This window comes from Nyctereutes procyonoides, unplaced genomic scaffold (genome assembly GCF_905146905.1).
Source record: "Nyctereutes procyonoides isolate TBG_1078 unplaced genomic scaffold, NYPRO_anot_genome, whole genome shotgun sequence".
Classification (NCBI taxonomy): domain Eukaryota; kingdom Metazoa; phylum Chordata; class Mammalia; order Carnivora; family Canidae; genus Nyctereutes; species Nyctereutes procyonoides.
This window is the reverse complement of record NW_026575052.1, coordinates 16,366,680-16,438,601: the sequence shown is the minus strand read 5'-3', so window position 1 is coordinate 16,438,601 and position 71,922 is coordinate 16,366,680. Positions and strand designations below refer to the sequence as shown.

The following is a 71,922-nucleotide window of genomic DNA, read 5'->3' as shown; positions in this document are numbered from 1 at the left end:
CTTTTTAAAAAAATCTTGGGAGATTGCATTGTTTATAATGTACATGGTATGGATTTGCTGTACATAAGAAGTGAGGTTCACTGACCATTATGCCAGCCCATGTACATCCATGTTTTGGAGAAGATTCAGGAACTCCTCCAGCCACCACCTACCTCTGAGACACAGTAAAACAGTTCAGTGTTAGGAGCATGGGCTTTGCAGTTGGCCATACCTGGGTTTAGTTCTCCTCTCCACCTTTTGCTTATTTGTGTGAATTTAAAGTAGTGATTTATCCTCTCTGAACCTCAGTTGTCTCTTCTATAGAAATGGATAAAGTAATTGTTCCTCAGGTTGCCTCATGGTGTAATCCAAGGGGTGCCAATCACAACATATTCTCTATTGATGGCACCTACTGTATCTACTGTATAAGGTGGTTGTGAGGATGACGTGAGTTGGTTCCTGGATAGCTCAGTCATGGGTACAGAGAACACACTCAGTAAATATGAATTGTTATTATTAGTTATAGTACATGCAGAAGCACTTCTGATCATCATCATCATAATAGCAGAAGAGTGCAGAGTTAGGCAAATTAATGAAAAAAGTTTTCCAAGGAGGTTTGAAGGTTTTAACTGGATTTGAGAGGTAGGGAGGAATGTATTTTGGCGTAGAAGATTAGGGTGAGTGTTTTGGGAAGGAAGAAGAGGGAACAGGTTTCTGTGTGACCAAAGTGAGATACTTGGATGCAGCTCAGCCCTGTCCTCAGGGCACTGTTGGGCCCCTGCCAGTAGTGGGGAATCCCAGAAGCTTCTCAGGCTTGGCTGCAGAAGGGAACAGACATCTCCTATGGAGAGAAAAGGAAGTCACAGAGCTGCTGTCTGGTGCTGCCTGAGATTGGGGCCAAACCGACCAGCAGACAGATTTCTGTGGGGACAAGGGAACTGGCAGGGTAAGGGCTTAAGGGTCAGCTCAGGACTTCCTGGCCATGTGGGCAGCTGGGCCAGAGGCTTTTTTTCTCCCTCCCAAGTAATAGGGCTAGTCAGTGGCTTCTTCCCAGGTGCTCAGCATCATTTGGGGTCCTCTCTATGCAAGCGGGGAGAGCACTGTATGGGAAAGACCAAAGCAAACTATGAGAGTTTTAGCACTCATCTGAGCTTCCAAGAGGTCATCGTGGGACTGTGGGAGGGACAGCCAGATCAGGCTGTGTAGCTTTCCTGTTTGGCCCCCTATCTCCTGTCTGCTCTTCCGGAGCCACACTTCATTCTCTTCTGGGTCTGACTTGTTTTGATGCATTGGCAGGATCTCCTTTACCTTCTGGCTTCTGGGAGGGCTCAGCCAGTGGGGAGTCTGGATGGAGACAAAGAAAGAGAGAGAGAGAGAGAGAGAGAGAGAGAGAGAGAGAGAGGTCATGCATGGTATATTCCCCTTGCTCCCTCCACAGGCTGGTAGTGTGATTGACAGTCCCTGCTCTTCTTACGGAGGTCCCTTTACGAAAGCTCCCTCTTCTGGTTCAGGTGACTAACTCTCCCCTGTCCCTTCGGGCCTAGGGGTGGTGATAGCCCCTCAGTTGTCACTAGCCCCTGGTCACTGTGCTATCTCTTGTGGTTCTCCTAAGCCACCTATACTGTTATAAATAAACCCTCTTCAAATGACTCTCACTTGACCAAGCCATCTGTGTTCAGTTGGGACCCTGAAGAATACATTTGTCAAATAAGGATTCTTTTGGTTGACTTTAGGGAAAGAGAAAGAATGTGAATTATTGCCTCCTGTGCCTGAAACTTAAGGTATAGACTTTAGATATATGTGTTCAAGCATTTAGGCAAGAGCTCAAAGTGTTTAGGCTTCAGCCTCATCTCATCCTTCAACCCTCTTTCCTTTAGATTTGCTTTGCCTGCAGGCGTGTTCTCCACCTAGCAGCCCCCGGCAGTTCCAAGCTTATCTCTTCCCTATGTTAAGTCCAAAGTCAGGTTCATCTCTTTCCCAATGGATTCAATGAAGTTCCAGCATTCTCATTGACTCGGTATGGGTTACAAGTCCACTCTCAAACCAATCTCTGTGACCAGAGGGGTGGAATAAGGAACTGCCCAGACCTGGGTCACATACCCGACCCTGGAGCTTGAAATAGAGGTGTCAACCACACCCAAATCACACAGCTTGAGTGTGGAGGAGGGCTGTTTCCAAAAGAAAGTAAAGATACTCTAACCAAAAAAGTAGGCATGGATGCCAAGTAAGGTAAAATTACAAGAGTCTATTCTACTTGGCTGTGTAAATTTGGATAAGCGACCAAACCTCTGAAACTTTGGTGTCCTCTCTTCCAAGAGCACTAAGAATAGCTAATGATTATTGAGAAGTTCCTGAATATGAGGTCCTGGACTCAGGTTTTTAGATGAATCTTTGTTTGGCAGGTACCATTATCTTTCCCATGTTACAGATAAGCAAACCAAGATTCAGAAAAGTAAAGTAGCTTTCCCAGGGTCACAAGTCTAGATGGAACTGGACTTTGAACCCAGATTTGTCTGACACAAGAGCATGCACCAATAGACAATCTACCTCTCAATTTGGAGCCCAGCTTGCCAGGATTGTTGTGAGGATTCAAAGAGACGTAGTAAAAATAATGCAGCCAACATGTATTGTGCCCTTACTGTGTGCCAAGCCCTGAGCTTATCTCTATTTGACAATGCTTTATATGGTCTCATATTTAATTCTTGCCACAGCTCAGTCCTGAAGGCACCTAGCACAGCCCCTGGGCTGGTGGGAACTCAGAGAGGTACCTTCTCTCTCCTTATGCTCTCTGCTTTTCTTTTCGTGTTGGTTCAAGTGTCTCCTTAGTGTTTGCCATTTTTGGTTCTTTGATGTTGTGCAGGGTCTCTGAGCTAATACCCAGAAGCTGAGAAGAACCAGACTCAGGGCCATCAAGATACCAGAGAAGTCCTGACAGGGGGACAGGACCTAATCAGAAGAGAGCAGCGGGGAGAACAGACATGGGAATGTGATGTGATGAGTGTCACTGTATCAGTGTTTTACCCCTGAGCAGCTGTGAACATTTCCCTGGGTGATTGGGGTTTACCCTATTGGGGAAGTGAGAGGTAGAGGCCTGGTGAGTTCAGTATTTCCTGGCTAGCTGTTGTGAGGACCAGATAGACATTTTGGTTTACTCTCCAGTTCCCTGGATTTCTTCTTTCCTGAAGCTTGTTGTCCATTATCTTTGGCTCTTCCTTTATTCTCTTTGTCTAACCAGGTGCTAGGACCTGATGATCTCCCCATAGAACTCTTGTTACCTGCAAGTTTGTTTGTTGAGAGGGTTGGCCAAATTTTTTCCATTGGGATTGAGGGTAGGGGATGTATCTTTCATTCAACTACTGCATGTTTAATTGAACTTAATAATAGTGACCATTGATTCAGAATGTCCTGTGAACCAGTTACTTTACTAACCATCAAATTCAGCCCTCATAACAAACTTGTGTCACAGCTGCCATTTTTATCTCTATTTGACACAAGAATCAAGTGTGGCTCTGGGAGTTAGGTGACTTGTCTAAAGTCATGAAGCTAACAAACAGCTGAATGGTAAGCTAATAAGTAGGAGGAACCTCTTTCCCGAACTCCAGACTCACCTGTCCAACTGCCTACCAGACACATGCACTTGAATGTCCAATGGCCATCTGAGAATGAACATGTCCAAGACTGATTTCCTGATGTCCACCCCCCTCTATCTGCTCAGGTCATTACAACTCCATCTTTCAGTTGCTCAGGACAAAAACTTTGAGTTATCTTTGACTTCTTTTTCATACACACTAGCTGTAACCCATCAACACATTTGGTCAGCTCTTTCTTCAAAATATGTGCAGAATTGACCACTTCTCACTGTCTCTATTGTTCCCTTTCTGGTCCAATCCATCATCATCTGTCATGGGTTTCCCTGCTTCTGCCTTTGTCCTCTTTAATCTTTTCTCAGTGGATTCAGATGTCAGCCCTCTGCTCAAAATGTTTCAGTGGGGAAATTGATGAGTAAAAGCCAAAGTCCTTACGTTGAGCTACAAGGCGGTTTCCCAAGACTTCTAACCTTGTCCAGTCTCCCCTCTCCACCATCAATCTGCTACACTCGATTTTCTCTTCTTTTTCTTTTTAAGGTTTTATTTATTTATTCATGAGAGACACAGAAAGAGGCAGAGACATAGGCAGAGGGAGAAGCAGGCTCCCTGCAGGGAGCCCAATGTGGGACTCGATCCCAGGACTCTGGATCATGGCCTGAGCCAATGGAAGACGCTCAGCCACTCAGGTGCCCTGCACTTGCTTTTCCTTAGACCACACACTTCTACTTCACAGCCTCTGCATGTGCTGATCACCCTGCCTGGGAACTTCTTGCCCCAAATACCAAACTTGCTTCCAGACCTGTATCAGGTCTTTACTCCAATGCTATCTGCTTGCTGGGACCTTTCCTGGATACTCTATTCCAAAATTTCACATCCTACATTGATATTTCCTAGTCTCCTTCTCTATGTGTGTGTGTGTTTTTTTTCTATTTAGGATTTACCATCATCTGGGGATCCCTGGGTGGCTCAGCAGTTTGGCGCCTGCCTTTGGCCCAGGGCGCGATCCTGGAGACCCGGGATCGAGTCCCGCGTCAGGCTCCTAGCATGGAGCCTGCTTCTCCCTCTGCCTGTGTCTCTGCCTCTCTCTCTCTCTCTCATAAATAAATAAATAAATCTTTAAAATGGGGGTGGGGATCCCTGGGTGGCCCAGTGGTTTGGTGCCTGCCTTCGACCCAGGGCATGATCCTGGAGTCCGAGGATCGAATCCCGCGTTGTGGCTCCCTGCATGGAGCCTGCTTCTCCCTCTGCCTGTGTCTCTGCCTCTCTCTCCCTCTCTCTGTGTATCTCATGAGTCAATGAATAAAAATCTTTTTAAAAATTTTAAAATTAAAAAAAAAAAGGATTTACCATCATCTAAAATAATGTATATCCTGGTTTACTGTCAGTCTTCCCACTAAAATATATGCTCCATTATAGCAGGTTTTTGATCACTTTTTTTTTTCCATTGCTAACTCTCCAACTCCTTTAGCAATGCCTGGCACATGCTAGGTACTTAAATATTTTTTGAATAAATGTATGTATGAATGAATGAATTTAGAGGGAGAAATGAGGTCTGTTGACTCATCCCATTGCTCCATGCTACCTGTCCAAACTCAATGTCTGTGATTTACAAGTAGCTATTGGATGGAGCTCCTATCAGCCTGGGGTTCTTGGGGAGTCAACGAATAGCACCCTCCTTGCTTCAAAAAGTTCTGAGCCACTTGAGAAATAAGATGAGGCAATAAGGCATGTGGAGACCAAAATAGCAGCCTTAGTATTGATAAAGCTGATGTCAGAGTTTTGTCTGTGGGTAGGTGCTTCCTAATGTTGACCCCAGAATTAGCCCAACTTAACTATCCATTCACAGGCAATGTTGCAAAATTTAAGGCAGAGAGAAATAGGGAGAATGCTTCCTTCAGAAAGAGAGGAGCTTCATATGTTAGTTCTTTATTCCAAATACACAGATCAATTACATAACTTCTCTCCTTTAGGGTAGGAATGAGTTGCAGGCAGAGAGAAGCCAAGAGTATGGCACTAATGGATGTCTTTTCCATGGAAGGGAAACATCAGGAGGAAGCTATGAGTATTTCCCATGTAACAATCCCCAACTAAAAAAAATAGTATATTTGTTGATATATAATTTACATGCTATAAAACCCACTCTTTTTTTAATTTTTTTTTTATTTATGATAGTCACAGAGAGAGAGAGAGGCAGAGACACAGGCAGAGGGAGAAGCAGGCTCCATGCACCGGGAGCCCGACGTGGGATTCGATCCCGGGTCTCCAGGATCGCGCCCTGGGCCAAAGGCAGGCGCTAAACCGCTGCGCCACCCAGGGATCCCTAAAACCCACTCTTAAAAAACAAAACAAAACAAAAAACCACTCTTCTGAAGTATACAAGTCAGTGGTTTTTTAAATATGTTCACAGAGTTGAACAACTCCAGAATATTTTCATTGCTCCCCAAAAAAACCCCATATTTATTAGCAGTCAGCCCCTAACCCCCACCAACCCTTGGCAGCTACTAATCAACTTTCTATTTCTATGGGTTTGATTATTCTGGCCATTTCATATAAATAGAATCATAAAATACATGACTTTGGGGATTGGCTTCTTTCATTTAGCATAATGTCTTCAAGGGTCATTCATTTTGTAGCATGTGTCAGTACTTCGTTCCTTTTTATTGCCCAATGATATTCTATTGTATAGATATATCACATTTTGTTTATCTGCTAATTAGCTGATGGACATTGGGTCGTTTCCACTTTTTTGACTTTTGTGAATGCTGGTGCTATTAACATTCATATACACATTTTTGTGTGGTTGTGATTTCATTTCCCTTGGGTACATACTTAGGGGTGGAATTGTGAGGGCATTCAGTAACTCTGTGTGTAACATTTTGAGAAACTATCAAATAATTTTCCAAAGTGGCTGTGCTGCTTTACATTCCCACAAAAAATGTACAGGATGTATGAAGGCTCTAATTTTTCTACATCTTCACCAGCACTTGTCACTGTCTTTTCTTTTCTTTCTTTTTTTAATTATTTTTATTATTTTTTAAATTTTTATTTATTTATGATACACAGAGAGAGCGAGAGAGGCAGAGACACAGGCAGAGGGAGAAGCAGGCTCCATGCACCGGGAGCCCGATGTGGGATTTGATCCCGGGTCTCCAGGATTGCGCCCTGGGCCAAAGGCAGGCGCTAAACCACTGCGCCACCCAGGGATCCCCCCTTTTTTTTTTTCCATCTTGGTGGATATGAATTGGTATCTCGCTGTAGTTTTGATTTCAAGCATCTTTGCATCTTTTCACGTACTCACTGAACATTTGTTTATCTCCTTTGGAGAAATGTCTTTCAAATTCTTTTTATTAAAAAAAAAACAAATTCTATTTATTTATTTATTTATTTATTTATTTATTTATTATTTTGTTTTATTTATTTATTTGACAGCGAATGAGAGAGACAGAGCACAAGCAAGCAAAGCAGCAGGTAGAGGGAGAGGGAGAAACAGGTTCCCTGCTGAGCAGGGAGCCCAATGTCGGGTTTGATACCGGGACCCTGGAATCATGACCTGAGCCGAAGGCAGAAGTCTAACCAACTGAGCCACCCAGGCACCCCTCTTTGTCCATTTTTACATTGAACTATTTGTCTTTTTGTTGTTGAATTTTAAGACTTTTTTATGTATTCTAAATACATGTCCCTTATTTGGTATATGATTTGAAAATGTTTTCTCCCATTCTGTAAGTTATCTTTTTTTTTTTTTTTTAGGTTTTTTTTTTTTTTTTTTTTTATTTATGATAGTCACAGAGAGAGAGAGAGAGGCAGAGACACAGGCAGAGGGAGAAGCAGGCTCCATGCACCGGGAGCCCGACGTGGGATTCGATCCCGGGTCTCCAGGATCGCGCCCTGGGCCAAAGGCAGGCGCCAAACCGCTGCGCCACCCAGGGATCCCTCTTTTTTTTTTAAAGATTTTATTTATTTATTCATGAGAGGCAGAGGGGGGTGGGCAGAGGGAGAAGCAGGCTCCATGCAGGGAGCCCGATCACAGCCTGGGATCACAGGATCACATCCCAAGCTGAAAGCAGATGCTCAACCGCTGAGCCAGCCAGGTGTCCCTGTAGGTTATCTTATCACCATCAAGAGATGGTGTCCTTTGAAACAAAAGTTTCTAATGTTTAGAAAGTCCAGTTTATCTTTTGGTGTCACATCTAAGAAATTATTACCTGATCCAATGTCATGGGGATTTACTCTTGTTTTCTTATAAGAGTTTTTGGGTTTAGCTCTTAGCTTAGGCTTATGATGCATTTTGAATTAAATTGTATGATGTGAGTAAGGGGTCCAACTTCATTCTTTTACCCATGGATATCCCGTTGTTGTCTTCACACTTTTGTCTAAAATTAATTGACCATAAATATAAGGGTTTTTTCTAGACTTTCATTTCTTTCTCTTTTTTTTTAAGATTTATTTATTTATGATAGAGAGAGAGAGAGAGGCAGAGACACAAGCAGAGGGAGAGGCAGGCTCCATGCTGGGAGCCCGACACGGGACTCGATCCCGGGACTCCAGGGTCATGCCCTGGGCCAAAGGTAGGCGCTAAACCACTGAGCCATCCAGGGATCCCCTAGACTTTCATTTCTATTCCATTAATCTGTATGCTTAGTTTTACACCAGTACCACACATTATTTTAGCTAAGTAATAGGCTATATACTATGTTTTGAAAAAAAATTTTTGACTAAGGGATGCCCCTTGATGTTGCAGTTGGTTAGGCATCTGATTCTTGTTTTGGGCTCAGGTCATGGTCTCAAGGTTATGAGACTGGGCTCTGCATGGTGCTCTGCGATCAGCATGGAGTCTGCTTGAAATTCTCTCTCTTCTCCCTCTGTCCCCCCTAGTGTGTAAGCTCTCTCCCTCTCTCTTTCAAATAAATCTTTTTTTTAAGATTTACTTTTTACTTTATTTGAGAGAGAGAGCCCAAGCACGGAGGAAGGTTAGAGGGAGAAGCAAACTTCCCATTGAGCAGGGAGCCTGATGCAGGACTTAATCCCAGGAGCCTGGGATCATGGCCTGAGGCAAAGGCATATGCTTAACTGACTGAGCCATCCAGTCACCCTAAAATAAATAAATTTTAAGAAAAAAAAATGTTTGACTATTCTGTGTCCCTTGCATTTCCATACAAATTTTAGGATCAGCTGGTCAATTTTTACAAAAAAACCAGCTGAGATTTTGAGAGACAATGTCATCTGTTCTACTCCAATCATGAGAATGAGACCCTCCCCCCTTTATTTAGGCTTTTCTTTTTTTTTTTAAGGAGAGGGATAGGGAAGAGCAGAGAGAAAGGTAGAGAATCAAGCAGACTCCACACCTAGCGTGGAGCTGATGTGGGACTCTTACAACCCTGAGATCATGACCTGAGCTGAAATCAAGAGTTGGATGCTTAACTGACTGAGCCACCCAGGGGCCTTAGCCTTTTTATTTATTTATTTATTTTAAACTTTTTTTTTTTTTTGATAGTCACACAGAGAGAGAGAGAGGCAGAGACACAGGCAGAGGGAGAAGCAGGCTCCATGCACCGGGAGCCCGACGCGGGACTTGATCCTGGGTCTCCAGGATCGTGCCCTGGGCCAAAGGCAGGCACCAAACCACTGCGCCACCCGGGGATCCCACCTTTTTATTTTTAAAATTTTTTTGTTTTTATGCAGGCTCCACACGCAGCATGGAGCCCAATGTGGGGCTTGAACTCATGACCCTGAGATCAAGACCTGAGCTGAGATGGAGTTAGATGCTTAAATGCCTGAGCCACCCAGGAGCCCCTAGTTGTTGTTTTTTTAATTTCTGTCAACAATATTTTGTAGTTTTCAGTGTATAAGTCTTGTACTTCTTTTGTTAAATTTATTATTGAGTATATTCTTCTTGTTATTATAAATTAAATTATTTTCTCAATTTCATTTTTAGATAGCTTATTACTAGTTATTAGGGACTGAATGCTTATGTCCTTATAAAATTCATGTTGAAATCCTAGGATCCAGTGTGATGGTATTAGGAAGGGGGGGCCCTTTGGGAGAGTGATTAGGCTCTACCCTCATGAATGGGCTTATTAGAACCCCTATAAAAGGGACCCTAAAGAAAATCACCATCTGCAACCTGGAAGAGGGTTTTCACCAGAAACCAGCTGTGATGGCCCAGCTCTGATTTCAGACTTCTAGTCTCCAGAACTGTGGGAAATCAATTTTTGTTTTTCTGTGCCAGTCTATGGTATTCTATCCTAGCAGCCTGAATGGACAAAGACACTAGTGTATAGAAATTCAACTGATTTTTGTGTATTGATATTGTATCCTGAAAATTTGATGAACTTATTTATTAGTTCTAATGGTGTATGTCTGTATTCCTTAGGATATTCTATGTATAAGTTCATGTTATCTGCAAATAGAAATAGTTTTACTTCTTACCTTCTAATCTAGGTGCCTGATCTCCAACTCTTATCCTGTCTTCCTTCTCACACATGACCTTTAGGCTAATTTCCCTAGTGTTTTGCTTTTAATTTGGAGTAGGAATTTGGAGGCCTATGTTTCAGGCTAAGTTTGGCAGCTGATCCATTCCTGTTTCTTTAGGTATAAAATTCTTTGAAGAGATGACCACTTAAAATGAAATTTTATATGAAAATATAAGTTTATCTCCCTGCATCTACTGCATATCAGGCCCCACCTTCAACAGGGCATTATAATGTTCATCTTCAGGGGGCAGCCTTTGTGCAGAAAGTAATGTGAATAGTGCCCCCTGGAGGTGTGCAACAAGATTGTCCTGAGGCTAAATGCTTATCTTTAACTCTCATGATAATGCCATGAGACTGATGTTACTAATTCCATTGTAGATACGAAAAAATTGGGGTTCAGAGTAGCTGAGTGATTTACTCAAGGTCATACAATTGGTAAATATCAGAGACTAGTTTTGAACCCAAGTCTTTCTGATGCCATTATATCAAGCTTTTTTTGGAAAGATATTATTTTAAAATTAAAAATTGGGCAGCCCCGGTGGCGCAGCAGTTTAGCGCCGCCTGCAGCCCAGGGCGTGATCCTGGAGACCCTGGATCAAGTCCCGCGTCCGGCTCTCTGCATGGAGCCTGCTTCTCCCTCTGCCTGTGTCTCTGCCTCTCTCTGTGTGTGTCTCTATGAATAAATAAATAAAATCTTTAAAAAAATAAATTAAATTAAATTAAAAATTTATCTTGAAAAAGTAATACATGTACCTGGTAAATAATTTAATGTTACAAAAAGATATAGTGGAAGTAGTCCTCCCTCCTATTGCCATGATCCTCAATCCTTCGTTCCCCAGAGACAGTCATGATTATTAGTTTCTGCTGTTTCCTTCTGATTATATACCTAAAAACTTATTTCTGCAGTTATACATATCCTTATTTCAGACACATATACTCACACTTATTGATTCTGATACATCTTGCTTTTCCTTTTTAAGATTGTATTTATTTATTTGAGAGAAAGAGAGCAAGACAGCGAGAGAGCAAGAGAGCAAGAGAGCTCAGGTAGGGGGAAGGAGAGGAGGGAGAAGAATTTCCAGCAGACTCCACACTGAGCGTGGAGCCTGATTCCCTTGACCCTGAGATCATGACCTGAGCTGAAATCAAGAACTGGATGCTCAACCAACTGAGCCATTCAAGTGCCCCACATCTTGCCTTTTTTTTTTTTAACTTAATGAATTTTGGAAATCTTTTTATTGCAGCATGTACAGATCCACCTCATTTTTTTGTTTTTGTTTACACACACACACACACAGAGAGAGAGAGAGAGAGAGAGAGAGGCAGAGACACAGGCAGAGAGAGAAGCAGGCTCCATGCAGAGAGCCGGACGTGGGACTCGATCCTGGGTCTCCAGGATCACGCCCTGGGCTGAAGGCAGCGCCAAACTGCTGAGCCACCCAGGCTGCCCAATCCACCTCATTTTTTAAAAGGCTATTTATTTATTTATTTATTTATTTTAAAGTAATCTCTATACCCAACGTGGGGCTCAAACGCATAACCCTGAGATCAAGAGTCACATGTTCTTCCAACTGAGCCAGGCAGGTGCCCCCAGAACCACCTCATTTTTAAAACAGCTGCATCCTATTCCGTTTTGTCCAAATGTTCCCACACAGAGGGATATTTAGATTGTTCCAGCCTTTTGTCGTTATTAACAATTCTGCAGCAGACATCCTTGTATGAATTTATTTGTACATGCTATACTATTTCAGGAAATGCATTAAAAAGTGAAAGGAACCATACAAGGACAAGAGATTTTATGATCACCTTGTCCTCCTGCAATCCTGTCTTCTAGTTTCTCATATCCCAAGCCCATCAGTGTTTTCTGACAGACAGGAAAGCTCTCCATCACTTACTCTAGCAGTTGGAATAGAGCATCTCCCAGGATCCTCTGGCTTGGAGTGGATGGACAACATTGTCCAGATGGGTTTGCAGTCATTAGGCTAAGTCTGGTTATGCCCAGGTCATAGTATGTTTTGGGATGAGGTACTGAGCTACTGATACTGATGTGCAGCACACTGCTGACTGCAGGAGTAGCCAGAAGTCATACCTCTGGGGATGACCTTGGAGGGTGCACTGGGTACGTCGTGTTAGCTACATCAGGCTCTGATCCATTTTGACCAGGAGAGGGCAGTAGTCAGCTGCCTAGGACTCCTGCCAGACAGGCAGGCTCTTTCCCTATACAAGCAGCTTCTGTCTGGAGCAGCTTCATGGAGAACTGAGCAGCCAGGTAAACCTCTTTATTCTTGAGGAAGAAAGATATGTTAGAGGAAATCTGGTAGAACGTGTGTCGAGGACGATATAGGAGAAAATAAAATCAAAGTAACCTCCTCTGCCCCATGAAAATAGCTTTATTTTTTTCACATAAATATAATACATACATTTTTAAAATTTCAAACAATGTATAAGAATATAAAGAAGAAAAAAAATTGCCTGAAATCCCATGGCATGATATAACTACTATTTACAAATGTTGCAATATTTTTGTAAACTGTCTTTTTTACTTGGAAAATGTTGTGGACATTTATCTTTGTCAATACCTTTAATGTTAGAGGCTTCAGGACTTGTACTTACATAAATGCTTCTTAAATTTTTCCACTCAAGTTACCCCAAAGGCAGAGAAGATGAATGAACGCAATGCTGGGTGGCTGGTGTGTGAGACAGTGTGCATGGTGCTGGAATGTAAGACAATGGGAAAAACTTCTTGGACATATTGGGCCCTTACCTTAAAATTCAGACAAATTTTGCATTAAATCCATAACATTTTTCATTCTATTCCATGTTTGCTTTTTATTTAAAAATATTGTATGTATGTATGTATGTACTGTCATCTAAGCAAAACATAGTATTGGATATTTAAGTCACTTCTAATTTTTCTCTAATATAAACACTACTGCAGTGAGCATTCTTATGCATATATTTTTTCTCTTTTTTGACTATATTATTAGAATAGAGTTCCAGAACGGACATGTTTAAAAACAAAGATATTCCTTTATTCCTCAATGCTTTTGAAAAAATGGTACAAATGAGATGAAAAGGGTGCTGATGGGGAGAAAGACTGCACCTTTAAGCTTCCTTTGCTAGTCCGGTGTGGGACCCACCAGTGAACTGGCTCTAGGTTTGTACCCAGTCTCTCTCCTGCCTTCAGCTCACACCAATTACATGGCTTCTTGGTACCCCCAAATGTGCTAAGCTATTCTTTCCACTTAATCTCATTTAGTCTTCACAACAATCCAGTATGGTAGGCATTATTATTCCCAATTTACAAAAGAGGAAGCCAGTTTAGTGAATCCAGGTATTTGGGCCACAGTTACAGGTAGTAATTGGATGTGAAGTTGTCTCAGTTCAGGGAGCCAGGGTTTTTGTCAGCCAAGTGAACAGGATGCTTAGCAGCAGACTTGTTCCTGGGATGGTTGTCTGAACACCATTTAGTTACAAGTAAAAAAAAAAACAGGGGCACCTGGGTGGCTCAGTTGGTTAAGCATCTGCCTTCGGCTCAGGTCATGATCCCGGGGTTCTGGGATTGAACTGCTTGTCAGGCTCCCTGCTCAGCGGGGAGTCAGCCTCTCCCTCTCCTTCTAACCCCCCTCTGCTCATGTTCTCTCAAATAAATAAAATCTTTAAAAACAAGACAAACACCACTAGAGCTATTTTAAGTTCAAAAAAGGGGGGGGGTGTCAGGGGAGAGAATTATGAACACTGAGAAATCTCATGGAACCCAAGAGGAGAAGTAATTAGTCTCAGGAGGGATGAGGAAGCAGCCCGTGCTCTCTTGCGCTCTCTTTCCACTCTATCTCTGGGAAAACATGGCCTCCAGCTTCGTCTTCCATGCGTGTGGCAGCCTCATTCTCCTTCAGCAGATCATCTCTGCTGCTCTGTGAATGTGACCTTCTCCCAGCTCCCAATTTTTCATCCCTCAGTTTAAGCATGCAGTTCTCTCAGTCCTAAACCAAATCCCTAGGACAAAGAATTTATCTGATTATGCAGCCATACGTGTCCTTTTCTGGGCCCAACCAGTTGTGGCCTGTGTAAGACTTCCACCATACAAACATGGTGACTAGTCTAGTCTGTGAATAGGAGGCAGTTCTTAGAGAAAGGGGATCTTTGTGGTCTTGGCAAATTCCCATAAAGGTGTATGTCTATGTCCACTATGCCTTCAACAGCAACAACAGATGAATTTACTGTCTCTAACAGAACAGACAAGGGCTTGGCTTCAGGCACAGCTAGATCCACTTGCTCAAAAAAATGTTAGGAACCTATCTCTTTTCTTTCCTCAGACCTTTTCCTGTGTCATTACTAGGGAAGCTTTCTCTTCACGGTGGTAGTACAATCACTAGCAGCTCTTTCCTTATATTCTCATGACCAAGCTTCTGGTGTGGAAAGCGTATTTCTCCTTTCCAATAGCCCCGGCTCTGATTGGCTTTGATTGAGTTATAAGCCCATCCTGAGCCAATCACAATAGTCAGGGGATAGCTGCGTCTGATTGGCTAGCCCAGAGTCACAGGACCATTCCCAGAGCTGAAGGGGCATCAGCCCTAAGGGGAGAAGGATAGTCCCCCAAAGGGAAAATGGGGTGTTGTTTTTTTTTAAGATCGATTTATTTATTTATTTATTTATTTATTTATTTATTTATTTATTTATTTATGATAGAGAGAGAGAGAGACAGACACAGACACAGACACAGACACAGAGAGGCAGAGACACAGGAGGAGGGAGAAGCAGGCTCCATGCCGGGAGCCTGACGTGGGCCTGGATCCCGGGACTCCAGGATCGCGCCTTGGGCCAAAGGCAGGCGCCAAACCGCTTAGCCACCCAGAGATCCCCAAAATGGGGTGTTATTAACAGAGATTCCTGGGGCACCTGGGTGGCTCTGTCAGTCAAGTCTCTGCCTTCTTAGCTCAGGTCATGATCTTTGGGTCCTGGAATGGAGCCTTGCATTGGGCTCCTTGCTCAGCGGGGAGCCTGCTTCTCCCTCTGCCTGCTGTCTACCTGCTTGTGCTCTCTCTCTTAGTAAAATAAATTAAAAAAAAAAAAACAGATTCCAGAACCTATTGTTTTATTTATTTATTATTTTTTAAAGATTTATTTATTCACTGAGAGAGAGAGAGACAGGCAGAGACACAGGCAGAGGGAGAAGCAGGCTCCATGCAGGGAGCCGGACGCGGGACTCGATCCCGGGTCTCCAGGATCACGCCCTGGGTTGCAGGTGACGTTAAACTGCTGCACCACCGGGGCTGCCCCCTCTTGTTTTATTTATTTTTATTTTTTAAAGATTTTATTTATTCATGAGACACACACACACACACACACACACACACACACACAGAGGCAGAGACATAGGCAGAGGGAGAGGCAGGCTCCGCACAGGGAGCCCAATGTAGAATTCAGTCCCAGGACCCCAGGATCATGCCCTGAGCTGAAGGCAGATACTCAACCACTGAGCCACCCAGGCATCCCCAAAATCTACTGTTTTAAACAGTGGATTGAGATTTGTACCACTAACCACCAAGGATAAAGAATCTTGGTGGAATGTGAAGAAATATCTTTCATTCAATATATGTTAATTGAGGGTTTTTTTTTTAACTTTTATTTATTTATTCATGAGAGACACAGAAAGAGAGAAGCAGAGACACAGGCAGAGGGAGAATCAGGCTCCACACAGGGAGCCCTATCTGGGACTCGATCCCCATACTCCGGGATCATGCCCTGAGTAAAAGCCAGACACACTTAACCACTGAGCCACCCAGGCGTCTGTAATTGAGGGCTTTTAAAAAAGATTCTATTTATTTACTTTAGAGAGAAAGAGAGTGCAAGGACTGGGGGTGGGGCGGTGGGGAGGAGAGAGAGGGAGAGAATCTTAAGGTGACTTTGTGCTGACTCTGACATAGGACTCAATCCTAGGACCCTGACCTGAGCAGGAATCAAGAATTGGAGACTTAGCGGACTGAGCCACCCAGGCGCCCCTAATGGAGGGTATTCTATGTGCTCAGGATTGTGTTAGGCTCGGGCTATGCAACTGAATCAGAGACAAGGTCTTTATTTTCCCACAGCCTAAATTCCAGTAGTGTACCAACAAATAAATGTCTCTTGAGCACCTATTGTGTACAAAACATACACTTCTTTACTCAATATAAGAGAGATAAAATGTGTTTTTCCCCTCTAGGAGTTTACAATATACCAAGGCAGATAAAATAGTTATATGTAATAAGAGCAAATGGTAAAAGCCCAGAGAGTTATACAGACAAAAAAGCATTTGGGGTGTGTGTGGGGGCACCGGGGTGGCTCAGTTTTGTGTCTGCCTTCAGTTCTGGCCATGATCTCAGGGTCCTGGGATTGAGCCCTACATAGGGCTCCCTGCTCAGCAAGGAATCTGCTTCTCCCTCTGCTCCTACCCATACTTGTGCTTTCTCTATATATGTCAAATAATTAAATAAAATCTTTTTTAAAAGGGATACTTGGGTGGCTCAGTGGTTGAGCATCTGCCTTTGGCTCAGGGCATGATCCCAAGGTCCTGGAATCAAGTCCTGCATCAGGCTCCCTGAAGGGAGTCTGCTTCTTCCTCTGCCTATAAATATAAATAAATAAAATATTTTAGAAAAAAAATCTTTAAAAAAGAAGCATTCTGGGAACAAGGGCTAGGCTGGGAGGCAGGACACTACTGCTGCTGATAGCAATAATGATGATATTGGCTAACATTCATTCACTGATTACTGGGTGCTTTACTGTGCTCAGGGCTTTCTGAGTAATAGCTTCTTCAATCCCAATAACAACCCTATTAAACACATACCACATGTTACAGAGGAAGGAACTGAGGTTCAGAGAGATGAAGTGACTTGCTCAAGGGCACACAGCTGAAGAGTTGCAGAGCTGGCACTTGAACCCAAGTCTGTCTGACATCAGAGCCCATAACTATATTATATAGTCCCTGGTCTGGAAAGAAGGGCAGGAGATGTTGGGACAGGAAATGTGGGCATGTGGCATATTGGGGGCAAGAAGCCAATGGGAACAGGCTTTTTTCTCTATATGCAGAGGGCTTTCTCTGCTTCTCCATACACTGGCAGGAAGTGGCTGTCTCCAGCTTTGGGTCCAGTGCCTAAACCTGACTCCCTGGTGCTGATTGCAAATTGGCAGCCCTGTAGGCCAAATATCATGCACAAGATATGCTTAGCCAGTGGCATTTAAAAGAATGAATTAGTGCCCAAAATTTAAAAATTGGTAAATTTCACATAAAAAAACCCTGGAAAATCAGAATATCTGACAAGTCTGGGCTTATATTCCCATGGCAACCATCTGCTAGTGCAGAGTAGCAGCTGCTACCTTTAGACAAGACACATACTCTCCATTTGCCACAATCACCCATTCCCCATTGTCTCTTTAGATTATTGCACTAGTTTTTTATTACAGATGTAACCCTTGGGGACATTTGGACAAGAATCCAAGGAGATAGAATTCAACTCAACTTGGGTCAGATGTGCATCTCTGGTTCAAAATGTTCTGGTGTTAGCAGGGCAGGCTTCAGTGAGGTCAACATGGGGGGTTTGGGGGGACCTCATCAGCAAGGTCTGTGGGCAACAGTGGGTCCTTAGAAAAAGGACTGTAGCTGGGCAAACACTCCAGGATGAGTCTAGTACAAATGGGGGAGAAATTAAGGCTTAGATCCCATTTATAAGACATAGAAATTTAGGCTTCAGGTCATGGTAAAGGCATGAACTGAAGCAGAAACCATAGAGATGGAAGAGAATCAGGAAGATTGAGAAGATGTTAAGAGTAGAGTGATTTGTGGGCAGGGCAGGGAGGGGGCCAGTGTGATGTTGGGGCCTCTGGCTTGGGTAACAGGGTGAAAAGGTGGTGTCATTCATCAAGGGAGCACATTCATCAGGGGAACACAGGAGGAGGAACGGGTTGGGGGGAGCGAGATAAGGAGTTCACTTTGGGGCACATGGGTTTTGCTCTGCCTGGGGTCATGCAAACAGAGCTGCCTGGTAGGCAGGTGATAATGGGGGGGAGGGGGATGATCTGAGCTGGAGATACTGAGAAGTCACCAGCAAAGCAGTGGAAGTTAACGACTTGGACACAGGTTAACTCTGGAAGGGAATGCAGGCTAGGAGGAAAGAGGGCTAAGAGCAGAACCAGGAAGCAACCTTTAAAGAATGGAGAGCAGCCAACAACCCAGATTGAACAGTGCTGGTTGCAGAGGGGGAAGGAGAACCAGGCAGCTATGACCTCAGAGAAATCCAGAGAGGAATAGAGTGGTCAACAGTGCTGGATGTTTACAGAGGGCAGGAAGGAAAGGCCTGGAGGTAGTCTGTCAATTAAGAGATCAGCCATGGGAGTGGAGTGGCTGGGTTTAAGTTGCAGGGGCTGAGAAATGAGTGGGTGGGGAGGATGGGAGGACAAGGTGTCAACTCTCCCTAGGACTGGGACTGGGGTGTGGAGGGACAGAGAGAGTTTGTCCAAGATCTTGTGTCAAACAAGATTCTGTGGGAAGGCCTGGCCATGGGCTGGAGACTGAGGTGCAGCCAATGTCTTGTTCTGGCACCAGAGGGCCTGGGAAGCTCTCAGGTATCAGGTGCCGTCTTATTTGTGGAACCTGTGTGAAAGCTCATCCTAGGGACCAACAGAGGGAATTGCCCTAAGAGAAGCCCCCGACTTTGTGGCTGGGTTTTCCCCACTCTGCATCTGGTTTCCTTGATCCACCGATTACCTTGGGCCGGTTTTGCTGAATGACTCAGGACTTGAGCAAGTTTTGCTACTTGGTTTCACAGCTCTGGGGGAGGGGAGGTCAGATTCTCTCCTGATAACTGGGAAACAGTCATTAGATATTGAAAGGACAATGAGGCCCTAGCTTCAGAAAAAAAAAAAAAAAAGGCTCTCTAAGCACTAGAGAATTCTAGGGCTTGGATCTGGGAGCAAACAGCTGATGCTGGGATGCTTTTTGTTTCTGCCTCCCCCCAAGGTCTGAATAAAAATAACAATATCAAACAGTCATTAAGCACTTTACCATTGCCCTGTACTGTTTTGTGGGCCTACTGGCTGGATCTCTGAAGTTGACTACTGTTATTATCCCATTTGACAAGGGGAAATTGAGAGGTAGACGGGAAGTGGCTTGCTTGGGGCATCCAACCAGTAGCTGGAAGAGCTAAGAATTGACTGCCCAAAGCCCCATTCTTTAGCACTAGGCCACCTGTGCTTCTTAGGATGTTGCTAACATCCTAAGCAAGGCTGAGATATTGATGAGGCTTCCCCCACCCCAAATGAAGATCCTACCCAAATGATTGGAAAACAAGCTTCTTCCCAGCTAGGATTTCTAATGGGAAGGACGGGACCAGATCTTCCGAGCTTGTTCAGGGTCTCCATGTCACCTGAGACCCCTTCTGTGGCTCCCTCCCCCTAAGTTTCTCAGTTCAAGGATAAAGGGCCTATTCATCAAGACTCAGGGAGCTGGGTCTGGAAGCTGGCCCTGGCATCAGCTAGGGATTAGTCCCTCCCTCCTAGAGCCTGCCTTCCCTGCTGCTCCCTCAGGACTCACACCTGGTATCTCTTTCCTGTGTCCCTGAGCCATGGCACATGAGGCCCAGGTGGACACAGTACTGCTTTGTCACATGATTTCTTGTGCTGCGTGCCCCTGCTGTCAGAGCACACTTCCAAGGGATCCTGTGGAATCCAGGCTCTGGTAAACACCCAAAGAGAAGGAAGTGGGCCAAGCAATGAGCCCATGATTGCATCAGGGATGACGCACTCCCTGCCTCTCCCCACCTCACTCTCAGGGGAGCCCCATGGGGGTGGGCCCAGGCCCTCTCCCCTTCATTCAGCCCAGGAAGAGAGGCTTAAGCCAAGGTGTTAAAAGGGATACTGGGGAGGGAGAGAGGGACATGGATCTTAAGCTGCACCCTCCTTGGCCTGGGAGAGACCTAGCTAACACTCGTGAAAGCTAAAGAAAGCACAAAGGTGGAGTGGCTGAAGGAAAGAAGGAAGAAGCCTGGAAGAAGGCTGGGAAAGGAATGTTTACCAAAAGCAAACCAGGTGCCATGTAACAACAGCAATAGTATTTGACTTAGGACACATCAGGCACTGGGGCAGGAGCTCTACTTGTTAGTAAGAAGTAAGCAGCATTTTGCTACATGCTGATGCTATACATTACCTCGTGTAATTTTAGCAATATTCTTAGGAGTTGGTATGATTATGGTTACCCTTTTACAGGTGAGGAATCTCGCTCAGAAGGGCCAAAGTTCAGAATTATCCAAGGTCACTCAATTGAGCATCGGAGAGTCGAGGTTTGAATTTGGGTCTCTCTGCTCTTTGCTTCATCATTATATATTAATGAATGCAACTTTTCTCAACGAGACTAAGGTAGTTATCATTAGCTTTGGTTTATAGATGGGGAAAGTGAGGCTTGGGAGAGTGAATTAATTTGCCTGGGGTCATAGTGGAAGTCTCAGTTCTTGACACCCTTAATTTGATGGCTTCATGCTCAAGGGCAAGGAATCCTTGCCGGAGTGTTCCTAAAAGTGCTGCTCAATGCTATGTGGGTACCATATTGGTTCTCCCCTCCCTATAAGGTCATCTCTCTGGGCAGTGGGCACTGGCCGCTGAGAAGACATTTATATTGGCTCTGCTGACCCAGCTGTCCCCCTGGACTGCTGCCTCTCTGAGGGCCAACTCTGGCTGTTCAGTCATTTCTCTGTACCTGCCAGTGCCAGCCCAGACGAGGGGTTCATCGATGAGCTGGGATTTGAACCTAGGTCTTTTGGGCTCTGCCAAAGCCATTTCCACTCCTTCCCCTTGCTGCAGAGGCCTCTCACCTAGTGAGGCTTTAGTTACATAAGCTCAAAAGCAAACAGCCAAGGCCGGCCAAGCTAACTTAGAATCCTTCCCTTGCCTCCCCTTTCCTTTTCCAGAAGCCAAGGAGAAACATGAAAGCTCAAATGCGCCCTGAACCACTCTCAACCCCCAAGTCAAGGAATGCAAAAGGTGAGAAGTCGCCATGGCAACAGCAGGGCCAGGTGTGGTGGTGAATACTTAGCCAGTGCCTGCAGCATCAGCGGGGAGGGCCTGCCCAGTGCCTGTCAGAGGGTTTGCATTTTCTGGCTGCAGAGGAGCTGCATTTCATTTGTTCCTCTTAACACTACATTACAGGAAACTTTTGCTTTTCATCACTTCCATTTTTTTATAAGTGGAAGGGGGGGGTAACCCCACCTTCCTCCCCTTCCAGCTCACTCAGAGAAATGCCAGAAAAACACCAACATTCCCATCAGAGGCTCTGTCGCCACTGGTCATGAAACCCCATCATCACCTAAATTGATCTTTTTTAAAGGTTTGTGAAAACTGCATCAATTGATTTTTCCCATATCCCTTCTATCTGTTATTTCTGTGGCTTCTCTTCTTCAGTGCTGCATTTCCTGGGAACAGGAGACCAAGTCTATATGAAAACTTGACACACTCTTATATGGTTTGGGAACAAAAAATGAAAGTGTTTGAGAGGGTACCAAATTGTTTTTTCTTTCTTTTACTTATTCAGGTATTTATGTATTTATTTTTACCTGGGGTCTGTTGAAAAAGATTTGGTTCACGGATTCTAAACTTAATTTAGCTCTGGGACTTAATCACTATTGAGCAGAGAATCTTATAACCACAGATATGGAAAGAACCTTAGAAGTTATGTGGCTCAGATATAACACTGTATGTTAATTATACTTCAGTAATAATGATAAAAGAAGTCCCTTGGCTCAGAGGTCCCCAGACTTTTAGACTTTATCAATAGTCAAAAGTTTAAAAAATGAGGAGGGAATCTGAGCTTGGGTTTCCAGCTTTTAGTTTGGTCAGACAAGAACATTCAAGAAAAACAACTATCATGTACTACAACCACTGCTTCATAAAAGAAAGAACATTTTAATACAAAAAAAAAAAAAAGAACAAAAATAAAAAACAAAACAAAACAAAAACAACCCACCAAACAAGGAGGGATATACTCTCAGAATGAAAGGCTATCTTTTTTTTTTTTTTAATTGGAGTTCAATTTGCCAACATATAGCATAACACCCAGTGCTCATCCTGTCAAGTGGAAAGGCTTTCTTTTAAGCTAAACAAGTTCAGGGGGCAGCCCTGGTGGCGCAGCAGTTTAGCGCTGCTTGCAGCCCAGGGTGTGATCCTGGAGACCCGGGATCGAGTCCCATGTCAGGCTCCCTGCATGGAGCCTGCTTCTCCCTCTGCCTGTGTCTCTGCCTCTCTCTCTCTCTCTGTATCTCTCATGAATAAATAAATTTAAAAAAAAAAAAAAAAAAAAAAAACAAGTTCAGGGGTTCCTGGCTGGCTCAGGCTGTAGACCATAGAACTCTTGATCTTGGGGTTGTGAGTTTGAGCCCCACATTGAGTACAGAGATTACTTAAAAATAAAATCCTAAAAAAAATAAATCCAACAGATTTGACATATAAAAATTCACCACTTTATCTTTAATTTCTTCCTTTCCCCATGTACTAGCACCAATCTGAGGATGGACATGTGAGAACCACTGATTTGTTTTATGGGTCCTATCAGTATCTCTTGGGGATGGTGGGTTGGCCTTTACTTAGGTGGCTGGGGCACTAACTACCTTACTTCTTTGGATAATTGAAGCTGTTACTTCTTTCTCATCATTCCTGCCCTTCCTCAGGCTGGTTAATGTCCCTCCTACTTGCTCCCTTATCTCCCCTGTGGATACCACTTTTGTGGTACTTATCTCACAGTGTTGTAATTGACAGCTGACACATCCATCCACAATGAGATTGTCAACTTCTTGAGGGCAGGATCTACCTCTGTTCACCCTTGCCTCCTCAGGCCCATCATGTGGCAGCAGCTCATCAATAATTGTTGACTGAAGGAATGGATTTCTTCCCACCAGACCAATGATTTTGTGAAACAAAGGCAATAATAATCATGAAAATAACTAACATTTATTTAATGTGTACTATATCCTAAGCACTTTATGTCATTTGGATCAGGAACAGGCTGTTATGTCAAAGCACTTGGAATGGGATGAAAATGATAATTTATGAAGCATGCTGTTTTAAAAGGAACGGTTTCTCTGGGAATTTGTCATACAGAATCCCCCTAAAAGGGTTCCGAAATGCATGTGCAAAAATGTCCATTGCAGTACTGCTTGTAATAGCAAAATATTGGAAACAATCCAAGTATCTATCACTAGGGAACCTGTTAAGTAAATTATAGTTCATCCATACTGTGTAGGCAGCCTTTAAAAGAATATAGTAGATCTAAATGCACTGACATAGAAAACTGTCCAAGACATATTGTTAAGAGAAACGATCCCATTTTTGTTAAACATACCCATGAGCGCGGGTGTGGGCATGCATGTGTAAATGAATACACAGAAAAAAAATATGAATGTGCAGAGAAAAATCTAGAGGAGCAATATAATACAAATTGTTAAAAGTGGCTCCTTCTCTGGATATGACTGTGGGGGACTTTTACTTTATTAAATATTCATCTCTATAATTAAAAAATATTTATAAGAAGCATGTCTTATTTTATAACAGCTTTATTAAAGTATAACTTACATACCATAAAATGCATATATTATTTTTAAGGCTGCAGGGAGAACAGATGTTTTAAAACCCCACTGGAGAGGCACCTGGCTGGTTCAGTAGATGAAGCAGGCAACTCTTGATCTCTTGGTCATGAGTTCAAGTCTCACATCTGGCATAGAGCTTGCTTAGGAAAATAACCCCTGCCACTGGAAGGAAAGGCTTCTGACATTGAGGCTAACCTGGTCTTTTGTCCTTTTGCCTCTATTTCTGTTCCCTTCCCCACAATGGTCCCCCCTTCCTCTCCTCGGAATCTCAGTATCTCTGAGAGGCCTGCGACATTCCTTTTCTTTACCTGGGTTTATAAAAGGGGGGGTTGCCCTAGATGATTTCTGCTGTTCTTTCAGACATTAATTCAGGGATTCATAGTCCTTCTGCTCTCCCTCTTCCACCAAAACTGATTTTTAGGAAGGCTCTTATAATCTTGTTCTCATTACATGAAAATGGCTGGTGAAATCCAGTTTATTTTTCTCTCTTGTAATGTTTGCATTTTGACAAAAGATGAACTATCATCTTGGCTTGAAACCAAGTAAGAAACCTCCAGTTGGGGATCCCTGGGTGGCTCGGTGGTTTAGAGCCTGCCTTTGGCTCAGGGCCTGATTCTGCAGTCCTGGGATGGAGTCCCACGTTGGGCTCCCTGCATGGAACCTGCTTCTTCCTCTGCCTGTGTCTCTGCCTTTCTCTCTCTGTGTCTCTCATGAATAAATAAATAAAATCTTAAAAAAAAAAAAGAAAAAGAAACCTCCAATGGTGCAGTTTATATGCACACAGCTGAGGATAGGGTAAGGGATATGTTTTGGGGGCCAGGGCAACATCCTTGTAAAACATAGCAGTAGTCAAATTAGGATCACTGATGTGGAGATGGGTACTCCAGGTTACCACTAGGTAAAAGGGGACCCCCTTGGAGGGGAAGTCAAGATTCTGGCCATAGCACTTGATAGAATTAAGACAACTGTGCACCATTGGGGAAGGAATCTTCTCGATTTCACAATGTGACCTTGATTGCCTCATTTAACCTAGTACTTTGATGTCTCAGTGTGTAGAAACATTATCACAGTCAGAGAGCACATATTAAACATTTATACACACACAGATAATCTAAGTCACTCTGAAAGAGGTTGCCATAATGAAGAGAACATACAACGTAATCCAATGTCCAGGTGGATAGACTGCAACCACATTCTCATCAGGAGCAGCAGATGGCATAGTGGTTGAGGGTGTGGGGCCCTGGAAAAATCCTCGCTGGGTTCAGATCCTGTCTCTATCATGTATTGGGTGAGTGACTTTGGTCAAGTGGCTTTGCTGTTATCACAGTTTCCATAGAAGGATAATAAAAATTTCCATGTCCTAGCATTATTTTGAAAATTAAATTAGTTCATACGTATCAAATGCTTAGAACAACAGTCCTCGGCACAGAGTAAGTACTCAGTAAATGTTAGCTGTGGCCATCATTACCTCCTAATCCCTTTGTTGGGAGTTGCAGTTCCAACAGCACTTGCTTCAGTTATTAACAAATTCTTTTACATTTTTTGACTGCCAAACGGGGAAATGAAGTCTCGAGGTTAGCGGAGAATGCTGTGAACTGCACCCAGCAGGACGGGCTGGTTCAAGGCCTGGGTGCAGGGCTCCTCTGGGGAGTCCACCGCGCGGTCCCTCAGCACCTACCGCCTGGAGCAAGCACATCCCCACCTTGTCCGAGCCGCCCTTGTCCCATCTTGAGGAAGCTAAACTAAGGTGGTTGAGCTAAGTCTCTAAACTTTTCCTTCTCCGTCGCTGCCAGTGCCTGAAGTCGTTTTCTCTCTGGGTTTCTGGCTGAAACCCAGTTACACCTGACTGCGGTGGAGATGGGGATCCGGAGAGCTGATTGGCCGCCGGAAAGTTCCTGAAGGAGGCCGCGGCCTTCCAGGGCACTCAGGCCTGAGCCGGGATTCCGCCCCAGCTCTCCGGCTCCTACCGGCTAGAGGAGAGGCAGCCACGCCGGAGCGAGCCTGGCGGCCCGTGGGAATTCACAGCTCCCTTCCCTCCCCGCGGGGCTCACCCCTCCCCGCCCCCCGCCAGCACGCTCCGCCGCTCCGCGGGGGGCACACTGCCCGGGGGCCGGTGCACCACTCTCCGGGGCTCCCCGCAGCCGCTGATTGCCGGGGGAGTGTGTGTGTGTGTGTGTGTGTGCGTGTGTGTGTGTTGGGGGGGCGGTTCCAGCAGCCGGCGGAGTGCGGCGCCCTGCCCCCTCCCCCTCCGCCTCCGCCCCTGTACGAGAGGGCTGTAAAATTCCGGAAGAGAGATTAGAGGCAGGGGATGGGTGGGGCGGTGAATCAGTACATTCCTTCCTCCCCCTGCCTCCTCCTCCTCCTCCTCCCCGGTTATCACTTTGGGAGGGGTGGGGTCCTCCCGTGGCCTTCTCCTGACCGGTCCACGGGGTTGGGACAAGCCAAGCAGTGCTGGGCGGGAGCCTCCCAAGCTCAGTTCAACTTTGTGGAGCCTGGATCGCTTCTTTTGCGGCTCCTGACCCCATCTGGTATAGAGGGTGGGGAATTTGGGTCCTTGCTTCCAACTGGGTCCTTTCCGTAAGAGTAGTTCAAGGGTCTCCTTAAAGGAAGGGAATCTGAAAGCTCAGAGAGGGTGGGTAACTTGCGCAAGACCTCACAGTGGCAGAGCCTGGAATAATCCCAGCTCCCCTGGTTTCATCAATTTCCCACCAGCTGCAGTGCCCTGCAGCTTCCTTTACTTTGGGACACTGAAAAGCAACACTTGTTAGGGGGTAGGGAAGTAGCGTGCATGGTCCACTTCTTCCCTGTGAGGTACTATAAATATATTGTCATTAATCATTTAATTTTTTTCACAATAACCCCCGGAGAGAGACGTGATCACCATGGCCATATTACACATGAAGAAACTTCGGAGGTGAGGAATTCTAAGGGGCAGAGCTGAGAATCCTGCAGATGGTACAAAACAATGGTTAATGTTTATATAGTGATGGACAGTTTACAAAGCACTTTCAAGATCTTCATTTCAGAGCTATCTCATTTCACAGATGAAGACAGAGGTTCATCATGAAGTTAAGCCACCTGTCCAAGGTCACAAAGCTAGTAGTAAGTAGTAAGTAGTAAGTAGCCTGCAATTTTGAAATAAACTCTCTACAACCATAGTAGCGGTGCTTATTCCATTTATTCATTCCACAGTGCCAAGTACCATTCTAATAATTGTAATACTAGCTAATATTTATTGAACGCTTACTAGGTGTCCAGCATCGTTCCAAGTTATATATATGAATTCCTGTGATGCTCAGAACTACCTTTGGAGGTAAGTACTGTTACCTTTTCCATTTTACAGATGGGGAAATTGAGACTAGATGAAGTAATTCCCAAGGCTACCCAGGAACTAAATGGCAATGTGAGGATGCCAGATGAAACAGTCTAGAATCCCAGGGTGGGTTCTAGGCACCTGGCTTATGTCCCCACCTCTGTCTAAACCACTTCTTCAAAGGTCTCCATTTCTTTGCCACACTACCATTACTTCTTCGAACTCCTGTATGTGGCAGACCCATACAGCTCCTGCTCTTAAGAAGCTAACTATAGGGACGCCTGAGTGGCCCAGCAGTTCAGCACCTGCCTTCAGCCCGGGGTGTGGTCCTAGAGACCCAGGATCGAGTCCCACGTGGGGCTCCCTGCATGGAGCCTGCTTCTCCCTCTGCCTGCGTCTCTGCCTCTCTCTGTGTCTGTGTCTCTCATAAATAAATAAATAAATAAAATCTTTTTTTTTTTAATAAATAAAATCTTAAAAAAAAAAAGCTAACTATAAAACTGGCCAAGAGGGATGCCTGGGTGGCTCAGCAGTTGAGCGTCTGCCTTCATCTCGGGGTGTGATCCTGGAGTCCCGGGACTGAGTCCCGCATCAGGCTCCCTGCGTGGAGCCTGCTTCTCTCTCTGCCTATGTCTCTGCCTCTCTCTCTGTGTGTGTCTCTTATGAATAAATAAATAAAATCTTAAAAAAAACTGTCCAACAATACTGCTAACTTTACCTCACAAAGATTAATAAGCTAATGGCAATTGGAAGGTTTCAGCAAAGGTACTGGATAAACTCAGGGCACTCATTATGTGGGAAACTCACTGCCAAGGGTGATTCGCACCATATAAAGGTGAAGCCCAGTTCCTGATCTGTTTTGAGGGGTGCAGTCATCCCTGGGAAACCATTTGGGTGAGATCATTTATGTCAGAGGTTAGAGTATTTCCCTGCTTATCTGGAGGCATGGTTGTGTCATGGTTTCAGGGCTTTCACTCTCAGAGGTGGGTGTTTCCAACATCTCAGAAGGGGTTCCAGGCTACTCTGAGAGACACAGTTATTGATTGGAGTCAAAGACTAAGATGCTTATTCAGGCTTCAGAGGCAGACACCGGAATCCTGGGTCTCCCACTTCATCTCTCTGATCTTCCAATCCCCCTCCCCCCCTTTTTTAAAAAAAGATTTTATTATTTATTTGAGAGAGAGATTACAGAGAGAGAATGAGAGGGAGAAGCAGACTCCCCGCTGAGCAGGGAGCCTGAAGTGGGACTCCATCCTAAGACCCTGGGATCATGACCTGAGCTGAAGGCAGATGCTCAACTGACTGAACCACCTAGGTGCCCCTCCAATTCCATTTATGTATTTATTTATTTATTTATTTAGATTTTATTTATTTATTCAAGAGGGACCCACAGAGAGATGCAGAGGGAGAAGCAGACTTCCTGTGAGAAGCCTGAAACAGGACTCCATCCCAGGACCCTGGGTTCAAACCTTGAGCCAAAAGCATACACTCAACCACTGAGCCATACAGCTGCCCCTCCAATTCCTTTTATTTTTTTTAAAGATTTTATTTATTTATTCATGAGAGACAGAGAGAGAGAGAGAGGCAGAGACACAGGCAGAGGGAGAAGCAGGCTCCATGCAGGCAGCCTGATGTGGAACTCAATCCCAGGTCTCTAGGATAACGCCCTGGGCTGAAGGTGGCGCTAAACGGCTAAGCCACCAGGGCTGCCCCTTCCAATTCCTTTTAAAATGAAAGTAATAATACCTTTCTCATAGGGTTGTTTTTTTTTTTAATATTTTATTTAGTCATGAGAGACCGAGAGAGAGAGAGAGAGAGAGAGAGGCAGAGACACAGGCAAAGGGAGAAGCAGGCTCCATGCAGGGAGCCCCATGTGGGACTTGATCCTGGGACTCTGGGATCATACCCTGAGCTGAAGGCAGATGCTCAACTGCTGAGCCACCCAGGCATCCCTCATAAGGTTACTTTGGTGGGTTTTGTTTGTTTGTTTTGTTTTTTAAAGATTTTATTTATTTATTCATGAGAGACACACAGAGAGGCAGAGACACAGGCATAGGGAGAAGCAGGCTCCATGCAGGGAGCCCGACCCGGGACTAGATCCTGGGTCTCCAGGATCATGCCCTGAGCCGAAGGCGGCGCTAAACTGCTGAGCCAACCGGGCTGCCCAATAAGGTTATTTTGAAGAGTAAACTTGACAATATATTTTAAAACAGCTTATCCAGGGCTTAGAAAAGAGTAGATACTTAATAATTGGTAGCCACTATCATAGCCGTTATTGTTTTCCTTATGTTGTTATTGTATTATTTACTGACATTTTAGGGCCAGGCTGAGAGCTAGATGAGGGAAGATGCATTCATTTGTTCAACCATGTACCTGATTGCCCGAAGTAGGTCATTCTAAGGAGGGGGGAGATTCATGAAAATAGACATTTACTATTCACTGTCTGATAAGTGCTATGATAGAGGATTGCACAAGGTGTTTTGAGATTTTAGTGGAAGAATCAATGATCAGAAGACTCAACAAAAGTTTTCTGGAGGAGGTATTTCTCTGTTTCAAATCTGTGCTTCCAGGAAGTGGAAAATGCTGCCTGCTGGAGGCAGTCAGAATGCAAGGGGCAGCTGAGCCTGTGCTCCTCATCCAAGGGCCTTGATTCTGATCTGCAGCCCCTCCTTTCAGGGCCTCTTAACTCCCACACAGTCCTGCCAGCCAGCCAGCCTTGCCCTGGAATACCCTCTCCTGGGCCACCTGCTGGTGGTGAACATCTTGGGTTCTGTTTTGTGGCTTGATGTGGCTGAGTCATAAGACCTTTCTTTTTACTGTTAAGCTTTAATAGAAGCCTTCTGGCCAGGAGCAATGCCTCAGGTCTACCTTGTGGGGATGGCCTAATGATGTCTACTGACCATTGCTTCTCCCCACAGGGCCAGATAAACATGTGTGTGGTCTGGTGGGGGGAAGGATGCAGCCCAAGGGGCAGGGGTCTCTTCTAGGTAGATGCCAGTTCTGGGCAGGTATGACTTCCTAGGATGGATAGGGAAGACAGAGCCCTGGTACCCCAACTCTCATGGATGAGCCTCCCCCTCATCCTCCCAAGCCAGTCTCCAGTGCCTCTTAGTCTGGCTGCCCTCCAGCGGTGGCCCAGACCAGCCTCCTAACTCACCGGTGACCACATTTTCCAAACCAAAACTTAGAACTCGTGGTCTGACAAAGAATTTAAGAATTTCTGGTCACCTTCCAAGAGTAAGAGAGAATATTGGAATCTCTAGGCTAATCTCTGTCGTTAAAGAGGACATTAGGTTGGAAATCTTTAAATTCAGGATTTCCTCTTAATCAGGAATTGTTCATACATTATATCATTGAAACGTGAAAAGAGCCCCACGAGGTAGCTAATAGCTATTTCCATTTAATAGTTGAGAGCACTCAGAGAGAGGAAATAACTTGCCCAAGATGCTACGTCCCGGAAGTTTGAATTCTGGTCTGTCAGGAAGGGTTCTTTGGGGTGTGTGTATGTGAGTGTGTGTGTGTTTGTGTATGTGTCGCGCGGGGATGGGACAAGGAGAGGCGCAGAAACATCTTCGCAATTGCAGAACTGCAGACACGCACGCTATTTATTTGGGGCCTCGAAGAAGGGCAGCCAAGAGCTGAGCTGTCCCGGTTGTCACTTCAGAGTTGGAAATCCCCGAGCAAAGGGCTGGGTGGCCGCCCCATCCCATCAGGGTCTGGCCCCAGGCCTGCCGGCTCGGGATGCGGGAAAAAGCCCTTCGACTTTGCAGGTCACAGCGCGGCCGCCGGGTCTCGCCTCTGCCCAGGTGCGGATGCGGAGGCCGCGCCGTGGGCGAACGACTCCCCTGGCCACGTACCGGCCCCCCCTCCCCGGTCACATGGACGCGCCTTCCGCAGCCGGGAGTGCGGAGAGGAACGAACCACGAGGCGGAGCGGGGGAGGCGCCGAGGGCAGTGGGTCACAGCCCCGCGGGGCAGGTGGGCGGGCCCAACCGCCCCGCGAGCCGGCCCGCCAGCCAGTCAGCGGGCGCGGGGGGCGGGCCAGTGGGCGTGCGCGCCGCGCCCCGCAGCGCCCCCTGAGGGGCGGTGGCGGGAGCTGGTTCCGGCTGCGCGCGCAGCGGTGGTGGCGGCGGCGCGATCGGCCGGGCTGTAACCGTCGTCCGTCCGGTAGCGGCTGGAGCGGCAGCGGCGGCCGGGTACGGCGCGAGGCGACGCCACAGGGCAGCGGCGGCAGCGGGGCCAGCGGCGGCAGCAGGAGACGCAGCGGCGGCCGCAGCAGCAGCAGCAAGACGGACTCGTGGACACGCGCCGCCGCCGCCGCCGGGCCAGGCCGGGTGTCGCGCGCCGAGGCTGGGGGGGAGTCGTCGCCGCCGCCGCCACCGCTACCGCCGCCGCCGCCGCCGCCGAGGTGACTGAGGAGAGAGGCGCCTCCTCGCTCCCGCCGCCGCCGGACTTCAATGCCCAGTCCCCAGCTCGCCAGCGTGAGTGCGCTCCTCCCGGGCGGCCCCCGCTCCGGCTCCCGGGGCCTCGGGGAAGGGGAGGGCGGGAGGCGCCGCAGCCATTAGTGCAGGCCCGAGACACGTCCCCGGAAGGAGGGCCGGGCCGGGCCGGGCCGGGCCGGGGGCGGGGGAGTGCGGCCGGGAAGCGTGGAGAGCGAGGGTGGGTGAGGAAGGGGGAACGGTGCGTGTGGAAGAATGTGGAGTGTCGGGAGGGAATGTGCGTGCGTGAGGGGGGACGGTGTGAGTTGGGGAGAGGGCTGGGTGTGCGTGTGCGCTGAGGGAAGACGGAGTCGGGGCGGGGAGTGTGGCTGAGCGACTTGGGGGCCGTGTCCGGGGGCGTGGGGGGCAGTGCGCGGGGGCGCGAGGGGTCAAGGGGGAGAGTGAGGAGGTGGGAGAGGGAGGGCGGCGAGTGTAGGGGGTAGAGCGGGGGAGAGTGTGTGGGGAACCTGAGTGCGGTGTGAGGAGGGAGGCCGGGGAGAGGATGAATGGCAGCTGAGGGAGCGTGGAAGGGTGTGCCTGGGATTGTCCAGTGTGTGAGCGGGCGCCCTGGAGGCTCTCAGAGGTCGTGGGCGCCGTGTGTGGCGATGGTGAACCCTGCTTCTTTTCCAGGAGCGTCCTGGCCCTCAGTTCTTGGGTTCCACTGTGAGAAAACGGTGTAGGAATCTCTTCCAGTAGCACTATCGTCCTCTGGCTCTGGGATTTTTTAAAAGAAAAGTCCTGCTTTTTTGGTGTGTGTGTGTGTGTGTGTGTGTGTGTGTGTGTGTGTGGAGGGGTAAATGCTTTGTGACATCGATATAAATTTCTGAATTTGTCAAGGACATGGTCGCCATCCCATCCTAGTCTGGCGCTCTGAGAGCTAACTAAAACAGTCTTGCGTATTATTGCCCAGGGTCCTAGGCTTTTGCCTTCCGAGTGTTCAGAAGCATAGGCTGTTTTGTAAAGTACTGCTAGTTTTTCAGGCGAAAGGTATTTTATCGTTGCATAAGTGGGAAAAATTTTTATTAGGCTTTTGGCTCTTTACTCTTCTGGAGAAATCTTTTAAGAAAAAAAAAATGTAGCACGGATGATGAAGAACAACCAGAGGCTAGTATATTATTCCCTGGAGTTTGTCAAGAAGCATATAAAGTGTCTTAACAGTTGTAGCACCACTACTGTAGGCATGCTTGTCTGTTTGGAATTACTAAACTACAACTGCTGCTGGATTAGAATATGGTAGTTATTTGCTGCCATGCTCTGTATTACAGAGTAATTTCAGACAGGAAGTGAGTGAAGTTATGCCTTGTTCAGTGTGCAAAAGGAAATGAAGGCTACAGAATGACACATTTTTAAGGCTTCAGAATCACTTGCCAGCGTGCCATTGTGTTGGTGAAGATGGTGAGAAGTTGTTTGCCCATATTCTAATCTTGACATTTTAAAAATTGTTTCATACTGGATAGTAAATGGACATTGTTACAGACTTTTGCCAGATTCTTGTGTTGTGGAAGTAGGGGTTGTTGATAAGAGTACCTTGATACCGATTTTACACTTTAATGATGAGAAGTTTCTCAGAAATTGGAAGTCTTTCAATAGGATAAGCAAAGAGTATGGTAGTCCTTTTAATAGTAGACCTCATAGAATTATAGGCCAGAACATCAGTGTGTAATTAGGAGTCAGAAATTGTTTTTCTAGAGTGTCCTTTTTTTTTCATCACTAGCATGCTTTGTGCTTTCAGAAATAGTAAATAGTATTGTTAACTAATATTTAGTGGGAGATTGGATTAATTAGTATTAAGGGTCTACTGTGTACCAGGTATTTTTACACACTCCTCACTTAATTCTCAGTTACTATAAAGATGGTTGCATTTATTTGGCACATACTGAGTGGTTTCTATTTGCTAGGCACTTGCGATACAGTGATGAGCCCTCGATGATTTATAGTGATGAGATGAAGAGATCTAAAGACTCAAAGAAGTTAAGTAACTTGTCCTAGGTCACAAGATAATAAGAATTGGAGCTGGATTAAAAACCCAGGTCTTTCTGACTCCTAAATCCTTGGTTTTTCCACTACACCATTACCACCCTCTCAATAGGTTGTCTCACTTTGAGGTTTCTCAACCACACAGTGACCTAGCAGCTTGTACAGATGAGAAGTGTTGAATTTAATGCAGAAGACTAGATGGCTGAAGGCAAGGGGATCATTTAGGAGATGCTGACTTGAGGCTCTTTGGGGCCTAAGCTAGGCTTTTATGTGGGTGGAGATTCTGCCTTGAAACTCTTGGGGCCCCAGGGTGTGTGCTTTGAGACATAGTTTTTATGAGGCACCTGGGATATGTCTGGGAGAGGAAAGTCTGATTAAAGAAACCCAGCAGCCTTTTATGTTTTTTATTTTGGGGGAGAGAAAGAGTGTATTTATTGGGGCATTTATTGGCGCTAAGAGTCAACTAGAAGTTGTCACTCCTATGTGAAAGTCTCTGTTCAGCTGTATGAGATATTTAACTCAGGAGATTGTGAAGATCAAATAAGAAAATATATGTGGAAGCACTTTGTTAATTATAAATTGAACTACAGATTCAAAATATTACCACTAAGATCTTTCTACTAAGGCAACAGTTTGTTATATTTGGTAACTGGAAAAAGCTAGCATTTAGGACACCTATACAAATGAAAAATTGTTTAGAATTGCTGAACTCGGTCTCTTCTGACTCAGAACAGCAAAAGTCAAACCACTCCCTCCATGAGTCAGTCAAGTAATATTTAATTTGAACTAACTAAATTTATAAGCAGAAACCATTTACAACATCATTGAACTTTGGTGGCACTGGGGAAGAGTAAACGTTTGAATGCTTTTGCATATAACTTTCTTAAAAAGTTTGAAAGTCACATATTTATATTTCCTTGAAAAGACATTTGTGTGAAACAAGATAAAATATTTTTAAGATTTAACTCTATTCTATTTATTTAACATTTTGTCTTTTAAACGTGGCATTTTTGTATGCAGTAGTTATAGAACTATGATTTTTGACACATAGAGTTTAAATTTAGTAGTTTATTTAACAGGGTTTGTACTGTTCCTTTTTGTTGGAATGTGGGATTAGTAATCAGTGAAGCCTCTTACTGCATCTTACAAATAAGATGCACAAGAACAGTACATAAATTTTTAGCTGTTGCTCTTGGAAGAGTAAAACTTAAGTGAGAGTGAAACCCAAGTTAACTCAATTTCTTCAAATGCTATATAATCAGCTATATTACTTAGAGAGGTTGGGGATTTTTAAAAACTTTGAGTAACTGGAAATCAAGATCCGTAATTTTAACACGGTAGACTTAGTTATGTTTATTGAGTAGGGCCGTAGTAGAGATCTTGAAGAAGTCAAACATGATGTTTCAGGTTTCAACATTCCCTTCTTGAGAATTTTATTATGCTGAATCATAAATCATCTTACTTAATTAAAGTTCATAATAATCCTTTGAATAAGTGGCACTTTCATTTGTACAGATAAGGAGATTGATTTATAGAATCAATTGTTGAATTCCAGATTTTGAAATCTAAGTTAAAAATATCAGTAAATAGATGGCAGTGGATGAAAAAAGTTTCCCCTTGAGGCTTAAGGTACTTTTAAATCTCTTGCTAAACTTCATTTTTTAGTTAACTCTGGTTATTATATAGGAATTAAGTGGATATTCTAAAGTTGGCCTTTTTTGTTTGAAATTTAGTTTTTAGGTTTTTTTTTAAAACGATACTAAAGTTACTTGGATCCTTTTTTGTGGGGGTATGTTGCTGCTTTGAGATGTTTCTTGAGATACTAGTTGGGTTATATAGAAATGATGATTATTCTCTAAATTTATAAAGTGAGAGTCTGTAATACTACAATTCACATAAAGTGAGAGTCTGTAATACTACAATTAACATTTTTTTAAATTTTTTTTTAAATTTTTTAATTTATTTATGATAGAGAGAGAGAGAGAGAGAGAGGCAGAGACACAGGCAGAGGGAGAAGCAGGCTCCATGCACCGGGAACCCGACGTGGGATTCGATCTCGGGTCTCCAGGATCGCGCCCTGGGCCAAAGGCAGGCGCCAAACCGCTGCGCCACCCAGGGATCCCCACATAATTTTTTTTAAAAGATTTTTTTATTTTATTTATTCATAGAGACAGAGAGAGAGAGAGAGGCAGAGACACAGGCAGAGGAAGAAGCAGGCACCACACAGAGAGCCTGACGTGGGACTCGATCCCGGGTCTCCAGGATCATGCCCCGGGCTGCTGGCGGCGCTAAACCGCTGCGCCACCGGGGCTACCCTCACATAATTTTGTACCTTGGGTTTGTTAGTGAACAATGGATACCAGCAGTTACAACTTTTTTGGGAAATGGTGATTTGAGCCTGTTAATCTGGAATGTTAGAAGAGCCTTTTATCCATTTTCATCTTTAGGGGTAGTGTATGTATAGAAGTGTCTGTAGCTTTCTCTGGTTATCTTTTGTTTTATTGCCTGAACCACATTCTCTAGCTTCCTTGACTTCCTGACCACTCTCTTGGGACTTGCAGCCCTATAGGATTGCTTGGTGTAGCGCTCAAGTAGATATTATATGTTTTGTTTTGTTTTGTTTTGTTTTTTGCTCCTTGGAGTTGTAGAGGTCTAAGCTAAACCAGAAACTATCACTACTCTAGCCCTTCTGAGAAAGAAGCTACACAGCATTGCAGGCTCTGTCCATTTTCCACAGTTACCCTGTGGAGTTACCAGGACCCAGGTGAGAAAATGGCCCTCCCCCCCCCCCCCCCCCGAACTATCTGTTCAATCAACATAGACTGACAGGGTACAAAATCTTTCCTGGGGGTGCCTGGGTGGCTCAGTGGTTGAGCTTCTGCCTTTGCCTCAGGTCGTGATCCTGGAGCCCCGGGATCAAGCCCCACATCGGGCTCCCTGCATGGAGCCTGCTTCTTCCTCCGCCTGTGTCTCTGCCTCTCTCTCTCTCTCTCTCTCTCTCTCTGTGACTCTCATGAATAAAGAAAATCTTAAAAAAACAACAACAACAAAAAACTTTTCTAGAAAAAAGACTATGAGGAGTTGACAGATTATACCGACAGTTTTTATGTGATTTTAATGCAAATGTTTTTTGTTTTCCTGCACTGATTTCTTATACCCATAGGTTCTGTAACACAGCATCCACTCCATTTTAAGTGGCCTAGAAACTAAATCTCATCATTTGAATGTATATTTACATTGCACAACATTGCCTTTTGAAACTGCAGAGAAGTTTAAGCTTTTCTACGACCCTTTCTTTGCTAGTTGAGCCTGTTTTGAAAAAATATTTTGACGATAAGAATGGTCTTTACCTTTAGAGAAATTTAATTCCTTTCATAGTATTTTTGGGTTGAAATTTCATTCTTCTCAGAAAATGTTAATTCTTTTGGCATAAAATGCACACATGATATATTTGCTTTAGCAGATCAGATAAATTGCTTTGTGTTTTTATTTCTGCAGTGGTCAAAAATGTTGGCTCTTAACTAATGTATCGTTTGACAAGAATTCAAATTCACAATCAGTCTGCTTTCTTGTAGTCCTTTAGTTTTAGTTGATATTTGAGCATAAGGTTTTTTTTTTTTTCAGTCTTTTACAGGAGACATTCACTAGATTGTATCATCACAGTATCCATAAATTGGATTTATATACATATGTTGATACTTACTGTTTTTAGTAGGAAAACAAATTGATGTGTTTTCTACTTTCCATTATTAGTGAAAAGCCTATCATGAGGGAACAGAGTGACTGGTTAGTGCAGAAGGATATGAGTCATCGGTAGGATTTGTCAGCAAATTGAGAAGGATATGATGGAGAAACAATAGACTATAGTGACATTATTCTTCATTCCACACGTGTAGTTACAAACAAGTTTCCTTTTGGTGATTGGTTTAAATTATTCAAATAATTTAGATCTTTCTCGATGAAAATCACTTCAAATTTTAAGTCATAGACTATAACCTAAATTGTTTCTCTGATGAACTGAGATCTTTAGTTGGAGGTTATCAGCAAGTAGAATTTAAACTCCTATATGTTTAGTAGGAAAAATAATTCACCTATGCCATAGGAATTAGTAAGTTGTCTGTTTTTGTGAAGTTTGTTAATTATGAAGCTACTCCGTAGATCATAAGATGTGCACCAACGTGGCCTGTTTGTTTCTTCTCATTGAGCAAAGAGTTGCCTACTGCTGCTCATACTTTTAAATTCCTAAGAGCTTTTATTGCATTTGAATTGGTTTGAAATTCTCAGCATGGTCAAAGCCTCCTAGACTTACCTAACCAAAGAGTCCTTTCTCAATCATGTTACCATGGCCCTTCACTGATGGTACAATCTTGTCATAAAAGTTTTACCTTTCCTCAGAAGTCTTAATTAATCCTACTCCATTCTATTCATACTTTGGGTCTTCAAAGTATATAGCATTAATATGAAATTTTAATGTCCTTTATAAAATGTTTTTCATCCACCTGGATTCTACTATCTTAATCCTCGATAGTGTTTGTATGGTATGCACAAAGAGCTCCACAAATGCATGTTGTAAGATTGGATATGCTGCATTTTAGTATTATTCAGAGGTGGTATATTGTCCGCCGTCTCAGTAAGCATTTGGAGGAAGAGAACAGGAGATTAAATTTTGCGGTTAAGTGGGAAGAGAAGGAAGGTGGATCCATGTTGAACTAAGCTGGTGAGCAAAGAATAATAATCCCTTGACATGGCATTATAGAAGTATTTCACCATTTTTACTTTCGTGTTTTAATGTGAAACAACTGCTTTCACTGTATGTTTTTTTAAAGATTGCAAATGTTGTGTTTTATGAAAATAAACATCAAGCCATTATTGGACAATTAGTGGGAAGAAAGTATATTTTAAGAAGCCATCAGAAGCTCCAAATAGAATGATTTGGGTTCTTGTCTGTTTATCTTGTATTATTCTCAGTACATAGAGAGATGGCTGTGAAGTACAATGTGATTTATAAAATGCAAGTTTAGGAGAGGAAGTGAAGTGTAACTTAACTGGTTTTAGGGGAAACTTGGACCAAACTGCCCTAACAGCAGAAAAATTTCAGGGGCTCAAACAAAAGAATTTATGCTGACAAGATGTAATTTGGAATGTTTTTATTCTGTATCCTGTACATAGTGAGCTTCCTTCTCTTCTTATTGGTGGTGAATATTTGAATAAGACCTTTAAATAATGCTCAATGCATTTGACAAAATGGGGAAATGAAAGAGTTAAGCTGACCCATAAACTGCTCAGCTCTAAAACTTGTATTTTAAATAATGCTAACAATAGCCTGGAAGTTCTTACTTTGCATGCTGCTCCTGTGCTGTAGGTTATTTTGAAAGGTGATTCAAATAACCTTTTCCCAAGTATCTATTTTGCAACCTCAGGAACTCACAGCTGTTACAGTCATTCTAACTGTCCTGATATAGCTCAGAAAATATTCAAGTGGTGTTGACAGGATGAATCCAGGTGTCCCTTTGGATTTTCTCCCCCCTCCAGTTTTCTTTCTTTTTCTTTCTTTCTTTCTTTCTTTCTTTCTTTCTTTCTTTCTTTCTTTCTTTCTTTCTTTCTTTCTTTCTTTCTCTCTCTCTCTCTCTCTCTTTCTCCTTCCTTCCTTCCTTCCTTCCTTCCTTCCTTCCTTCCTTCCTTCCTTCCTTCCTTCCTTCCTTCCTTGATTTTCACTACTGAATTTGCTTTTTTACAATTGGAGTTCAGAATCTCAAATACATTTCTTTATTAGTGAAATAATCAATTCACTGTTTCTGGGTTAATGTATATTAATGTTGGAAACTAAATTAAAATGGTTAAGACTTAAATTGTTCTCCAGGAAAATTACTTAGTCTTTTGAGGTTAAAAGAAGGATGTAAGAAAAGAAGAAAACAAATATTAGAATTTAATTATATGGGAATGCTGCTGAATTTGAGTTACTTTTTATTGTATAAGGGAGATTACCACAGTTATTTAGGAAAATAATATGCTTAAACTTTATAAAAAAGAGGCTTGGGAATCTTAAAGTGCACATAAACTAAAATCTTTAAGCATAAAGTCCGCGAAGAGGATAGCCATGATACCTTTGCCTGGAAGTGAAAAGTGTGAATGAATAGAATCAATTTAATAGAGCTTTTTAGGGATCCCTGGGTGGCGCAGCGGTTTAGCGCCTGCCTTTGGCCCAGGGCGCGATCCTGGAGACCCGGGATCGAATCCCACGTCGGGCTCCCGGTGCATGGAGCCTGCTTCTCCCTCTGCCTGTGTAATAGAGCTTTTTAGCTTAATTTGTAAAAGATTCACTGAAATCAATAATACCCAATATTAGAATTGTGCTGGTAGGATTTTTAATATTACTGGTATTCAAATAATTTTTTAGAAAAAGTGAAAATTGGCTATAGTCCTGTTCCTTCCATTTAAATTTTATTTATAGAAGGAAAAACATTTTCGGACAATGAATTCAGCTGGAGAATTTGCTAATCTTTAGAGGAACAGTACAGAATTGAAAACTAAATATTTTCGAGTATGACATGAAAATATTTAATATAATTTTTGTCTCAGAGTTATTTGTAGAGGGTAGGAATTTCTAGAAAATGACAAGTACTTCTAATCACTAGGGTACATACAAATTTGAAAACCACTCCCTTTTCGTTTGAGTGGGAACAGGGCCCACAAGACTTCAGTAAATAACGGTTACTGTTCTCAGAAGCAGGTGCGATTGTTGGTTAATTGCTTTCCTTTCTGAGTGGCAGGCCATGTATCTCATGCTGGTTCTGAAATGTTAAGATATTTTCCCACCATCAAGGTCATAATTTCTTTTTACCTAAGTGATTATTGATTTCTGTACTGGAACTTGATTCTCAAGTTCCCTCTTTAAATGAGGAAGTGGAAAAGTGGGAATAACCAAGAGAGTAACTATGAAACTTTTTTTTTTAGCAGTAAAGAAGCTATTTTTAGCTTGTTTACAGATATTTTGGATTCCAATTTGTGTAGAATTTAATGATACCTCTTTTCCTTATCAGCTCCCCGGGTCTGTATAGTAGGGGACGGCAACTAACATTAATTTGAATTGTATACAATTTTAGTTTGATAAATGCAACCACAGAGGGATGAACAAAGATAAGTAGCAGAGAAAGTAGAACTATTATTTCTATAAGGCTCTGATGAGATGGGAGTAGATTTATCAAAGAGGTGTATAATTTTAGTTTGAGACCAGTTAACTAGAAAACTAATTAGCAAAGTTAAGTTCTATTTAATGAACAAGTCCTTAAGATACCTTTTTTTCCCAAATGGTCAGAATGCAGTAGATACAGTAGTACTTTATGGATGAATTTCTCTGTTTTTCTTCCTTTATAGTGTGATGATTTTATGGTTTGTTGTTTGAATAGTCTCAGAATATTAAGTTAGGTTTCTGTTAGTTCTTGCTGTTACTCAGGGCCTTAGCTCTTTTTTCATAGACCTCACATCCAGTCTGTGGACAGATCTATCTTAAAGTGTATCTTTTTTTTTTTTTTTTTTTTTTTTATGATAGTCACACAGAGAGAGAGAGAGAGGCAGAGACATAGGCAGAGGGAGAAACAGGCTCTATGCATCGGGAGCCCGACGTGGGATTCGATCCCGGGTCTCCAGGATCACGCCCTGGGCCAAAGGCAGGCGCCAAACTGCTGCGCCACCCAGGGATCCCAAAGTGTATCTTGAAACTGATGTGTTCTTACGCTGTCTACTGCTGCTACTGTGGTCCACGCTATTTCTCTTGGATTATAGCAATGCCTCTTACCAGATCTCCCTGCTTCCACTCTTACTACTTGTATAATCTGTCTCCACATAGCAGTGAAAGCGGTCTTTTTAAACATAAATTGTCACTCTTGATTGAAACTTTCTCATTTTTCTTGTAATAAAGTCCAAATACTTACATTGGCCTGTAAGGCTCTCTTATTTCTTTGACACCCTATTCATTCCATTCCCTTTTGCTCTGGTAGCACTGGCCCCCTTGCTGTTCCTAGAACACTCCAAGCATGGCCCCACCTCATAACCTTTGCAACAGCTAATCCCTTTGCCTAGAATGCTCCCTCAAATATCTGTTTGGCTCACAACCCCAGGTCTTGGATAAAATGTCACTTTTTTCAGTGAGGCCTTACCTGATAGCCTTATTTAAAATTGGAAGCCCTCTGCGTTCTGGCACTGTAGATTCCCCTGCTTTGCATTTTTGTCCATAACAGTGGCATATTTTGCCTTTTTCTGCCTTCTAAAGTAAAAGATCCACTCTGATAAGAATTTTTGTTTACTACTCTTGCACTTTTAAACTCTAACACAGGGCACCTGGGTGGCTCAGTTGGTTGAGTGCCTTTGGCTCAGGTCATGATCCTAGGACCTGGGATGGAGCGCTGCATTGGGCTTTCCCTCTGCCTGCTGCTCCCCTTGCTTGTACTTTCTCTCTGTTAGATAAACAAATAAAATCTTTTTAAAAAGTACTATGACACATAGTATGTGTCTAATAAATACTTGAATTATTAATAAATTGTTAAATTTATTAATAAATTGTTAATTAGCCAAATTGTAAGGAAGATGTCTTAACTCTTCATAAGAATTAATTTTTTAAAAAGATTTTATTTATTTATTCATGAGAGATACACAGAGAGGCAGGCTCCATGGAAAGAGCCTGATGTGGGACTCGATCCTGGGACTCCAGGATCACACCCTGGGCTGAAGGCAGGCACTCAACTGCTGAACCACCCAGGCGTCCCTAAGAATTTTTAACTGTAGACAGATTATTCATACTTAAGAGAGGTGCAGGGTCCTTGTTGAAGTGAGATGAATTTGTTTTAGGAAGAAATTGTTGCAAGGTTTTAGCCTATATGCACTGTATAAAGGTTTTAGCCTTTATGCACTATAATGCTTTCGTGTTGCCTGTTTGTACAAACCAAGCTGACTTAAATTTGCATGACTTCCTGTAGAATTTCTGGTAAGAAAAGTAACAGTAAATGTATGCTTGCTTTTCCAGAACTTTGCTTTTATATTTTTTTCTTAGATCTAGACTTCTTTATTGTACATTTATATTATAATGTACTGTTTTAATTTGATGAATCCTGGCATAACCATCAAATTAGAGAGTTATATCATTTACTTCAGTAGAGGATTTCTCAGTGGAAAACGTGATGTGGGGGGATCCCTGGGTGGCTCAGCGCTTGGGCACCTGCCTTTGGCCCAGGACATGATTCTGGAGTCCCGGGATTGAGTCTCACGTTGGGCTCCCTGCATGGAGCCTGCTTCTCCTTCTCCCTCTGCCTGTGTCTCTGCCTCTCTCTCTCTCTCTCTCTCTCTCTGTGTGCGACTATCATAAATAACTAAAAATTAAAAAAAAAAAAGAAAAAGAAAACAATGTGAGTGGATTGACAGGATTTTTATTTTATTTTTATTTTTATTATTTTTTTTAAAGATTTATTTACTTATTCAGAGAGCGAAAGAGAGGCAGAGACACAGGCAGAGAGAGAAGCAGGCTCCATGCAGGGAGCTGGATGTGGGACTCAATCCCCGGTCTCTAGGATCACACCCCGGGCGGCAGGCGGCGCTAAACCGCTGCGCCACGGGGGCTGCCCCCCCCCTTTTTAAGATTTATTTATTTATTCATTCATTTATTCATTCATTCATTCATTCATTCAGAGAGAGCGAAAGAGAGTCAGAGACACAGGCAGAGAGAGAAGCAGGATTGACAGGATTTTTAAAAGGATGCTTAATAAGTTTGGTTTGCCCTCAAGTTCTCTATATATATGTTTGATTTAGAATTGGAAATCCGAGAAAAGAACCTGAATTTTACTCAGTAATTTAATTTCTTTAACAAAGAAGAAAATTGTCTGGAATTGTGTAGGTACGGGCCTGCCTGGGACAGAGCTCTCTTAAGGCTCTTTATAAGCCTATGGTTATAGCACTTTTGAGAACATGGTTAAATTGTAAATCATCGTAGGGTTCTTTATCACCCTAGAATTAAAAAAAAAAAAAAGAGGTAGTACATGTACATGGGAAAAACAAAACATTTCAAAAGGTATGTATTATGATAAAGTAAATCATGCTTCTGGCCTTCAGCTCCAGGCACCTTCACCCCGACAACCAGTTACCTCTTTGTAACTTTCCAGATAGTTGATGGGTTTGAAAGCTAATGTAGCACTCTCAAATATTTCAATATGTACTGTTCATACTGTCATGTGCTCTTTTCAGTTATCAGTGTCTCAGCTTTCCATATTTCATATAGATCTGTTTTATTTTTTAACGTCAGCATAGTTTTTCATTTTAAGAATATGTAATGATTAAGTGTTGTTGTATTCATGCATTTGAGTTTTTTGATTCTCATCGAGGTTAGATGTTAGCACTAGAGTATCAACACAGGACATTTAAACTCTAACATAAACCTCTTCAAAGTTTTTAAGTAGCCTCTGTTGTGTTCCTGACTTAGTCTTACTGGTAGTACACTATCTTAGCTTGGTTGGTCTCTGCTTGCTTGTTCTTCCAGCCTCTTTCTTCATTCCTTTTGCTCTTTCTCTTTTCCCTCCCTTCTTGATTTAAAAGGATTTCTCTGTCACAAACCATTTCTTCTAATACTGCAGTGAAGTCACCTCTTTGGTTAAAAATGGAAATGTTGCATAGGAAATAGGAATGTCCTAAATTCAACATTTAAAAGGTTCTATAGGGATGCCTGGGTGGCTCAGCGGTTCAGTGTCTGCCTTCGGCTCAGGGCGTGATCCTGGGTCTGGGAATTGAGTCTCACATCTGAGTCCCACATCAGGCTTTCCATGGGGAGCCTGCTTCTCCCTCTGCCTATGTCTCTGCCTCTCTCTCTGCCTCTCTCTGTCTCTCATGAATGAATAAAATCTTAAGAAAAGGTTCTATAAAGGTAAAATCACTTAATGTCAGAGAGACAGGTTTAGAAGAAAGTTTTCCTGTAAGATGTACAGGTGCTGAGTTTATGCTAAAATACAAGGCTTTATAACTTTTGAGTACTTTCCAGCTGTGGTAGACTGTTAATGATTTTTTTTACAGACTGCTTTGTATTCTTATGTCTGTTACAGGAATTAACATTAGTTTATCTGAATTGACAGGTGCAAGAGCATTTAACTGTTGATGCATAGTTGAACTCTTGGGGGTGGGAGAAGGAACAGAAGATTGTTTTTATCATGTATCTGTTAACATTGATAGAACATACTGTTTCGTTTGACGGAAATTCCTTTGCCGGGGATCTCAGTGTGTGTTAAGAATTGAAAATCTAATAATGAATCCTTATCTTTGGAAGTGGTCCTTCCAAAATGAGGTTGGAGGAGTAAGATGGTATAAAACTTGTTCTCTTTGCTGAGCAGACAAACATTGGAGACTAGGTAGAAAACTTAATGCTAGAGATGTAACCTTTCAAGCCTGGCCATCACTACAAAGCAGGTCTTTCAGTGTCTTTACTCAGCTGACACACATATTAGCGTGATAACATCATTTAACCAAAGGGATTCAAACAGGTTAGAATTTCCTTGTGTTTTGCTTTTCACTGCATGCAGAGCATTGTTCTTGAATGGTTACTTTAATAATCTTTTCTCCCCTTATTTAAGGTCACAGAGTTGTAGATCAACATCCAAGCAAATATTTGAAGAAAAGTTATAGTTACATGAAGAAGATTATGACTTGAAAAATATGTGGATACCGCCATAATCAAAATTGAAGGAAAAATGAATAGTTAGGGGACCTGGGTTTTTGTCTTTGGTCTGCTACTAATTAGTCATGTGGTCTCAGTTAAGTCGTTTTAACCTCTCTTGCTCCCAAACATCATCTTAGGTTTTTTGTTTGTTTGTTTGTTTTTTAAAGATTGGAGTTGTTGTTGCTCTCTAAGCTTCTTCTGGCTTTTTAATCTTTTTAAAAGATTTTATTCATTTGACAGAGAGAGAGAGAGAGAGAGAGCGAGCACGCACGCACAAGCAGAGGGAGCTGCAGGCTATTAGCTGAGCAGGCAGCCTGCTGTAGGACTTGATCCCAGGACCCTGAGATCATGACCTGAGTCAAAGGCAGATACTTAACTGACTGAACTGCCCAGATGCCCTTCTCCTAGTTTTAAAATTCCTTGACTGCACAAGGAATACCCTATGAAATGTGTGATCAAAGGTGCCTGTGTTTGAGGATTACAGTTAGGAAAGTGGTGGTATGTATTTTTTTCTTAGTTTGAATATTAGAAGTTTCATGATTTTACTGTAGTATATAACCTCTGCTGAGGTTAGATTGCCATTTTGAATTTCTTACATATCTTTCATATTTTAGGAATGTTTTAGTTTTGTGCTTTGTCCATGGTAATATAGTCACAAGCATGTAACTTACATAGTGCCATAAGAATATTACAAAAGACTTGTGAATAGAGTAGGCTTGAAAGTTTGTAGGCCTTGGTTCTTTCTTAAATATATTTTAGTTTCTTCCTGAAAATGGTTCTATGGCCCTCTTTCATGTCTTTTTCTGTCTGGTCAGTCCTCTTTTCAGAGACTACTAAATAAGCATTTATTGGTGGATTAGAGAAAAGGCAAGTGAAAGAACTTAGACCCTGTCCCTATTTCCAGAGCTATTTATTTCTGAGGATGTATGTATGTACGTATGTATGTAATTGCTGCACCCAACATGGGGCTTGAACTTAACGACCCTGAGATCAAGAGTCACTTGTTCTACCAACTGAGCCAGCCAGGTGCCCCCAGAGGATTTTATGATTATGTTGATGCTCTGACTAGCTAACTATAAAGATGATGATTTTGTTGATACTCTGAGCTAACTATAAAGATTGCTGTGTTTCAGTGCAACAGGCCCAAAATTATATTAAAAATTCTGTCACTTTCTCACCTTGTTTTTGGTATGGGCAGAAGAATGCTGTGTGAATCAATGACCTTTAGACAAGCTTTTGTACTCTTGAGGTAGTGATGTGTTGTGAGAAATAGTTAAAAGGTCAACTGGACTAGGGGTGCCTGGATGGTTCAGGCAGTTGAGTGTCCCAACTCTTGATTTTGGGTCAGGTCATGATATTGGGACCATGAGATCAAGCCCTGCATTGAGCTCTGTGCTGAGCATGGAGCCTGCTTAAAGAGTCTCTCTCTCTCTCACCCTACCAAACCCCCTCACACTCTTTCAAAAAAAAAAAAAAGGCGAGAGAGAGAGAGAGAGAGAGAAAAGGTAAATTGGACTTGAAATGATGGTATTTATGCATTAATTGAGGCAACAGGCATTATGATACATTGGAAAAAACATTGGACTAACAGAAGACATTCGCCTTAGATAAGTCATGAAGAAAGTTCACTTTCTGATCCTCTTTCCTCATTCCTTGTAGGTGGTAACAACTACTCAAGAGTTGTGAGGAAAATAAGTTAATTTTTTTGAAAAGTACTTTATGGACTAGTGTTATAATTGGGGGCCGGTACATATCCTTTGGATAGAAAGAATTAAATCCTCAAAGTGAAATTTTGGTAAATATCCTTCATCCATTTACAAATATATCTTATTTTAATCAAAATGTATATGTGAAGGACTTAATCATCAAAGCAGAAGAATAAGATCATTATGAACTTTATGAAGAATCTATGGAGGGAAGGTTTCTTTAAGGATCTTTCAATAACTATATTTAAAAATAAGGTCATTTAAAAATGACTTGAGTTACAAATCTTATTAACACAAATTTTTTGAACTCCCTTTTGAAAAAAGAAAGACAGACTTTTGAATTTCTGACTTTTAAAACTCTTGATCTACATTTTTATCCTAGTCTTCATAGATGACAATAATTTGAATTAATTAGAATTGGTGACCTTTCAAATGTCTTTGGACTCATAGAGTACATATTCTTGACTTTGAGCATGATGTTCACTATGCTGTCAACCTCCAGTTCATTTTATTTATGCTTTTCTCTTCTAGGTTTTTCGTTGGAATATACGTTGCACATTTATGGCGATTCTGAGCGTGAGGGCAGACTTCTGCCAGGCTCAGCACAGCGTTTTCGCTGACAAGTGAGCTTGGGGGTTCTATGTGCCATAATTAACATTGCCTTGAAGACTCTGGACACCGAGACTGGCCTCAGAAATAGTTGGCTTTTTTTTTTTTTTATTGCAAGCATATTTCTTTTAATGACTCCAGTAAAATTAAGCATCAAGTAAACAAAAGTGGAAAGCAACCTACACTTTTAACTTGTCTCACTAGTGCCTAAATGTAGTAAAGGCTACTTAAGTTTTGAATGTAGTTGGATTTTTTTGGAGTCCGAAGGTATCCATCTGCAGACATTGAGGCCCAAGTTGAATTTGGATTCAAGTGGATTCTAAATACTTCTGCTTACCTTGAAGAGAGAAGCTTCTTAAAGAATAAACAAGTTGAATAGAGAAAAACACTGATCGATATTAGGCATTTTAGTGGTCTTTTTAATGTTTTCTGCTGTGAAACATTTCAAGATTTGATTTTTTTTTTTCATTTTCCCCATCACACCCCACACACGCACGCTCACACTTTTTATTTGCCATAATGAACCGTCCAGCCCCTGTGGAGATCTCCTATGAGAATATGCGTTTTCTGATAACTCACAACCCTACCAATGCTACCCTCAACAAGTTCACAGAGGTAAGATTGTAGTATGGTCTACTTTTTGATTAATTTTTTTTACTTTTTGATTAATTTATAAAGTTATAAATGAACACCATTATAAAGAAATCTCTTATCACAAAGCCATTTATTTCTGTGATTAGGATATGGATGGTCATCCTACCAATCTTTGAATTGAGTTGAATTAGTTACAACAGATATTTAAAAGAACATTTGTGGGATTTTGGGAGACTTTAGAGATTATGTAGTCCTTTTTTTTTTTTTAATATCCTTTCAACATAGCAGCTTATTTATTTATTTATTTATTTATTTATTTATTTAAAGATTTTATTTATTTATTCATGAGAGACACACACAGAGAGAGAGAGAGAGAGAGAGAGAGAGAGAGAGGCAGAGACACAGGCAGAGGGAGAAGCAGGCTCCATGCAAGGAGCCTGATGTGGGACTCGATCCTGGGTCTCCAGGATCACACCCTGGGCTGCAGGCGGCACTAAACCGCTGCGCCACCAGGGCTGCCCCATATTTTTAAAAATAAAAATAATTAACATTTATTGAACATGTAGTATGTACCCAACATTACAGTAAGCAGTTTTATGTATTATATCATTTACTACTCAAAATAGCCCTATGAGGTATGGGTACTGTTATTTTGTCCCTCCTACAGATTAGGAAACTGAGGTTCAGGGCAATTTAGTAATTTCCCTAAAGGTTATAGCATATGGTAGAATGGTCTCTGACTCAAAAACCCATGTCTGCCTCAAATATTCTGGCCACTTTTGATAAAAACCTACTCCAGAACTGTTTAGCAATAGTAACCATCATATACAAGGGTCAGAACCTTCAGGGAGGAAAGGTGTTACAGGTAACATTTTTATGTCAGACCCTTCATTTTCTCTGCTATATTTATGGACTAGACTTAGAGAGCTGGATGGACTCCCAGGGATTCTAAATCTACCTGTCTCATTTTACAGATGGCAAAACTGAGTTCAGAAGAGATTTTGAATTGCTTGAGGACACAAATACTATAAAAATTTCTACTATAACCTTTCAGTGAATGGCAACTATGGAGTTCATTTTAATAGGATTTGTTTTATATTTTGAAATGTTTAAAAATTACTCCATGTAATAACAACTATCCTGAGTCTGTTTTAGAAGGCCCTTTTGTGAAAAAGTCCTTTAGCAATTAAAATGACTTTACTCTTTAGATAACCAAATGACTAATCAACACCTCTTGTAGGATTTAACTATTCCTGCTCATTTATACTTCTAATTCCCAGAGCTGCTTAACTTTGTGTACACAATGTACAAGTTGATTTCAGGCCTGTGTGCCCTTAGGGTTGTTCAGTCACCTTTAAGCCTGGTTGAATTATGTGATCCTATTTTCAGCCTGTGGATTCCTTGGTCATAGACTCCAAAAGTGGCAGAGGCCACTGTCCTACAACTATAAAAAGATGTTGGTGGCCCATCGAAGATAGATAGTCACTGGATTAGGCCTTACTATAGGAATTTTTTTTTTTTTTTTATGATAGTCACAGAGAGAGAGAGAGAGAGGCAGAGACACAAGCAGGCTCCATGCACCGGGAGCCCGACGTGGGATTCCATCCTGGGTCTCCAGGATCATGCCCTGGGCCAAAGGCAGGCACTAAACTACTGCACCACCCAGGGATCCCTTACCTCAGGTTTTTTTTTTTTTTTTTTTTTTTTTTTTTTTTTATGACTATAGGAAAATTTTTAAAGGAGCAAGGCTCTGGCTATAATTGTATGTTTATTGGCTTTGTAATATGATACCACTTTTTTAAAAAATTATTTATTTAAGAGAGAGAGGGAGAGAACACCAGCAGGGAGGTAGGGAGAGGGAGAAGCAGTCTCCCAGCTGTGTAGGGAACTCTACTTGGGGCTCAATCCCAGGACCCTGGGGTCATGACCTGAGCTGAAGGTAGACAGTTAACTGACTGAGCCACCCAGGTACTCTGTGATATCACTTTTTAATCTTACTTTCAATATTACTTTTGTTTTTTTAATTTAATTTAATTTTTTAAAAAGATTTTAAGTAATCTCTACACCCAACAAGGGGCTTGAATTCAACAACCCTAAGATCAAGGATCGTATGCTCCACTGACTGAGATAGCCAGGTTCCCTGCTTTTGTTTCTTTAAATTAAAAAAGCAAAAACAATAAGTATTTTTACTATCTGAAAATCAGAAGATACATATAAGCAAAAGACAATTTAAAAATACTTAACTCTTAGTACCTAACTTCTAGATGTTTTTCTCTGCATATATGTGTATATTTACTTATATACACATAGATAGGATCACACTATGTTTTAAAAAATCTTCCCCCAACATTTTTAGTATTATTTTTATAGCTGTCACTTACTTTAACAGTTCCCCTGCTTTTGGACCATTAATGTTTCCATCATTATACCATTCTAAAAAGCCCGTGCTGAGCACACCGGTACCTGAATCTTTATATATGTCTTTAATTACTTTGTTAGTGTAAATTCTCAGAAGTAGCATTTCTAGGTCAAAATGTATATGTGCTTTTATAGTTTTTGTGACCTGTTACCTTTAGAAAGGTGATTGTGTTGCTGCTTCCCCTAAGAGCCTGAGTGTCCATTTGATATATTGCCACAATGAGAATGATTTTGATCTTTGTCCAAGAATGATGTCTCATTGCTTCAGTTTATAATAGTACACTTTTAAGGTTTTGGTTGCAGTTTCTAAAGGTATCCCTTATGTTTGTTCTTCTTTAAAGGAACTTAAGAAGTATGGAGTGACAACTTTGGTTCGAGTTTGTGATGCTACATATGATAAAGCTCCAGTTGAAAAAGAAGGAATCCACGTTCTAGTGAGTGTGTAGTGTTTTAATTTTTCACTACAAACAACTAGTACCTTTTAAACTTAGCTATTTTTAAAACTGGGCACTTAGTATGGTTTTTAAGTTTATAGGAGATACAGTGTTGACAGCAATCTTTAAAAATTTTTGGATTTGCAGTTTTATTCATTTGTCCCCTTAAAGTCTATATATGCAGAGTATTTTCAACAAATGAAAAGCAAAATTGAATATACATTTACTTCAAGAAAATGGAAATTTGCATTTTGTTTTCTCTAGGAAATTAATTGCAATATTTAGTTTTTGTTTTTGTTTTGTTTTACTTTTTTTTTTTAAGGTTTTATTTATTTATTCATGAGAGACACAGAGAGAGGGGCATAAACACAGGCAGAGGGAGAAGCAGGCTCCTCACGTGGGACTTGATCCCGGGTCTCCAGGATCATGCCCTGGGCTGAAGGCGGCGCTAAACTGCTGAGCCCCCCAGGCTGCCATAGGCTACTGGTTTGAATCTAACTGAAAATAATTTTTTTTTAAGATTTTATTTATTTATTCATGAGACACATACACACACAGAGGCAGAGACATGGGCAGAGGGAGAAGCAGGCTGCATACAGGGAACCCAACGTGGGACTCGATCCTGGGTCTCCAGGATCAGGCCCTGGGCCGAAGGTGGCGCTAAACCGCTGAGCCACCCAGACTGTCCTGAAAATAATTTTCATCAGAAGTTCTTAAGTTACATGGAAATATAGTTAACCCTTGAATGCAGGGGTAGGGACACCAACCCCCACATAGTAAAAAATCCACATGTAACTTTACTTAACAAAAGCTTTACTAATAGCCTACTATTGACCAGAGGCTTACCAATAACATAAACAGGCCACTAGCATATATTTTGTATGTTGCATATATTATGTACTATATTCTTTTTTAAAAAAAAAAACTTTTTAATTTTTATTTATTTATTCATGCGAGACAGAGAGGCAGAGACACAGGCAGAGGGAGAAGCAGGCTCCATGCAGGGAGCCCGATGTGGGACTCGATCCCGGGACCCCAGGATCCCACCCCGGACTGAAGGTGGTGCTAAACCACTGAACCACCTGGGCTGCCCTATGTACTATATTCTTATAATAAAGTTAGCTAGAGAAATTTTATTAAGAAAAATAAGAGAAAATCCATTTATAGTACTATACTGTGTTTATTGGAAAAAATCTGCATGTAAGTGGACCCGTACAGTTCAAACCTGTGTTGTTTGAGGGTCAGCTGTATTCTCTCTCACTTTGCAAGTACTAATTAGTTACTTAGTGTTTTGTGAATAACCTATAGGGGACAAAGTCTGGAAAAGAGGTTAAGGACAGGGAAAGGCATCTTGCTTCAGAGAATCAACATAGTTTCTGACACTTTGTGGTAGGTTTCTAAGTAGCTTTTGTGTGATTAGCTTTCTTTTGTTTTCAGTTTGAACATAATGTGATTGGAATTTTAAATTCCTCCTTGGCCCCTAAATACACTGTTTTATTTATTGGAAACAGGAGCCTCAGATGAGGTAAAATTTTCTACCTTCTTCCTTAAATAGTTGTGTAAACCGCAAAAGTGGGGATCCCTAGGTGGCTCAGCAGTTTGGCGCCTGCCTTCGGCCCAGGGCGTGATCCTGGGGATCTGGGATCGAGTCCCACATTGGGCTCCCTGCATGGAGACTGGCTTCTCCCTCTGCCTGTGTCTCTGCCCCCCTCCCCCGTCTCTTATGAATAAATAAAATCTTAAAAAAAAAAAAGGGAAGAAAATAGTAAGATACTGAGGGTGCCTGGGTGGCTCGTCAGTTAAACATCTCCCTTTGGCTCAAGTTCATGATCCCCCAAGGTCTTGGAATTGAGCTCCAAGTCCGGTTCCCTGGTCAGCAAGGGGCCTGCTGCTTCCTGCTCCTTCTGCCTGCTACTCCCCCTGCCTGTGTATGCATGCGCATGCTCCCTCTCTTACTCTTTCAGATAAATAAGATCTTTCAAAAAAAAAAAAAAAAGATGATGATACTGGTACAAAGTTATGTTCCTGTTAGTTCTGTAGTCTTTATGCATTGGTCAGTAGGGAAGGCAGTTCATGCAAAGAAAATAAATGTCCTGTTGGTAAGGCAGTTGTCTCATATCTGATCCATAAAGTTCTCTCACCTCCATTTTGGTGAAAACACAAAAACCAAATAGCCAAGCATTATGTTTTTTAAAAATGTATTTTAATAGTATGGCATGGTAATAATTTGCTTGCATTCCCATTTCTAAAGGACTTTAAGGTCCCCTGGGTAGAAATCACTGTGGGGATAAGTATAAACATGTATAAAATATAACCCTGTGTTTATAAAAACAAAATTTTAACTTCTGAAACTAGGCTGAATATGACTTCTTTTTCCTGTATTGTATGTTCTCCAGTGGGCAGATGAGAAATCAGTTTGTTTTGACAGATGGCATGGATGAGAAAATGAACTATGGATTGACTGTAGTTTGTTTGAATCAGTAATGTTGATAAACACCTTTATGAAATAGAAATGAACCAGAGAACTTGAACTAGTTTGTAAAAGATAATGGTAGGTCTGGGATTTATTCTGGGCCTTTAAATCTACACTTTTGTTTTAAATAGATGTGATCAGATAAAATTAAAGGTCTAACTTAAGCTTTTAAAAAAATAAAAACAGAATTAAGCTTATTAGACTTTCTTTCCTTTTCCTAGAGATTTTAAGTTGATTGATAATCTACTTTTGCTAGGTAAAGAGGGTTTGGAATACTTTATAGATTTTATTTATTTTAGAGAAAGAGTGCAAGTGGGAAAAGGGGCAGAGTGAGAGGGAGAGAAAGGATCTTAAGCAGACTACATGCTCCTGGTGAGCCTGATATCAGGCTTAGTCTCATGTCCCTGAGATAATGACCTGAGTTGAAACCAATAGTTGGACACTCAACTGACTGAGCTACATAGGTACCCCCTGGAGTACTTTGTAAGAGGATATCCCCAAAATAAGATCTTTTAATCTTTTGACTAATGTTCTTGCAAATCAGAGGCATATTGGAAAAGCCTAATGGTGGTATCCATTATGTCAGTTTGAAGTTCAGACAGTTCCAAATAATAATTTTAATGATTTGTTTTTGATAGAAACTGCTTTATATGAGTAAGTGAAGCATGTTTCATATTATTGTTACTTAAATGAGTGCATTTTAGGGGGGTATTAGAGGAAGTAAGCTCTCAAGTAAGGTACTTGCTTACTGGTTTTACTGCTATTTACAGTTAAACTTAGTGACGTTTATAATAATAACACTGACAACCCTTTAATTATGGGGTGTAGTTGACAAATCAAACATAATATGTTGTCATGGCTAATGGGCTACATGAAGTGTTCTAGTAGTGCCCATAATGAGTGCAGAATCAATTTAGTGCTTTGTCACTTTTCTCTTTTGCTTTCTCTAGCATCTTAAAGTGTCCTTATCCAATCTCATTAAGAGTAATCCTATGTTTTAAAAAAAAGTTCCCAGCGTTTTTGCATTTCTGTCCTTGGAGCTAGATTGGAGAGAGGGAATGCAAAATGTGAATTCCCTTCCCTTCTTTCTTTAAAGCTGATTTATGTTGGCTACTTAGGCCCTTTTGTTAGGTAGAAAGGAAGATAAACACTGCCTATATGCACATGGGATTGGTTTTAATTAAAAAACAACCCAAGGGGAGCCTGGCTGGTTCAGTTAGTAGAGCATGCAACTCTTGATCTTGGGGTCGTGAGTTTCAGCCCCACCTTGGGGGTAGAGATTACTTAAATACACATGTACAAATGAATATAGAAAGAGAAAGGGATACTTGAGAAAAAGGTCTCCATTTGTTTAGTAACCTATCTTGCAGCACTGTGCTTGTTAAATGGGATATGTATGATTTAGGCAGAGCTTTAAAAATATTAGCTACTTGGCTATTTATTTTTATTTATTTTTATTTTTTATTTTTTTATTTTTATTTTTTTTTATTTTTTAAATTTTTATTTATTTATGATAGTCACACACACACAGAGAGAGAGAGAGAGAGAGAGAGAGAGAGAGGCAGAGGGAGAAGCAGGCTCCATGCACCGGGAGCCCGACGTGGGATTCGATCCCGGATTTCCAGGATCGCGCCCTGGGCCAAAGGCAGGTGCTAAACCGCTGCACCACCCAGGGATCCCTGGCTATTTTATTTTTAAAGATTTTATTTATTTGAGAGAGAGAGAGAACATGTATGCACATGCACATGCCCTTAAGGAAGGGCAGAGAGAGGGAGAAGTAGATTTCCCCCACCAAGCAAGGAGCCAGACGTGGAGCTCCATCCCAGGACCCCAGGTCATGACCCAGCCAAAGGCAGAGGCTTAACTGACTGAGCCACCCAGGTGCCCCCTTTCCTGCCTTTTTAGTATATATGCCCAAAGATGATAGTATATTTCTGTTATGATATGCTAACTGCTGGAGATTTCTTATGAGAGAATCTTTCTCTAGAGAAAAGGCATCATAACTTAGAGCTATTTGGGGGATAATCCTCAAAATATTTGTAGAGATCAGTGAGATACTAGTTTGTGTACTTTTTTTTTTTTTTAAGACTATTTATTCATGAGAGACACAGAATGGCAGAGACACAGGCAGAGGGAGAAGCAGGCTCCATGTAGGGAGCCTGATGTGGGACTCAATTCTGGCACCCCAGGATCACACCCTGAGCCAAAGGCAAATGCTCAACCACTGAGCCGCTCAGGCGTCCCAGTTGGTATACTTCTTTGCCACAGTGGACTTTTAAATTATATTGATAGGTGTTGTATTCTCTCTTATTTTGTCTAGGCTTTAATTATAGTTTTCTCTATTATGTCTAATTATTGCTTTATTCAGATAAAATATTTGAAGACCCTAGTTTCTTACCACTCTGATAAGAGATTTCCATAAGATAAAATTAGATGCTTACAATGCTGGCTACATGTGATTGAGAAGGCTAAGTTACTTGGCACACTTGAATTTTGATCTTGGAAAAAACTTTTCAGCAGTGATCAGAATTGTATTATTTAGGATAGGTATATAGGGCACCTGGGTGGGTCAGTGTTAAGTGTCCAGCTCTTGATTTTGGCTCAGGTCAGCATCTCAAGGTTGTGAGATTGAGCTCCGAGTCCAGCTCTGTGCTGGGAGTGGAGCCTGCTTAAGATACACACCCCCTGCCCCATCTCCTGCACTCACCTTCTAAAAAAAAACAAAACAAAACTGGATAGGTATATAAAGTACAGTTAGTTAAAAGTTAGATGTGTTCTATGCAGGTATTCTGCAGTAGATTTTATCCTGGAGAAAATAACAATTTAATGTAAAACATCTTTTCTTTCCAGGATTGGCCATTTGATGATGGAGCACCACCCCCTAATCAGATAGTAGACGATTGGCTAAACTTGTTAAAAACCAAATTTCGTGAAGAGCCAGGTTGCTGTGTTGCAGTGCATTGTGTTGCAGGATTGGGAAGGTAAGCTCTTACTTTTTGTCTGTGAATTCATTATCAAAAATTTCACTCTGATAGGCGTTTGTATTTATTACACCAAATATTAAATTGCCTAAAAGAAAAGGAAATGAGAGCTAAAGTTGGTGCAATGATTTCTTAAGAGTTTGATGCCCATGATAGATTTAGTGGATGATGGCTCAGAAATTGTTTTGAAACTGATTTAATGTAATTATCTTATATTTGAGCTAAAAAAAATTTTTTTTGAGCTAAAAATTGGTCTTAATTCAGTATGGATTTTTTCCCCCTCATTTCACATATTCAGAGGCTTAGGTCTTTGAGATGAGCAACAAAAAATAATTTTAAATTTCTGAAGAAACTGTATGTGGTTAATTTTGGATTGAGATGAATGGGAAGTTAATAGGTGGAGAGCAGATGGCCGAACTTTAAACTTCTGAAAGGAGATGTTTGGAGAACAAAAATTAGCTTTGATTTTAAAGCCTTTTTCCTTGAACATTGCATGGAACGGTGTTGCAACAGTCTCATCAACAACAGATTAAATGCTAATTTATGATGTGCACTTTGACTCAGAACAGTAGTGCAGGCTGCTCTTGCCTCCAGGTGGTGGTGACTCAGGTTATTATCTCTGCTCAGGTCTGTTCTTTGCTCTTTTCCCCCCTTTTTTTTGCAGTTTAGTGTTGTATAATTTCTTCTTCAGGGCCAGAAGTTCCAGTCCTTATTCTGAAGGGTGAAGGTAGTGTCCTAACTTGGGCAGTTTTAAAACTGGTGGCTATCCTAGCAGGTAGTCTAAAGTTGGTACGATGTAGTAGATGTTTTATAGTGTCATTTCCCAGGGGAACCAGGGCAGCTCAGTGGTTGAGATCCTGGGGTCTTGAGATCGAGTGCAGCATCAGGCTCCTCAGGGAGCCTGCTTCTCCCTCTGCCTATGTCTCTGCCTTTCTCTCTAACGAATTTTTTTTTAAAAGTCATTTCCCTTGCTAGATTTTTGTCTATGTGTGTAGTAGTATTTTATTGTTAAGGAATCTACTTCTGTGACTGTCCTGAAGCCCAGGCTGGATTAACAGTGACAAGTCCTGGAGTTTAACTATACCTCACATGGACTTGCTGTTTATAACCATTGTCTTCTTTTTCTACCCCAGCTGAAAATCCAGACTCATGAGGCCTCAATCCCTGCCTTCATATTCCTGGAAGACTCCAAATTCAACTATGTTGGAGGCTTTTTCAAAGGAAAAGACAGCTTTGTCTTCCCAGAAGACAAACCCTCTATTTTTTGGTTCATGAAGCAGAGAGCATTCCCCAAACCTTGGACAGGTTGAGACCTGCTCAGACCTCAGTGTCCCCTTGTTAGATGTAAAAAAAAAACCCCAAAACCCTAAAAACATACTTTTATAGAAAACTGTTCTAATTATCAATTCTCTTAGCTCATAGAAAGGATTTTGTTGAAGAAATCTAGTGCCTTTTTAGTATTTGATGAGGAAAAGATAATAAAAAGGATTTGTGCTGAAATTTTATTTTAAAGATTTTATTTATTTATTCATGAGAGACACAGAGAGAGAGAAGCCGAGACAGAGGCAGAGGGAGAAGCAGGGTCCATGCAGGGAGCCCGATACAGGACTCGATCCCAGGACCACGGGATCACAATCCCAGCTGAAGGCAGATGCTCAACCACGGAGCCAGGTGTCCCTGTAATAAAGTTTTTGAGATACTCAATACAGATGATACGTTTGGTCAAAAATTTTTTTTTTTAGCTGCAATGTTGGTTAAAGACCAATGAAGAATTTTTGATGACATAGAATATGAACATTCAGATAATGTCATGATGTTTAAAGAATAAAGATTTGTTTTTTAGAGAGAAAGAGAGAGAGAGTGCATGCACAGGGGATGGAATAGGGAAAGGATAGAGAGAATCTTAAGCAGGCTTCATGCCCAGTATGGAGCCCCATACAGGGCTCAGTCTCACGATGCTGAGATCATGACCTGAGCTGACATCAGGAGTCAGACCCTTAACTGACTGAGCCAACCAGGCACGCCAAGAATAAAGATCTCTTAATGAAGGTATAGAATTTAGTGCTTGCTCAGCGGTTTAGCACTGCCTGCAGTCCAGGGCCTGATCCTGGAGACCCTGGATTGAGTCCCATGTGGGCTCTCTGCATGGAGCCTGCTTCTCCCTCTGCTTGTGTCTCTGCCTCTCTCTCTCTCTCTCTCTCTCTCTCTCTCTCTCTGTCTCTCTCTCTCTGTCTCTCTGTCTCTCTGTCTCTATGAATAAATAAATAAATAAATCTTTAAAAAAAAAAAAGAATTTAGTGCTTTACTAAAAGTAGATGACACCGAAGACCCTATCCTGATACAGACATTTTTCCTATTAGGGAAAATAGCAAAAATTTTAGTATATAGGAGAAAGGAAAGCTCAAGCTTTGCATTGTTTTGGTAATGTATAATCCTTGGTTTAAAAGAGATCCTTTGGGATCCCTGGGTGGCGCAGCGGTTTGGCACCTGCCTTTGGCCCGGAGCGCGATCCTGGAGACCCGGGATCAAATCCCACATCGGGCTCCCGGTGCATGGAGCCTGCTTCTCCCTCTGCCTGTGTCTCTGCCTCTCTGTCTCTCTCTGTGTGACTATCATGAATAAATAAATAAAATCTTTAAAAAAAATTAAATAAAAATAAAAAAATAAAAAAGATCCTTTATTTCCAAAGACTTGTGGATATTTACAAATGAGTTTCTCTCTGTAGGGCACCTGTGCTGGTTGCACTTGCTTTGATTGAATGTGGAATGAAGTATGAAGACGCAGTTCAGTTTATAAGACAGTGAGTATGAAGTTTTATGTTCACAAACTCATAAAGCAAGACCATACAAGAGGAAGGAATTATGGAACGTACTCTTTGTAGTATGGAATAATTTGTTGGCTTAAAATATTGTTTGATTGAAGAAATCAAGAGGACCATGTGGTGAAGAGACTCATAATGGTATTGTTTGCTCCCAGATTTAAAAATTTTTTAATTTAGTTGGCAAATTTGGACACTGTAGAGTATGTCTAGTATATGACTTTTGAGTATCTAGGAATCTTTAAAATGAATAACTAAGTGGTAGTTTAGGTGATCTAGTGACTATCTTAATGAATGTTCATAGTACCGTCCAAATGCAACTATGACCAAGAGGCAGAGAAGAATCTATAGAGAAGTAGTTAATTAGGACTCTTAAGTGACCTGTTCAGGCACAAAATCAGAATGGTATTGCCCAGATAGAATCTTGGCATCCATCTGGAATAATGGGCCATGTTATTTTGTTCAGAATTCTTTAGCAATCATTATCTTGTCTTTCCCTTTCAACCTTTTCTTTTTTTTAAAAAAAAAGGGGGGGGCAAAAAAAAGACTGATAAGAGGGCACAAAATGTATGGTAGCAGCTCTAAGAAGGTGACATATTTCAAGGAACACCATCTGTGCCTGCTGCTTCATATAATACTTGCTCACTCATCAGCCCTTTTCTCTTAAGTGATATTGTATAGGAAATAGGCTGGTTTTCAGCTGTGTGGAGTTAGAAAGGCCTTAGGCCATAAATAATGCATTTTAGTGAGTCAGACAGCTCTTTTTTTTTTTTTTTTTTTTACATGATCAAGTTTGTCATTCTTGTATTTTCAGAAAAAGAAGGGGAGCATTCAATTCCAAACAGCTGCTTTACCTGGAGAAATACCGACCTAAGATGCGATTGCGCGTCAGAGACACCAATGGGCACTGCTGTGTTCAGTAGAAAGAAGTGTAAACGAAGGCTGGCTTGATTGTGCATTTAGGGGGAACTCTTGGTACCTGGAAATGTGAATCTGGAATCTTAACTGTGTCACCAAAGTAGTGATGGATTCAGTACTCCTCAACCACTTTCCTAATGATTGGAAAAAAGCAAACAAAAAAGAAATCCCTCTATAACATGAATAAAATGTTTAAGAAAAGAAAAAGAGAAGGAAAAAAGGGATTAATTCAGTGAAGGATGATTTTGCTCCTAATTGTTGGAGTTTGAATTTCTGCCAGGATTGAATTATATCAAAATCTCCTCTTTTTTAACTTTTCAGAATATGTCTCTAAGGAAAACCAGCAGAACATTAGCCTGTGCAGAACCATCTGTTTGGGGAGCGCACTCTTCCATTATGCTTGGCACATAGATCTCCCTATTGTGGGATTTCTCTCTCTCTATTTCTCTCTCTCTCTCCCCCTCCCTCTTTTTCTTTTCTTTCTTTCTTTCTCTCTCTCTCTCTTTTTCTTTCTCTCTCTTTTTTGGTGGTAGGCGTATATTATTCCCCTCGTCTCTTCTTTCTCCATCCCTCTTTTTTTCCCTTAATACATGTTTTAGATGGAATAGGAGAAGCCCTTGTTGCTGTAGATGTGTGTGCAGTCTGGCAGCCTTAAGCCCACCTGGGCACTTTTAGAAAAAAACAAAACAAAACAAAAAAACAAAAAAAAACAAAAAGTACCAAAAAAAAAAAAAAAAGCAGTGGCATATATATTATATGATCCAGGTGGTTTTTAGTCTTTACTGATGATGGGGGGTGTTCATGTTAGTTTCTTTTCTTGAAAACCCTATTCAACATTAGGCAAAGTAGCCAGGAGCCTTTTGTTTTGGTTTTTATTTTGGTAAATTAGTGGGGAGATGGCATTTTAAGAATAGTCTTTCTTCTCAAAGAACTTAGCTGAGAGTCGAATTTTTCTTTTTCCCAACCAATGACGCTAAGTGGGTATCCCAGAAACTTCTGTTTTCTGAAGGGGAGCACTCCAGCTTATCACTAAAGATGTGTCCAGGCAGAGAGCACACTTTTTAGAATTGTGGATTTGTAGCGTTACTCTGATTTTCTGTCTAATGATATCAGATAACAACTACCAACTTTAAAATTTTTATTTAGGACTGACTTGTACTATGAATTTTCAGGAATGGTGAAAGTAATAACAGCAAAGATAGGATATTTTGGACTTGAGAAATGCCTGTGATGTGTATTTTCCAAACTGCCCCCTATATGTACAGTTCAGTTTAACCACTGATTGCCTTGTTATTTTCTTTATGAGATTTAAAAAAAAATAATTTGCTGGTTCCAAACCAACAATGCCTAGTGAGTATGTGTCCACAGGCCATACAGGGTAGAAGAGAGACATAAAGCAACCCAATGAGTAGCAAAGGGACTGTATTGCTGATGAAATGGTGTAGTGTCATTTTTGGAGATTTTTTGCCGGGTTCGATGTGCTGATCTAGAGAAGCTGTTTCTCTGCTCATTTGCAGACGGCAGTTGTGACCAGGCTGCATTGACAAAGCAGTTTGAAGGACACCATCTGGGGCTCTTGCACTCTTCATCTAAATATTACTTAATAGTGCTCTGCTTCTAAGGATTTGAATAAAGGCTTAGGGTCATCTTGTCTTGCTGGAATTTGCTATGCAGAGCCATGAACTTCCCATTTTTTTTAAGAATCAGCTAGGCCAGTAGGAATGGACTGGGACCTTGTCTCACACTGATGATACCTCAGACGTTGGCTGGCTATGTGAACTGCCTATTTCCTATGCTGGATTGTTTTGATTTTTAACTAAATGAATATCTGTAGATTCTTTCCTCCCCTATCCCAGAAAACAAAACAAAATAATGCTTTTTGAAACTGTTTCTAGAATTTTAAAGTGAAAAATGATGGTACTCTCCAAAATTCTTTATTTCAGAACATGACAATAGATTCTTAACATAGGTTCAGGATCAAAACAGCATACCCTCTAAACTCAGACTGTCTGTTGACTCCAAGGGTTTTTTTGATCAAGACAGTAACAAACTTTTTTCCCTTTGACATGCTCTGATTTTTGTTGTTTGTGGGGAGTGTGTGTGTGTGTGTGTGTGTGTGTGTGTGTGTGTGTGTGTGCAGTGTCCAGCAGTATCAGTGCCTGCCTGAGATAGGAAAATTACATTCCTGGTTCTGTATGAGGAGAAGGGTGTATAAAGCAACAAGAAACATTATCCCTCATTTTGTTTTAAATTACATACTAATGTTAATTGTTCTCAGAACTGGATTTTCTTCCTCAAAATTAAAAGTTTTTTTCTTTTGGATTTAATGAAGTATTGCTAGCTGAAGCCAGTTTGACATGGTGAGAGAGATGTCAGACTGATGAAAGGTGTGCAGCCTGATTTAAAACCAAACCCTGAACCCTTTTAAAGAACAATAAAACGTATTTTACATGCTCTTTGTCTGTGTATCGTTCTCCACCCTAGGTTGAATTTAATTTATGTCTCCTTAGAAAACTTGGTATTCTCAAGGCTTGTTTTGGGTCCTGTTAATTACTGCAAAGAGGTAAAATAATTAGAGGTTGGGAAGTTCAAAGATTTCATGCCACCCAGGTGTTCAGGGCAAACCTAACCAGAGTTTGGATATATCTGGTACATTTTGTGGTTGAGTTCTTGGACACAACACTCTAGGAATTAAGCATCTTGTTTCTTTCCAAGGGATTTTTTTATACCATAGATTTTGATGAAGCATTGCAACTTTTTACTCAAACTCAGAGAACAGTGAGGAAGAAGGAACTTTACATATTGTAGGACTGGGGATGGGGAATTTCCCTTAGATCGTGGGTAATAATCTATCCATTCATTCAGAAAATAAGCTTAGCTAGTAAGGTACTAAGAATGAAAAGAGAAGACACTGTTTCCACTTTGGAGGATCTTAGTCTAGAAGAGAAGTTAGATTTGTAGATGTTAAGAACAGAGTTATGTGGATACAGTACTGTGTGACTTAGAGTGAATTGATCCTCTTTCCTATTTTAAAATTCCCAACTCCTGTTCTTCATTAGTGTAGATTCAGTGGTCCATCGTTACATTCACTCTTGGCTACACAGCAAGTTGCCCTGCCCCATCTCTTCATTATACTTGCCTGGCTAAACTCCATTTTTGGTTAAGTTCAGTCTGCCACTTTATCTGCACTTGTGCACTTGTGCAACTGAACATGCTGACTCTGTTTCTGTTGAAAGTCACGACCTCAAATATACCCCTCAAATAGACCGTAGTACCATCTGACAATCCTGCTACATTTCTTTCATTTACTCTTGACTCTCCTTGAAAACACTTACATTTTAATACTTCCCCATTCTCTCAGTTTGTGGCTTGCTTGCTTTGCTTTTCTTTCTTTTCTTTTCTTAACTTAGAAAATAGAATCAAGGAAATTTCCACAGGCTCCTGCCATCACATCTACTCATCTACCTGCATCTCTGCTTGTAAGCTCTGTCTTTCTTCTAGTTACATGCTTGCCCTTTGTAAGGTATGCTCTTCCAGTTGTGTCCTAGATTCCATCATTCAGAGGATGCAGCTTTAGCCATTCTGTTTATTAACTTCCCTCTGCTAGATCATTGCCATCAGCCTACTACATACTATTATTTCTTCCGTGTTAAAGAAAAAAAAAATCCTGTTTGGCCCACACTCATCCCCTTTGCTCTTTATAACAAAACTCAAATAGAGTTCTCTAACTGCACACTGTACTTCTGTCTTGAACCTACTCCATTGAGGATTTTGATTCCACTGTAACTGCCTATGTAAAGATCACTAGAACTTCTATCATATTTAATCCAATGGTCAATTCTTTATCCCTTTTTTTGACGTTAGTTTATGACATAGTTGATCACTCCTTTTTGAAATGTGTTCCTTATTTACTGTGTAAGAGGAATGATATCCCCAACCTCCCACCCCATGTCCATACTCGAAATCCCTGGAATGTGTAAATATGTTACATGGTAAAAGGGACTTTATGGCTTTAAGGATCTTGAAATGGGGAGATTATCTCATATTTTCTGGATAGGTCTAGCCTAATTGCATGAGTTCTTAAAAGCAGAGGATCTTTCTTGGATGAGGAAGAATGGTCTGGAAAATGGAATGTTGCTGGCTGAAAGATAGAGGGCCTCTAGAACTTGGAAAAATCAAGGAAACATTCTCTCCTACAATCTCCCAAAGAGGAACTCGCCTACCAATACCTTAATTTTGGTCCCATGTGGGACTTCTATAGAACAGTAGGGTGATGAATTTATGTCCTAAGCCACTACGTTTGTGTTCATTTGTTATAGCTGCAACAGAAAACGGATTTTTGCTTTCAAGGACAGACCTCATACTCTTGAGTTTTCACCTAGTTTAGCAGTCACACCTCAATTTGAGGTTCTGGTTTTTCATCATCTCCACTATATTTGCCTGGACTCTATTCTCTGGACTCCAGATTCATTATCCAAAGCCTACTTGACATCTCTCATGGATGTCCGAGAGTTCAAAGAACTTTAATTCCCGCTTAACTGTAACTTCAGTGAGACCTTCCATGACTTTCATTTTAGAATTGTCCCCCACCCCTGTACCATTGGCATGTTCTCTTACCCTGCTGTGTTTTAGATTTCCCCATACTACTTACTACCATTTCACTAACTTTTTATTGTTTGCCTCTCCACCAGACTATAAGCCCCACAGGGCACAGGGATTTGTGTGTGTGTGTTTTGTTCACTATATCTTCACCTAAAACAGTGCTTGGCATGTAGTTAGGTGCTCAGTAATTGAGTGAATTGGTGCTTCTAGGTAAATGATGGTACTATAGAGAAGAGAGTAACTAAAACTGCCCTGGAGCATGTTACGTAGTTCCGCAGTGGTCATATTTGAGCTGGGCTTTAAAGGTGATGTAGAAAAAGCTGATGTGTGAGGTATCACTTCACATCGACTAGGATGGCTAAAATAAAAAAGATGGATAATGACAAGTCCTGGCAAGAGTGGAGAAATTGGAACCCTCATACATTGCTGATGGGGATGTAGAGTGGTGCAGTCTCTTTTAAAAAGTTTGACAGGGCAGCCCCAGTGGCGCAGTGATTTAGTGTCGCCTGCAGCCCGGGGTGTGATCCTGGAGACCCAGGATCGAGTCCCACATCGGACTCCCTGCGTGGAGCCTGCTTCTTCCTCTGTGTGTCTCTGTCTCTCTCTCTCTCTGAATAAATAAATCTTTAAAAAATATAAATAAAAACAGTTTGACAACGTCTCAAAAAGTTAAACATAATATTTGCCATATAGCTCAGCAATTCCAATATATCCAATACATCCAATATATCCAATTCCAATACATCCAATTCTAGATACATACCTGAAAGGAAGGAAAGGATGAATGGTTGCCCAGGGTTGGCTTGGGGGTGAGGATGTAGAGTGACTGCTCATGGGTATGGGGTTTCTTTTTGTAGTGATGAAATGTTCTGAAATTTGTGGGAACGGTTGCACAACAGTGTGAATGTATTAAATGCTACTGAATTGTGCATTTACAAAAAAAAAAAGGTTGATATGGGGAAAGTACTTTTCAGGCAGAAAATACAAGGGACTGGAGGTATGAAAGGGCAAGGTATGTTTGGGAGAAGTGGCATGGTTTGATATCTCTGGAGGGTATGGATTTGTGCCAGGCTGCTTTGATCATCCTCAAACTCTAGAAAGTGTGCTAGACACTCCTCCCTTGTCCCTCCCTCTCCACCCCAAGGCTACAGTTAATTGGGTCAGAGATAGACAGTTGACTCAAAGCTAACCAGTGGCCAGCAGGCTCTTACTTTTCACTGAGGGAGACTCTTAAATGTTAAGCCAGTAGTGCTAGTACATATATTAGGTCATATGTGAGCTAAGTAAACAAAGGACAATGAGGAGAATGGAGTAGCAGCTTGGGGAGTAAAACAAAAAGACGATGGCCTGGGAGTTGGGGAGAAATAGAAATGCCTTGGCTCCAGCAAGTTGCACTTTCCCAGGAAGCCTTCTCAGTAATTTCTGCCCCTTCCCTTGTCCCTTCTGTGAAATAGTTTGAGTCAGTTTCTTAATAACCAATAGAGCTTAGGCTTTGACTATACAAACAGCATGTTAAGTGCTGTGACTGAAGCACCTATAGGGAGAGAGTGATGATTTCGTCATTATTTGAGCCCCTATCACATACTATACAAACTCTCTGCCCTTACAGAGCTTAAATTCTAGTTGAGATGAAAGAATAAACAGGGACACCAATGAGGAATATATGTTCAGATAATGTTTGGTGCTATGAAGTTTGGAAGAAAGTAAAGTAGGTAAGGGGTTAGTGGCTGGAGTTATGTATGAATTAGGTGGAATGGTCAGGGAAGGTGTCTGAGGAAGGTGAAGGAGCCTACTATATGTAAATGTTATGGGAAGGTGCTGGAAGCACTTCCCAAGTAGTGCCTGTCACAGTATGTGTAAACTTGAAAGAGTGAGCTTGGTATGCTCACAAAACAGTGTAGGTAGTATGGCTGGAGTGTATAGTAAGGAGGAAAGGCAAAATTTAGGCAGAGGCCAAATTGTGTATAGTGAGTCTGGGAAGGTGGGGGTCATATTGCAGAGGTTGTTACGTATTCATAGCAAGAAATCTGAAAGTTTTTCTATTGTTTCTCAATCAGGAGGAAACATCAGACTCAACCATGTGGTTTATTCAAAATGTCCATGCTTAGGCACCACTGAGGTCATTCTAAATGACCAACTTGAGGTTTTCAAGTTGGGAATCTGCTTTTGCACAATGGAGAGCCTCTGAAGGTTGGTAAACACAGCAGTTACATTGTCAGATCTGTGCTTAAAGAGGCTATTGAGGAAGCTCCTTAGAGACTGTACCTGTAAACCCAGTGCTTGATTCGTATCTGCATGCAATAAATATCAGCTGAATGAATGAAAATGAATTGCAGAGAATAGAAGTTGAAAGACCATTTATGGGTGGTGGGTTGATGATGGCCTGCAGTAGGCCAGGACAGAGGTATTGGGGCTTGATCTAAGGGAGCAGCAGAGGAATAGGGTCGAAAACTATCTTTTTTTTTTTGTTTCAGCCACCAGAGCCTGGATTACATGAAAAGATGACCTGTATATCTACATTCACATTTCAAGGGATTAATTTACATCAGCTGGCTTATCTGGCCTTGAGAAAGATTTATAAAATGGCCCTCACCTCTGATTTTCTCTGCAGGTCACACTTGCAAATAAAAGCAAATAGAAATTGCTTGCACCCTTGTCAATCATGCTGCAACAGTTCACTGGCCAGTGTGACAACAGTGCCATGCCTTTGTTGTTTGGGGGTCGGGGCAGTGAGGAAGACAGAGGAACAAGGGGTGACACTAGCTAACATCTGCCAAATACAGCTGTGTTCGGAATCTCACATGTGTTTTCTCATGTATTTTCCATAGGCTTCCACTCATTATGACCCCATTTTATAGATGAGGAAACCGAAAAGGGAAATAATAGCAAGAAGTTGGCCAGGCCAGTATATGAATTAGGGCCTTATTTCTAAAATGCCTGGCTCTATGGCCTAGCAGAATGGGAAGATGTTTATATTCAGGATGTTGCTGTGGTTTTTGCACCCAATGACTTCCTGTTAATTGAACTGCAGCTTTATAAGTATGTGGAGTGGGGGAGGGGAGCACATGTATGCCTGTGTCTAGCAAGCAGTTTTGTCCAGTCAGTGGATTTAACTTGTGCAAACTGTGTGTAATGGGCCCTACCAGTAACAAACCAGGACGTTTGAGCAGAGTAGTTTAGAGTTTATAATTGGCTTCCTATTACTGTTGGCTGATTCTCTTGCACATAGAGTTTTACTCCAGGATTGGTATTTGACTTAAGAAATTTTCAAATTGATTTTATCTTTAGTGCATTAATGCGTGGCCTAAATTCCTGCAGAGGCATTAGAAAACCAGCCTGGACATGCTTTAGCAATCGTAACTGGATCTGAGCTGCCAGTGCCACAGCTTTTATTCAGCATAGATAAAGCATTTTTCTGAAAGCACTTTTCTACCTAAGTCCTGTGACTTACTTTTTTAGGGTACCTCAAGTTTAGGCCCTTGAAATTGGAATATAGTCCCCCAAATCATGTTAAAACACACAAATGGGAATTTGTTAACATGGGTAGATTTAATTTTTAGCTTCCTGTCAGAATGGGACACATAAATATTCAAGGAATGGTGTGGAAATCAGCCTAATTTTCAAGGGTGCACAATTGTAATGTCTTTTAAAGTCAGGAAATATGAAATGTGGCTCTAGTAACGAAAGCGCTATAAATGTAGCCGAGTACATGAAAAACTGGAAGGTATTCTGCAGCTTCCTGGGGATTAGCATAGGTAAATGTTTTTAGGGGAAAAAAATTTTTTTTTCAGCTCTAGAAGTGCAGAATGGATCCCAGCTGTCTGAAAATACCAATTAATCATCTTCTAATGCTTTTATGCAAATGATTATATTTGACTTTCATTTAGAATTGCCATTAACACCTGGAACCCTAAGATTGATAACAGGTAAAATTTTAATGAATACATAAATTAAAGATTTGAATCATGTTTAGATTAATTTATAGCATTTTATTCATTATAAGTCCTCCTGAAATGTAAAAAATCACAGGATGAGACAGAAAATAGAGAAGAGGAAACAGCCTTTGAACTTACCCATTTTTTTACTGGTGAAAAAGGATGACTTGGGAATACTAAACTCTGCAAATGTTTTTTCTGCCCTTTGCAATCATTTACTCGGGTGATAGGCCTGTGTACCTACCACAGAAGACTTTAAAATTTTTCTAATGCCCTGAGACAACACTGGCCTTTTAAATTTTTTTTATTTTTATTTTTAAAAAATATTTTATTTATTTGACAGAGATAGCACATATGAGCACAAGCATGGGGAGAGGCAGAGGGAGAGGGAAAAGCAGACTCCGTGCTGAACAGGACTGTGGGATCATGACCTGAGCCAAAGGTAGATGCTTAACTGACTGAGCCACCCAGGCACCCCTGTTTTTATTATTTTTTTTAATGACTATATTCCTTCCTATGCACCTTCCTTGCTTTAAAAAATATTTTTTCGGAATGAATGTAAAAATAGGGTCATTGTAGACGTTTTGGGAAATATAGAGGAAGTAAAGAAAAACAGCATGGTCCTTACCATCCAGGGACAACTGTTGTTAACATTATGATGTATTCCTTTCTCCTCCCCTCCTCCCCCTGCCATGTGTAATTATAATTTTATAATTATGTATAAATCATATATATTTTTTCTTTTTTTACTATACAGCCATGGTAATATTTATAATTTTTAAAAATATTTATCTATTCATTCAGAGAGAGAGACACACACACACGGGCAGAGACACAAGCAGGCTCCATGCAAGAAGCCTGACGTGGGACTCGATCCCAGTCGCCAAGATCATGCCCTGGGCTGCAGGCAGCACTAAACCACTGCTCCACCCAGGCTGCCCAATATTTATAAATTGAAACCTTACCATGTTCCAGGCACTATGCTTAGTGTTTTAGGTATTTTTTTCTGTTTTTAAAGATTTTATTTATTTATTCATGAAAAACACAGAAAGAGGCAGAGACATAGGCAGAGGGAGAAGCAGGCTCTCTGTGAGGAGCCTGATGTGGGACTCGATCCCAGTACCCCAGAATCACCACCTGAGCCAAAGGTAGACACTCAACCACTGAGCTACCCAGGTGCCCCAGTTTATTATCTTTTGAGTGTTAGGTCATTTTCCATTTTATGGATTAGATGAAAGCTCAGAGGGTGGAACATGGCTTGCCCAGTATCACTCATCCAAGAAGCAGCAGAGCCAGAATCCTAACCTGAAATGTCTAACTCAGGAACCTTGATCATCTCACTGCACTATGCTCCCCTTGAACTCAATAAGAGGAAGCTATTAGAATTAGCTGAAACCACGTTGTTCCCTGAGGACACTGCTTTCTCTGGGACCTCAAAAGTACAGGTGAGATGAGGGCTCAGCAATCCATATGGGGCCATGTTCAGACCATTGTTCTTCCACCGCTGGGTAATACCAGCTTGAGACAGTTACCATCAGGTTGTTACAGCCACTACCCTTCCTTGCTGCTGTCTTCTGTTACCCTCCCCATCACTCAGTGCATGGAGTTCTTTGGCTCTTGAAGGCCACCCCTAGTCATTCTCATCCTGGGCAAATTTAGTGCATCATCAGGCCTTTCAGCATTGAAGGCCTTTGCTACCTTAACTCCAATGACTCATTTCTAGGAGTAAGACTGTTCTGGCTCTGCTGGAGTCAGGAGGTTAAATGATATGTGTGTGTGTACCCACACACATAATAATTTACATTTTACTGATATAAAGGATGTATAACCTACAGTTTAAAAAGAATAAAATATGTATTATTACTCTTTATTGTAAATTCCATGTAGCCAATTGATTCTCTTTTTAAAAGATTTTATTTATTTGAGAGAGAGTGTGTGAGAGAGAGCATGAGGCTGGTGGGGATTGGGATGGGGAAGGGGCAGAAAGAGCGGGAGAGAAGCAGACTCCCCTAGTGTGGAGCCCAATGTGGGGCTTGACCTCACCCCCCTGAGTTTGTGATCTGAGCTGAAACCAACTTAACCAATTGGTTTCATTCATCATTCATCAATGATGTGATTTCTTGACAGATATAGATAATAGTTTTTGAATTCTGGAAGACTATTAACTTTTTTTTTAAGATTTTATTTATTCATTCATGAGAGAGACACATAGGCAGAGACATAGGCAGAGGAAGAAGTAGGCTCCCTGCAGGAAGCCCGATGTGGGACTCGATCCCAGGACTCCAGGATCACTCCCTGAGCCAAAGGCAGACGCTCAACTGCTGAGCCACCCAGGCATCCCAGGAAGACTATTCCCTCAATTTTTGGCATTATTTACAATGTAATGGCTACAGATACTATGCACTTTTAAGTTTAATATGCATTACCAACATTTTCTCTATTATTTTCTTAAGTGTAGACAATCAACAAAAAATCAAATTCTAATCTGTAGCTCTTGCCAGTTTCCATGGTATAAATACAACACCCCCCCCCAGCCAATTTCAAGCTATAATAGATGTCATTGAACATAGAACTGGGAAGAGATGCAGTGGCGCACCACTATAGTCCTTCCACCATACAGAAACAACAGATAATAGTAAAATATAGTAAAAGACATGAGTTTTGAAAAGTTTGACCTTTGTCTTTAAATATAATTTATTTGAATGTAAGTTTTTATAAATATGTGCTGCCGAAGCAAGCACTGAATGTAAGTTTTTATAACCTAATTTTAAGTAATGGCTGTATTTAACAACAGTTAGCAAATTCCTAAAATTTACCAGTCAGTTGATATTAATTACCCCAGCACAACACTGTGGAGAATCATTATCTGCACCTACTCTTGGATGCCAGCCCACAAAGCCATGTCTGTCACTTTCTCATCTGCAGCTCATCTGCTTACCCTCTGATTCACTTTCTACTCAATTTAAACCTACCACAAGATGTCTTCTGCCCTATCTATGACAGACCCTGTGCTAGTAGGTAAAATCTCCTTTTCCTGTCCTGGCTCCCTGATTCTAGTTTTCCCCAGGGCTCTGCTGTGGGTGGTCTGCTTGTCTCTTCCCATACATCTTGCTTCAGTGATCTCATCCAATTCCCCGACATTAAGTACCCTGAGAGCTCCTAAATCTGTAATTCCTAACCACAACTCTCTGGAGCTCCAGATCCATTTGTTCAGCAGTCTACTGGACATCTCACTTGCTTGTCTCACAGCAACTCAAACTCAGCATTTCAAGATTGTATTCATTGCTGCTGCTGCTTCTTTTTTTTTATTCATTGCTTCTTTAAGCCTTCAATCTCTA

At 41.7% G+C, this 71,922-nt stretch overlaps 1 protein-coding gene across 2 annotated transcripts; it reads left to right on the top strand.

The window, feature by feature from the left end:
• The first annotated feature begins 31,055 nt into the window (after positions 1 to 31,055).
• Positions 31,056 to 62,501, top strand: PTP4A2 (protein tyrosine phosphatase 4A2). Of its 2 annotated transcripts, none has more exons than XM_055331752.1 (6): positions 31,056 to 31,433; positions 47,334 to 48,026; positions 50,765 to 50,857; positions 56,181 to 56,311; positions 59,037 to 59,111; positions 59,944 to 62,501. In XM_055331752.1, the coding sequence occupies exons 2-6, from the start codon at positions 47,931 to 47,933 to the stop codon at positions 60,050 to 60,052; spliced, it is 504 nt and encodes a 167-aa protein (XP_055187727.1). In that variant the 5' UTR covers positions 31,056 to 31,433; positions 47,334 to 47,930; the 3' UTR covers positions 60,053 to 62,501. The 2 variants fall into 2 exon arrangements, with proteins under 2 accessions (XP_055187727.1, XP_055187728.1); XM_055331753.1 differs by lacking the exon at positions 31,056 to 31,433 and adding an exon at positions 46,772 to 46,891.
• Positions 62,502 to 71,922: the final 9,421 nt, after the last annotated feature.

Coding starts and splice junctions, on each gene's coding strand:
- PTP4A2 (XM_055331752.1), top strand. CDS start 47,931: ATGAACCGTCCAGCCCCTGTGGAGATCTCCTATGAGAATATGCGTTTT. Junction 50,858..56,180: donor AAGAAGGAATCCACGTTCTA/GTGAGTGTGTAG, acceptor TTTTCTTTCCAG/GATTGGCCATTTGATGATGG. Junction 59,112..59,943: donor GCAGTTCAGTTTATAAGACA/GTGAGTATGAAG, acceptor TTGTATTTTCAG/AAAAAGAAGGGGAGCATTCA.